Here is a 72,089-nt window from a genome sequence, read left to right as displayed (position 1 = left end):
AAATATATGTAGAAAAATATTATTTTTTAAATATTCTGTTTCTCGAAATACCTACTGTATTGTGCATTTTCCTAGGTTTAAAAAGTTAATATTTGAGACGAAAAATGTGCACATTTTATAAGAAATAATTTTATTTTTTTCAACGCGATAAAATCTGATTCAAATAAAGAAACTGAACTGGAAACCGGCTAACGTATCATAATAGTGATTTGCAACAAAATTTTTATTAATTGTTCTAAACGGAATTTTACGCACTTTTGTACTTAACATCGATTTTGTCTATTTAAATAAGCAACGTTTAAAATAACTGTGCAAAACTCGACGCAAAGATTGTTCTGTTGTTTCTTTTTTCTGCGCAAGTTAAACTCAAGTGATAAATAAATCAAAGAAACGTGAAAAGTCTGTCGTAAGGCTACGAATATAATTAGGAGTTGTACGTCCTTCATGGTGGGGCGATAAGCCGCGGTCATTATTCCCGTGTTTAGATAACTGGTGGAGTGGTCATGGATCCGTGGGATCTTCGTGGTCGCTAAGAGGACAGAATGTACACCCACGGCTATTCCAGCTGGCACCGTTCAAAGTGCCTCTAAATACTATTTTCTGGGACAAATTATATACCGTAACACGCTGACGTGACAGCTGCACCGCCTGCACCTTTACATTGCTTCTCTACGTATCGACAGAATGAATGATATTATAGGACGCAATGAAAAAAAGAATTACAAAATTATGGCTTTCATGTTTAAATAGCTACAAACGAGCCTTTCTATATATCAGATGTGTAACGGTTAAATTTTTTCTCCACTTAAATTTAATCAATCAACACATCTCTTTCTAATTTTCAAAATTTTGACACAGAACATCCTACATAGTATAATCGAGTTTCAAATTAAGATTTTTATTTATTCACATTTTGACATCGCGACACTTTTCTTGCGGAAGAATTGTTTCATGTTTCAACAAAGAACATTATATTATTTGTTAAATAAGTTTATTATCAAATATTTAAAGAGCTTTGCTAAATCGAAACAGTTGCATATGCATGTGAACCTAATGGCTCTCGACAGCTACACACGCATAACTTTCGTTTAGAATGCTGCCGGCAGGATTCTCGAACCCTTTGGATAAGCAAAAACAGTTCTTTCTGTAACAGACTATCTACCTATATATAGTACAGACAGATCGACTCACGAATTACACCAATCAAGACCGTAACGTCCCCTTTGCTCTCAGACTACGATGCAGCTCCTTTGTTCCATGGGGACCGTTTTGTGTAGGAACTCCGATCTCGAGCTCGCGTTCCCATGCGAGATATAGAGGCGGTGTGATCATTATAAAAATTAAACGACGTTCATGCGATTGATTATTGAAATTACATATCATTCGGGCGCGCTCGCCGTTTCTGCGGAGCGTCTCTCCCCGACGACGACAGGGGGACAGAGGGGGAAAAAAAGGAAGAACGGGGTGAAAAGCAACGTATACAGAAGGAGACGCGGGTATCCCGACGGCGGCGATCGTGTGTACGTACGCGGGCACGTCGATGTGTGAAGGCGGATCGGGTTTTATTCGTGCGCATCGTCGAGCCACGGACCTTAATAAGTCGTTTTCGAGAGATAATCCGCGGCGGGTGTGTCATTTCATTTCTTGTAATTTCGTGCTCGACGCGCCGCGGAATGTTACGTATACGTGTACCTGCATGTGTAGTCGTGCAACCCAGCAAAGGGTGGTCCCCCCTCCCTCAGGGCCGGCAACGTCAGTGACAGCGATGCATCGAGACTGCACAAATCATTTTTTTACAGATCGTGTATACTTCAATCAGTTATAGCGATCGATGGTATTAAACTTTTATAGGGAGAAAAATAGAAACGCAAAAGACAGAGCGAGGATTCAAGGTAATTTCACCTGTTTTTCTAAACAAAATATAAAAATTTTCAATACTCTCTAAATCTGAATCAGTGAATAGTCACTGATTCAGATTTAGAGAGATAAATGATTTATAGCGTAAATTCATAATAAATTTATTTGTAGACATTTAAATCCATTGCGAAGCCCGTTAGAATTAAAAACATATATAATTAATTCCCTACCTCTCTCTTCCTTCTTTTCTATTACTGCCTTTTTGATTAAAAAAGCTTCATCGAAACACATCAGTCTATTAATTTTTAATTATAGTAGAAGAAAGTCGCGCGTTTAAATTTTGTATCAGGCGTAATTTTCCAGACTGATCCTGTCCTTTCTCATTATCTCTTTGTTGTCCTTGTAGCTCCTTCTTTCGCCTCAAGGCATCAGATTACACTCATTCAGTGATTTCGGCCGGTTCTTTCAGTGCCTTTCTTTTTCTCATTCGACTCTTCATTGAGAAGAGGACCGAGTTGTCGTTCTCTCTTCGTCGTGTCTCTGTCTGCCTTTAACTCGCTCGAAGCATCTCCATCGCCCCGGGGAGCCTTTCATTCAGTCATTCTGCGGAGAAGCGGCTCCAAATGTTGGAGAACGGGGGACGCCACGCCGGCGGCCGACGTCGATCGGAAGGAGACAGGAGGAGCTAGAAGAAATGGGTCTGGCGTTGCAGCTTGAAAATTAGCTCGATGTATAGTACCTGTTTTCGATGTCCGGCCGCGTCCTTTGCGTGGGACGACGACAGGCCCCAGAGCCTGGCGCCAAGCGGTTTTGTCTAGGACCGGACCTTTATTTGGGGACCTCGTTCGCGTGACGTAATGAAAATAACGAGTGGTCGAAGTGCGTGAGGATCGATAATCCAACCGGATTACATCAGTCAGAAGGGCGGCCGGTCGCGTTAAATCGGTGATCTTATCGGCGGTGATTCTGGTCAACCTCTTTTAGCGCGCCTTTGCATGCAGGAACGTTTCGATTCATAAGCCGCGAAGGCGTATAATAATTTGCTACAAATACGAGCTGTATCACAAGAGATCAGTATTTTTTCTCTCTTGTCATTTGTACAATATAAAGTAATTATGTGTGTTAAATATTTCGATTTTCGATGTTTACCCGAATATATTTAGTTAAGTTTATATAAAACGAGTTTTCGATAAAGTTTCAATGCAACATGTAGCGAACGTTGAATCTCTGATAAAACTCGTTTCTCGTGTAAGGCATTTATATTTATATTAAATGTTTTATATTTTTTGCATTCCTTTTCTCTCTCTCTCTCTTTCTTTCTCTCTCGCTCTTTCTCTTTCTCTTTCTCTTTCTCTTTCTCTTTCTCTTCCCAACTCGAGTAGTTTGAGAAACATATACCTGACGCCAAGCGGGTACGAATTAGGGCCGAGTTAACAAATTGGTCCTCCAAAACTGGCACGTAAACGCGAGGTCCCCGCGCCCACGTACCCCCGAGATAAGAGCGAGCAAGGTGCGATCTTCGGCCATTCCCTATCCTGTTGAGCTCTTAAGATAAGAAAAATGAACGATAACGCTCGATTTAAGGTCTAATAAAAACATGAAATGCATTTTAGCGAAATTAGATTTAAAAAACTGGTTTTACGACGTCGGTGAAACCAGTTCACGTGCTGATGAATAATAAAGTGTTCGCGCACATGGGGCTGTACATCATCGTTTATCTCGCACCTGATTGAAAAATATTAATACTTGCATACATGTACGTGAGCATAATGGTAAATTAAAAAAAATATATATATAAATAATAGAGCAATTACGTATCGATATCAATAAAAATTTTATACAATATCCATTATCATGTTATAGCGATAGTTTACTTCTGCAATCAATGTAGATAAGTGTGTAGTAAGTAATAAAATTATCTTGATATGTTAATGTACAGAATGCATTACAAATGGTGGAGAAATTTCGCTTTTAGCAAAAGAAGGTACGCTTTAAGCTACGCTTTTACGGAACTTGATCGTTTATGGCACATCCATTATGCGAAAAGACTATTCAAACAGTATATTATTACACGGGACATTATCAAAATATCCGACATCATTATTCCACGAAAAACACTTAATACGTATACCTGAGCGATAACGTGTCGATCATACACCGAATTACAATGAGTCAGCCGAATTAACCCCGCGCGATGAAGCTGACGCAGGAGGCGCGGACGAGGCTCGCCAAGAAGAAAGATCACGCGGAAAGGGGGGATCAGGGGGGCCAGGGGGGGAGGAATACGGAGAAGGAGGGATACGGAGGGGTGTTCACGGAGAAAGGAGTAACCAGCCTGCTCGCTGGCGGGGAAAGGAAGTCGGGGGAGCGACTCAAATTAAATGCCGCTGAAACAAAAAATGATCGGGTAATGACAGCGCCGGGGCTCACCGGACAGTGGCTGCGGGTATCTCTGGGTACGTGGACGGTAGGGGGACCGAGAGAGGAACCGTGTGATTACCCATCGACCAATAGCCGTGCTCAGAGCGGCCATCATGGTCCAGTGGAGACGTGCAATCACGCGGTTCTTCAGGATCTCCGCCAAGAGGAGACGCTATGGTTTCGTCCTCCCCTTGCATGGCCACATAGTTACAGCCGACGGAGAGTTTCGCGCTTGTAGAAATCGATCCACGGCGAACGGGATCAATGTAGGAATTGGATTGCCCCCACGGAGCGATTAACGAAACGGCATCGATCGCAAATGATTCTACAGCAGGAGTAATATTCCGTTGCGTGAATGTGCTGGCGTGCATTGCGTGGCGCGATGTGTGAATAATTGGAGCGATAGAGCGTATCACAAACGTTGCGTTTTATTAGATAAAATTTAAGCGTGTTTAAAACAAGCGGAAGATCAATAAAAGTAGAAAAGACTTTAATATTCAAACAATAGAAGTCTCGTGATCAAAACAAACTCAGATCACGTAACTAATTAATTGTCGAGATCGAAACGCGACGAGAAACGTTGACCATGCTAATTACGCATTAGCGTTGATGAGAGCGATCGGTCGCATTCGCGCCGGAAACGTCACGTGGCGTGATCCGCCACGCAAGAGATCGGAGGAAGCTCGCAGGAAACGGCGGTATTTTGGCAAGGTATAACGTGGTTGCGCAAAAGTAAAACTAGATAATGGCCGCTTTCACGTGCTGTAGCCTCGCATAGTGGCGTGCCGAACGTACGTAATGTAACAAGTCCGCCTTATCTGAGAGTCATCGCCGGTAAGCAGCGAGCTTCATAACGCTAATTACCAGCTTCGGGGTTCTCAACCTCGGAACAACGTTGATTGAGCGTTTCCAGGCGGTTAAGAGGTTTCTAGCCTCGCTAGAAAGATCACACGTGTGATGTATGCGTTACAAAACTACATCATCAGCGTCTTTGTAATTACACAGAGAAACACACTACGAGGAATGCACGATTGTATTAAACGTAATTGCGCAAATCCGATATAAATTTAGATTCTTAGAAGAAAAACATATTTCACGCGAAGAAGCAGTTACAATTGTATACATTTTCAGAACTTCATTCTTTCATGCTTTTTCAAATCAAAATATTGTGCAAAATATTATGTTTTTCTTCTATTTTAGTTTTTATAGTATATATATATATAAAAGAAAAAATTTAATAAATTATAATCCAAAATCAAAATACCCTAAAAATTTCATTTTTCCCTTAATTATATTGTTTTTTGTAGTTTACACAAAACAAATTCTGCTATTAAATTTATAAAGAAAAATATCGGCGTCGCAACATAATCATTTGAATATCAGTCCTTCTGCCAAAAAAAAATATCGAAAATAAAAATTATTTAAAGAAATTTTATAGAAATTTAGCTAAAAGCATTCAGAATATCTTGATAGCGTATAACGTTTTATAACAATTTGTGACAGGAGTTCTTTAATTACGTGGTCGATCGGATCAGTGCGCGTGCACAGTGATCTAATTTAAAAAGTAAAATGTCTTGCGGCGAGCTGACAATGAGAGCCGCGTCTTATGAGAGGTGCATTTTTACTTTAACGATAACACTTAAGACTCTGTGTAATTGCATCCTGTCTTTAAGGCCCGTCCACACGTAGTCGCTCGCACCTCAGGGGATCTCACGCACTCTTGCGCGCTACCTGACGCACCATTAAACGCATTACGCGCGACTTACGTAGAAACGGATAACGACCTTCTGGGTCCGAAGCCAATGATATTTTTTTGATATTAGCAACGCAAACATAATTAAGCAAAAAAATAATAAGAGACTCAAGTTTCTTTCCATATCACACGCAAATATAAAATTGTTAATAATTTCAGTTTACGGACAACGTGTAAAACGATTTCAAAACGTCGGCAAATATTTCTCGAAAATTTGTATCGGTTTCGCTCGATAATCGATCAAAATTTTAAAAATTAAAATTTTTGTACGATTAACGCGAGTCCGCACCTGCAATTATGGCACCTCACGACGTGCGTGTGCGTTACACGTTGAACATACGTGTGCGTATATACGTGCCCTCCTATCTTCGGCTCATCGCTGCAGATTTCACTCGGCGCTCGTGTGAAACGCAGATAATGACGAGTACCGTCGACGGTACGATAGCCGGCGCTTAATAACTCGTTAATTATCGTTTTAGGAAATCCGCGCGCACATAGTGGAGGCGTCCAATTACTTTACGTAACTCCCGCGCGTTCATTTCTCCGGCGGTCGCGGTAATTGGTTTAATTGCGTTTCGCAAAGGAGGAAGGACTTGTGACGGAAAGGTGACGAATCTCCTGACGAGAGCGACAGGAGAAAGATCTCTCTTTAGCGTTTGTGTCATAGAGCACCGTAGTATCACTAGAAAGAGAGAGAGAGAGAGAGAGAGGGGGGGATTACAGAATATTATTGTTTATGATCTTACTTAATTATATTGCACAAGATGTCCTGACCATTTAATAATAAAAAGTTTAATGATAAAAAATTCAATATTTAATTCAGCAAAATTGAATAATAAAAAATTTAATTAAATCAAATTTTGAAGAAGAAAAATGGCTTCGTAAACGCGTATTAAAAATACTGCTTTTAAAAATTAAATATCCAATGTGCGTTTCAGAATTATTTTCCTCTACATACATTTTAATTAATTTTCTACTTTCTACAGTATACGTATGCGCTTACAACTACGCAAAACAAAATCCGGAATCTACTGTTTTACTGTTTTATCGTTACGTAATTTTATTAATTGTTAAGAGTTTAAAATACTTTAATATCGCGTTTTCACAAATCACAATATATTTATTCTAAATGATTCGGATTCGCGTGTGATAATCACTTAACCGGGAAATACCCCTATTTTTTTTAATGGAAACTCCGCACAGATCCTTGATTAGCGCGATTAAACGAGTCGCGCACGTATATGAGGACACAGAAAATTCCTCCCGACCAAGGACTCCCCTAATGATAACTCACCGCGATACTATCTCACAGGAAGTCGTGAGTGTGTTTCGCCGTCGACCGAAAGTAATAAAAAATAAGGTACGCAACAAAGTATCGCGTGATACGAAAAGAGGAAAGAGGTCGACGAATCGTGATTAAAAAGACGGTCTTAATTACTTTACAAGGCTCCTTAATTCCTCGCTTGATATTTTGTCCTGAAAACTGAAGAGAGTCTCCGAGAATCCGCTTTCTTTTTTTTCTCCGTTTTCCCCTTAATTATTTTAATCCTCTGGAATCTCTTCTCTAATCTAGCTTTGTTAATTCCGTTATATTCTTATCCATTTTCGAGATATTTCCATATTTTTCGCGAATATTTTTGCATGTATTACTTTATATTATATTACATTACATATTGTAATATCGCTTTCATATATCTTCAACGATGTCACATTTGAAATTTTAATTCTTATTATTAACTCCCTGTAATTAAGCGTGCCCAAATTAATCAATAAATTTGTTATTGAAATTAGATCGGTACGTTTCGGAATACAGTTAGCGTGAAAAAAAAAGTGAAGAGCGGTTTGTATTGAATTCAGCTGTAATTATTAATGTAGCGCCTGCGGTACGATGTAAGTAACGCGAATTGCGCAGAGCGTGGATTTAAGAAAAATTGCGATCTACGATAAAATCGTTGGAACTGATACAGTGTAAATATCGCGTGAAAAGATAACAAAGAACACGCGAGATGCGCTCCCGGTCTTTTTTGTCGGCGGGTAGAGAATTTAATTCGCTCATCTTTTATTCTGCGCTTCCGTTCATCTGGCATTATCCTGAATCGCGCCACAACGGGAGCGCGAAATCCTAACAATCGCGCGATCGTCCGATTTCGGGTATTTATGCGCTGCCGTTATGTCGGCGATGCAATTTACAGGCGCACGGGACTTTTGACAACACATATCTCGTGCGACCTAGTTGCGCATGAAAACTCGCCAAGACGTAGTATATAACGAGCGTACACGGTATTAACATTATTTATCATAATACTTCCGTAATCTAACATTAATGCAGGTTGCGAGAAAAATATGTACGATGCTGCGCACCAGAAACAACAACAATGGACGACTGGCGTCAAAATTAACGCGCATATTCCGTTATTATCAATGATAATTACTCGCAAAACGTTCTATAATATGAGAAAATATTCCATAACAATACTGGCAATAAAATTTACAATCGTAAAAATAACTGCATGCTTCCTGTTTACAATTCATCGTTTCGCTCAGTTCAGTGTTATAATATATATGCCGATGCAAAAAGTCAGATAGCAATCGAAAAATTAAAATAAAAATAAGTACATAAGTGTATTCGACGAGAGCATTATGCTAATCATACAAGCTTAAACAATTGAATGTAATAATAACGTTAACTAACTGAATTTATATTTTTATCTGATGATTTTATATTAATCGAAGACTTCGTAAGAAGAGAAATGTGTTCTGCATGCTTGATTCACTTAAAGCGCAAACGGCGTATAAAAGCACGGGAGAACGTATCTATAGACGTCTAGAGTACTCGTATATTTTGAAATCACGATTACAAAAATTGTCCATGCCGTGCTGCAATTTATTCGGTCGATCGTCCTCATTGCGAGCCCCCGACCTTCGGGGTCGAATAAAACGTTTCTCGCGCGTCGCCCATCGAAATTTCGAGCTTCTACGGTACCGCGTCGTCGATTAACGCCACCCGGCGATAAATCACCCGAGCCGCGGCTCGGGCCTTTTTCTTGCCTTCCGATATTTTCGGCACACCCACCGTGCGCCGGCGACGTCGGCATTATGTCGGTTTTAACGGCGTATAACGCTCTTAACAAGAAGATCGCGTGTTACGCTCGTGTCCCAGGGTCGCCGGCGATCAAGGCGACCAACGTGCGGTGTGCGTGAGTATACAGGGTGCCCCGGAGACGGGAGGCAACACGCGAATACTTCGCCAGTTTCTAGATTCCGGAGTTGATTTTGTGTGAACAGTGTCGTATCGACGTAGATCTGATTCTCGATCGTTATCTAGATGTGAGCGCGTCATAATTTGCACAGGTCCCATTTACATATATTACAATCTACGAAGGCGAAATAATTCTTACGTAATTTTTGTGTCTTTAGTTCACTAAGTCAATTTAGTTCATCAAGATCAGTGAGCAGTTATGCTATATGTTATTCGTACATTTAAATATCAGATTATCATATTTCTTGATTACTTTTTTTTTAATTAAGAGGGATAACATTCCTACTTTTTATTTAAAAGTATGTTTTTTTATTAAATCAATCACAGAATTTTTTTTAGCAAAGTGTACATTTGTGACTCTTCTTAAAACATTTTGCATTGCTTATAAGTATATCGTGTTTAACGCTTATTTAAAAAATCTCACGTTACTGTTTTGTTTGCACCATAACGAGCAAAGATATACGGCATGTGCATGCGATTGAACTTTATGCGAAGGAATCATTAGCACACGACGAAAAGACAGAAAAATCGTTTCCGAATGACTACGTTCTGAACAGTTTAGAACAATCAGCGGTTGGGATAACTGCCATTAGTGGTCGAAAGACCGATTTCGAGCTTATTAGTGTTTTTATTGGTTTCATTTTGACCGCCGTGACGAGCGACATTATTTCAACTTTATAATCATTAGATCATTAGATCGAAAAAGATTGCGCTTTAAACCAACGTATTTTAAAAACTAAAAAAGAATATTACTAATGCTCCGAGTGGTAAAGAATCAAAAAGGAAACATAATTGTCTTCATTTATTGGATGAGCTCGAGAATAAGATTGATTAAAGAATCGCATTGACATCGATACTATTGACGCAATCAAGCGCGATTTTAACGATCATTCTAATTTATTCTTCTCGGGAGAAGAAGGGTGACCGAAGAGGAGCGGCGCGCCGGAAACACGATGACGTTTCGCTCCTCGGCGGACAATGGCGCGTCGGAGGAAGTAATTCGCCGGAGGACTTAGTCCGCGGTGCTGTTTAGACTTGGGGTGTTTGCCAGCGTAGTAGGAGCATTGTCTTGACAACTTAGCGGTTATTTTACACGCTGTTAGGTCGGTAAGCTAGCCGCGAGTTTACCGCTGTTTCTATGCTAATGAGGCCCGAGGCCAGCCAGCGACGCAAAGACGGAGCCCAGAAGACGAGAGGACGAGAGGCTCTACCCGGGGTAGAAGGAGTCTTCCTACGGTGCCTCAAACAGCTCGACTGTAATAGCTGAAACTTGGTCCTGTTTACGACGAGAGCAACTCCCGGCAAAACGGGCTCTTGGCAAGTGTATGCGTCTCGTACGTTTGGCATTTGCAAAGGAACTTCTCAGGTACACTTAGCACCTCGTCGCCTCGCCCTTCTGCTTCCTCTTTTGGATAAAGCCGCTAAGACTTGTCTTTGGACTTTGCCTTTTACAGTAACGAGCACCTTGATGAGTTAATACACAGGCGAAGTCGCGACAGATTGGAATTTACATACGTTAAAAAAAAAAACACTAGATGGTATCTAGTAAGCACAATTCGCCGTTTTATCTATGTACAGGCCTAATCAGTATAGTAGCCAAGAATTGTATATAGTACCTATAATAGTTTATTTACAGTTCTTTATGTATAATTCCTTCTCTGCGCGGAATTAATTAATATCATTTAAGTCGATCAAAAAACTTAGGTATATATTCCTATCTTCGATTATATGTATTAAAAATTATACTTGCTCATTCTTGGCACTGTTAGAAGTTATATTGGATGATAAGAGAGAGAACTTGACTCGACAGCGTCTTTACTCTATGTATTCCACCGAGGATTAACGCACAGTATATATATATATATATATATATATATATTTGTTGGTACGACGCAGAGAACGACGCAGGCAATTTCGGATGACTAAAACTAATACAGAGACGCGCACAGTGGCTGCTTACCCGTTGTAACTAGTAGCAAAACGAGCGCTTGGGAAATGCGCGCACGTAACTGGTTTACACATATCTAGCTCGCTGCTCGTGCATACCGATATATGTGCCGCATAGGTGCGTGCAGTGATACGCCTATAAAGTAATCTAATACCTACGAGAGCGAGACGGGTAACGTCGGGTAACTAAAGCCAGCGCGCCGAGACTCCGGCGGCTGCTGCTTACGTGAGGTAACTCCTAGTAAGACAAGCCCTTGGGAAATACTCACTCAGGTACGGTGGGTAACGCCAAAACTCACACTTTGTCCCGGGATACGTGTAGGATTGAGAGAGCTGTCGCGCCTCGCGGTGATCCGTCGGGCGTGTGCAATCGCGTGCACGGGAGGATAATGACTTGTGCGCTGGTATTTTCAGCGGAACCTCGCTGTTCGCTTTTCCCTTCGGATATGAGTACACCTCTTGAGACGTAAAAAGATGGACACACCGGCGTGAACGACCGCTTAAGCAACGTCGCTAAATACTCATCCATGATATATCACTCGATATCTTTTCGCCGAATAGGAGAGTTATTTTCGTCACACACTGACGCATCGTTATTATCGTAGGAATTTTAAATGCTTCGGTGATATAAAATAACTCCGGAGTACGCGGTGCCGGTTCTGGTCTTTATCTGCATCTTTCTCGTCTCTCGGACCGTTCTCGATACCAGTTCTCGTTTTTATCAAACTTAAACGCTGCACGATCGACCTCCGTTTTGTACATTCTAATTCCAGAACGGAATCAGACTTTACGATCGATCCCGGCCATGCCGATTCCTCGGATGCAGATTGGTACGCCGATTTCTTGGCATTGACTCGCACGACCTCGAGCATTACAGTAATGGCCGTAACTGCCTTAAAAAGCGGTCTCGGGCGCCATCGGATGGTATAACATGCAAATTGTCGGTTGTTCGATCCAGGAGGGAAACCCGGGATTCCTCGATTGGCTATTCGAGAACACCGCGCCGTTCCGTATATTTTGCCCGGGCGAAGAACGGCGGGGTTAGGGGCGGAAGGAGTTACTCGGGCGATCCGTGAAACCACAGGAAATTGTACACGATCGTGCACCGGGAAATGATCGTCGAATTCAGGGAATCTACCCGCGCGTTCGGACAGATCAAGGTATTCAGATGTATAACATCGTGCTCGCTTCGCCGGTTATCGCCACGTCTAGAAGTTACAACGTATACCTTTCTATTTTCGTTTCTTCCAGTTGAACCGAGCTATTAAAGGTCAGCGGCGAATTATCGCGTAAGTGCGCAAAATGCTCGCTTGGAATTTCAAAGGTTGCGGAAGCCTCAGGAAAACTTTCAGAGTATTTATTCATTATTAGAAATAATAATACGTTTAAGGATATTAATATAATATTATCAAATGGTATATATTATAAGATTTACGTATTGTCTATATAAATGGGATAAATATAATAGAAGGGATAAATCGATGAGATTTGTTAAGTATCTAACTTCATCTTTTAATTATAATTATTTGATTTATTGAATAATATTTAAATATATCATAAAGTTTGATTATAATTTTTGCGCGAACGAGGTAGGATAAAAAGCTTCCACGATGGGGCTTCGAGTAGTGATATGTAAAGTCGCTATGCTGACAAAAGTACGCTTGCAAATGCGACGTACTTGTCGACGAGTTCGGCACCGGTATCAGCCGGATGTGCGTGTTCCACGTCCCGCAGGATCAATGGATTTGCGGGCGAAGAACAAAGGGCCGCGAATGAGACAGAGCGGAGCGGAGGCGGACGCGAGACGGAGGGAAAGAGAGCGAAAAACGGGAGTAGATCCGCCATGGTGATAACCGAACTGCGGCCTGTGGTCGGGGACCCATGAAAAATAACGAAAATTTAGCCGGGGGCTGGGCGCAAAGCGATTAAGTCCATTATACAGTTTTATCAGTATGAGAAAGATCTAATAGCGGCACCTTCATCCCTACCATCGCCCACTTCCCTCGCTCGGCCTTTCGCCGGACTAATTCTCACCCCTCGTGGAGTCCACCCTCCCTCGTACACGTACATGCATAGGAACCCCCTCGATGTGTCATACGTGCCGCTTGTACTCGCATGTCTCTCTATGTCGAACGTTTCGTAATGCACGACGAAAAAGAAAGAGGAGGGCGGAGCATGTGGATGTGTGAACAAAACGCATTGGCGTATGATCTCGAAATTTCAAGTATATCTAATAATCTGTTTTTTAATTCAAATAGATTGAAGATATTTTATATCTTGCTGTTGCAAACTTTTTAAGCATACAAAGTTTCTCTAACTTCTATTGGCGTTGTATTGTACCTATATTATTGTACCTAAAATAAAGTAATAGATGTTTTAAAAATTATTATTTGTATTTGCATATAAAATGTTATTTATAAGATTAAAAATATAAACATTATTATAAAAATGTAATTTATTAGTAGATATAACTAAATTTTTATGATTACTAATATTTAATAATGTTTTAAAAATAAAATTAATAATATTAAAAAAAAACAGCCTGATATCTCAATATTTGCGGAAGTTAGAGCAACCACGGACATCAAATCCACACACACACACACACACACACACACACACATACAGAAATTTTTTTTAATGCGATTTTTCGACGTTTTGGAACATTCTGAACACATTGGCATCAAAAACTCAAAAAACAATCTTTTCTTTGGTTTCTTCTACCCCTATTTCATATATAATTCTCTTAAATTTGGTTGATTAGATCCAACTTTATACGCAATCAAAGGTTCATATACGAAATTTACGAAAACAAAGCTTCTATGAGGAAGCAATATACATATATTTTTTTATGTAATATATAATTTCCCTGAATTAATTCTTTCAGTCCCGACTTAAAGTTACTTAAATGATATTGTAAAATTCGTAGATTTATAAAGATCGAAGAACGCTCGTTTGATCTACGCTTATGTAAGGCTTAACAATCAACACGAGAGAATAACGCTGGTGTATGTAACGGACGGGACACACGCTATATCTAACGAGGCCTGCAACCCTCAGCGATCGAAACACCTGCAGGAAATCACAACCCTCGAATGCAAATATTATCTTAATTGCTATAGAAAACTGCCGCCATTACGTGGAAACGCTTTTTTCTACCACCTACACGCCACGTACGTTCTAATGAGTACAACGGCGCGCGGGTGTGATTGAAGCGGAGACGAGGGAAATCGCCACCCTCGAGAAAGACCGTTCGATGATCAACTTTAGCACACAGAACCAACATGTGAATTAATCAATAATAAATTCTGTGGAAGAGTTTAATTACGCGAATGGCAACGCTTGACTTAATAAACTCATTTCTTAAACTTTACTCTATATACAATTTAATGATCTAAAATTTATCCGAAATTAATAATCAATTTTTAATTTTTCTATACATTGTTTTTATTCATGTAATTGTCATATTCTTTCTCTATCGTGTTAATGTGATAATGTAATACATTAATTTTGATAGAGAGTTAATTCATAATTATCTATTTGGTTAAATTATTACTTTAAGTATAGTATTTTATGCTGTAGTAGAATTGTAATGTACCAACTTTTATCTCCATATTTTTATTTCCATTTTTAATCGTATATTAGAATTCTTTGAAAGTAGTAAAGTTCCTGACTGCGAAACTGAAAACTATTGTCGCAAAGTGGCCTTTAGCTGGGTTTCAAGGCACTTGCTCGCTATCAATGCAAATTGCCCGTAATGGAGGCTTTTAGACGAAATCCGATCTCTTCGGCAATGGATAATTCGCAAGTGTCACCCCACGGTAGGTAACTGTCGCAAATCGCGCCGCGACAAATCGAGAAAGATATTTATAATCCTTGGACACTGGTGGATTGAAACTACATACTTAAAAATAAGCAAACATTTGAATAGAGTGTTTCGATATTTTTAATTAGTAGAAAGAATTTTTAATCAGTTTAATTTTGTTAATTATAAAATGTCAACAAGTTTCCTACAGAAAGAATTTATTCCACGCGTACTAATTTTGGACTTCTTGTATTTGCATTTTTGCAAACTGTTCTAAATATGAAATATCATAAATTTATACTTTTATTAAAATCATCAGTATTAATTATTATATTAGTATCTAATAATTACTATTATAATGATTATATAATATTGTTGTAATAAAAAAAATCTAATATTTTAATTTTGCATTTATTATTTTATTAATAGCTGATTTTTTTACGTGACACGCTAATGCTGTATTTCATAACTTCTTTGTATATTTGAATTCAGATAGAACGTTAACAAATCCATTTCGTCAACCACGACGGCAAATTGTCGATTTAGAAATGCACTTTGAGCAACGTCCGCTTTGGAAGTTCTTCCTACCATCCATCCTTTTTATACAGGACTTAATTAATTTCTCATGCACGCCGCTTCATAGAAACTCGAATGTCTTGCGCGATCCCGTGCATAATGAGTTGATGCAAAAGATATTAACAAATCGACCAGCTATGCACTCCTTAATTGGTCGTTGACTTTCCATCCGTTAACTCGTTACTTACGGAATTGGTAATTACGAGATCTTACGTAATAACAAAGTTATGAAGTGGCACTTCAATCATCTATCTATGACTTGGACTTATTTACATTAATTTGCATCACAAATATGCAATATTAAGAGAAAAAAGACAATTACTATTTTTAGTGACTGCATGTCTTTTTTCCGTTATACCTATCTATCATTAGTTACTTATTTTCTGATTTATTACGGTTTATTTAGTCTCTAATTATATTTCTCTTGTCACGGTTAGTTATCATTATTTATTTATTTATTTATGCTTTTAACTTATTTATGCTTATTATTAATAACCATTAATAGTTAATAGCTATTAATAATAACTTGTTTAATAACAACAACTCTTACAATTCTACATAATTTCATCCATTTTGTAAAAAGATTTTTTTATTTATATATATCTATATGCATTAAAAATGTCATGTTTTTTAAAATTAGAAAACAAATATAAATTATTTATATTTAATTACGCACTTTAATTATAAAATAAGCCGCGCGCGTATCAATTAAACAAAGCATTTAAATCGGCATCCGAAGAGATTTTCTATTTTCAAATTCTCTTGTTCCCATCAGTGGACGCCGCTAAGACTTCTCGATTAACCTTCGACCGGAACGTTACGGTTCCTTCCTCATGCGCCAAATTTCCGCCGTCCTGTTCGTGAGAACGCATTACGATCTTAATGAGCACTTAGCATAACAAACGCAAGATCGGATCGGGTTGCTAAGCGGAGCCGCGCACGCACCGACGATGAGCAAGAATGCGCGCGAGCGCGTCGGACGGCTTTGCCGTGAGGGAAACTAGGCGATCGCCCCAAGCCTCGTAAACTCAACGGTCCCACATGTGCTGCATGTGCAGCGATCTCACGTGTATAAGTAAGCCTCTTACGTGCGGCATAGCTGGTGCACAAAGATTTCCCGCGTGTAAGTACACCGTATGTACGCGAAGCTCTCGCCACGCCTAAGTTTAGGGGTGTTGGGTGTACACGTGTACGAATACAGGCCTCATAAGTATAAGAATCTTGAGAGTGCAAAGCTTTCTGCACGTGGAAAATGATAAGACTCGCACCATCGAGGATCATGAAGGATTCATTGTTACTTCTTATGCCGCAACTATTAAAGCCAATGTACATAATCATGTTTGATTATATAAAATGCAGATCTTGAATGACCATTGAGATATCTGCAACAATGTAAGATATTTTTATTTTATTTTTTATTTTTAACACACGAATATGCTTTCGAGTAGTTTTAACTAGAGCTAGCATTTTTCGGTTGCACGAAAGGCGAGTATTTGGATCTATATATCCAAACGCATTCTTTTTTTATTTTCCCCGATGAAGAATAAAATATATCTTCGACATGTCACAGAGGATCGCGTATGTCTTTATCGCTGAGAAAATAGTCGACAGGAGAATGACGCGACGAAGAAAAACGGGAAGCGATCGCGTTCGCGGAGAAAGACGACCTCGGGCTTTCGCGACGCGACGCGCATGCGAGCGGCTCCCGACTTATGGAAGTTTAGCCGTTAACTTAACCGGCGTTTACCTTAATCTAAGATCAGCCACGGCCCCCGAGCCGTGCACCGCGCGGTATAATGTATGGCCGTATGAATATGCATTGGACACGGTATGAGGTCTACCGCGTGCGTGTGCCGGGCGCGTACGCGCGCGAGCGCGCCCCGTTGACGTGTTTGCCCACGCTCACTTTGCCGGTACACACGACCGCCGACGATACGCTCTCGTAGTATTCGTTGTGTGCACGCGCGATTCAATGGTGTCGCCGCCGCGCCGTTACGCGCGTAAGAAGCTCGATGTACGTCACATTTATTCACTTTAAATTCGGTCTCTGAGATGTAATATAATTCCAGACTTCTTACAGAGTGCATACTAACGACAGGGTTGTATAGATCTTGTAAGAAAAGATGATGGCTGATAGCATACGAAACTCATTAATTGTTTAACTCTTGTTTATTTGAATGAAAACAATTGTTCATTGTTATTCGAGATATCGTTGTCAGACAGTTTACGAATAATATTAAAAAATAGAACTATGCGAGAGATATCAAATCAATATTTATAAAAACAAAAAGTATTTTAGACGCCAAAGATAAAGCTCTTCTACGACTATTGTTGTTCGATATATAGGATTTTATATTTCTTTGTTGCTCATATCTAAAATTTACTTTCATTCTTAGATCTACATAATCTTCATTAATTTAATCGTACCTAGCATTCACTCCATAAACGACGAAGATACAATATGAAAAAGAAAAATAGCGCGCGTCTTGTTCGCTGATTGATCAACGAAAGTAGGTTGCGTTATTTCGCGGCTGCGTGTGGGAGTAATTTGTGTGTCGCGAGTGTGTGTCGTGCGTAGTGGACGATACGGCGCGCGGCGCGGCGTGGAGATGCCGGAGCAAGTGGAAGGTGGATTCTTATCTGGGTGAATTTTACGAGCGTTTTAAAGGATCGTTAATTTCAGAACTTTTATCGTGTATATTCGCCTCGGGCTTCGATCGCACGAATGTCTGCTTCTAACGACAGCTGCTAAAAACGAATTGTAAAGTAAGTTGAGCATCGATGTTGCACTGTCTCGTTGCATTAGCGACTCTAATTCATCGAAGCGAACGTAAGGACTGGTCGGCTAAAGATAGCCGATAAACAAATTTATTCGCGTTCTCTCTGTCTCCGTTTTATGTAACATCTGTTGGGTCTCCGATTACTTAACTGAAAAATATTTCGCGAACATTTTGTATAATGACGAGATATATATGAGTATAACGCGCGTCGTGCTTTTTATATCTTGTATAAAAAATCGACTGTAAACAAATTGTTTGTAATAATTCCTTAATCTCAAATAAAGTTTAATTACATTACTAGGAAAGCTATTTTGCTGGTATTTGGAAAACTAGTTATTTAAAAAAAATTATATAAATTTCTATTTTTAAAACATATATAAATAATAAAATAATTGCAGAAGTATTAATTGGTAATATTATTTTTTATTAAAAAAGCATAATTCCCCATAAAATTTATAAAGCTTGGACAGAGGAAAGGGAGCAGAGAGAGAGAGAGATAAGATGGTGTTCAGATGGCGGAAAATTCTCCCTAAATATGTTGAGCTTAAGTTTATACATTGTTTCAAAGTGACTGAAAAATGTCATTACGGACCAGCCGGAGGGTCTCGGATTTATGAGACTTAATTGGCACGTTGATAGGAGCAGTTTTCACGCTCTTAACTTTTCACTTCGTGTCCCTGACCGGGTCGCAAGACTCAAGTCACATCCTCATGTAAATTTAATGACGTACACGTGGATATTACTTGTCCGTATTAGTGCGATATCCATATTATATCCATATTAATGTCTTCAGGCTGCTTTCCGTGTTAAAAAGTGCCAAAGAGCCTCGAGGAAATTTTCCTCGAGATTTCCGACCCCTACTAAGACCGGAGCACTTTAACGACATTAAAGTTAAAGAGCATTAACTTCTTATTTCCATTAAACGGTACATTATTCCGTGTAAATTATCTTGTCGCGTAATTATTGTCCTCTATTTTAGATATTTTATATGGATATCATAATTAAAAACATTTTATCAGTAAATTTCATAATATAAAAAATGAGATACTGGTGACATTAAATAAATAAAAGAGATTATTTATAACAATATTCGGTGAAATGCGTCTATGCTTCCAAGTTGCACTTAGTTTAAGGAAGATTTTATGCTATGTGTCTTTCAAAAGAATAAACATGAACGTAACAAATCTGAATTGCAAGAGATAATGTGTTTCGACATATACATAATTCAGAATTGCGCGCATCCGACACGCTGATATTTACGTTGATTCTTTTAATCAAGATCGTCATAATATTATCATAAATCGACCTTATTTTATGCTACGCGTTCATAAGCTCACGTCGAGAATACTTAGACGTGATAGATATATCAATTTTTAAACATCCTTTTTTCCAGTAAGTAGCGTTGAGTTTTTCTCAACACATTCGAGCTGCGCATCCGCGCACCTTTCCACGAAGATTTCAGTAAGCCAGTTACGGAGCAATAAGTATGTCCTTTAACGACGTTAACTTTTCATTTCATTGCCCTGCGGGTGCGACACTCGTGGCTAAATTCTCATGTTTAATTAATGAGACGTGTATGTACGAACGCATCACCTCTCGGGCGCAGCCCGTGCAACACGAACACGCTTGTTCGCCGTATCCGCGAAGGGGGCAACGCGTGTAAAGTTGCGTGTGCCGTGTAAAATAAAAGGTGAAAAAATTAGCCGCGCGCATTTTCTTACGAGTCACCAGCTTTCGTGTCGAGTCACGCTTTGACGATCACATTACAGGCTCCGTTAATTTCTTCCACAGAAATGAGCTGTCCCGCAAACCGATTCTACGGACTTTTTATTTACAATGTGAAATTGTTAAGATCGAGCATCAATAAACGATAAAGAGAACGGAAATACTAATAAATTTAAACTATATAAGTATATATATATAATTGTATGTGTAATAGATATGTGATAACATTGAAAAGACAAGCTTGTTATAAATTTGCATAATTATAAATTCACGAATTTTTGTTATATAATAGCTCTCTAATTAAATGATATGTTATAAGTACGGCCTCTAATTAAATGATGTCACGACCCTAATTTCTGTACTTCTATCATTCCTGTCAACTCCACCGTATCTAATTCCGTTTCGATTCTGCTTAATGTCAGAATAATTGTTCCAATATACCACTCGTATACCACCACGAATTGCATTTGTGTGCTATAGGCATTGCTTAGGCATTTACAAACATTTCATATTTTTAGAGAGTATTTCATGAATTTTTAAATATATTCCCAAAGTAGCTTTTCTTCAATATTTAAACAAATCAGAAATCGTCGTAAAGCAGATGGTTGCTATTTTTAGTTCGTTATATAGTTTTTAATTAGAATACTTGAAAAAAAAATGGAAAACAATAATCTTAAACTAGAATGATTATATGTATAAAAGTAATGTCACTTTACTTTCTTCTACAAATTAATTTTTATTATTCCTTCCCACGCGAATAAGACCGCGAACAAAGAGATGGCTCTCTTCCAACAACCGCAGCATATCCGCTTTTAACCTGACATCTCTTTTTTATGGAAAATTTAAAAATCCACTCATCATACATATAAACTCATATTTGAACCTCGATTACAAATGCTCTTAAAGATTCGCGATATCTCTATTACAGGAACAGTCATCTTACTAGATTATAACTTTTACTATTTGATTTCCGATTTAGGCATATGTACCGACATCATTATTCTAATTGGATCTGTTATTGCACAATTTAACGCTCAACATCACTCTGCGATGACATCGGTAATACAGTCCAGGTTAATCAACGTGCTACTTTGATATGCTTAACGAGCCTTTTCTTGAGCATCGACGACAGGGGAACGCAAAAAAAGTTCACGTAGCAAAAAACGCCGCGCTCGCTCATCCAGACTCCCGAGTTCGCTCGTTCGCTCACCCGCTCGTCCTCGTGAATTCGTAAATTCGCGAAGTAAGTTCGCGGAGCTGGGGACCACCCTTCTCCGTTTCGATGGCACTTCACCCCTTCCAGCCAGGTCTCGCTGGACCCTCTCTTTCTCCCTCTCCCGCCGTTCTCTCGACGATCCGCTTCGCTGTTCCATCTCGAGGAGAGCGAGCTGGAAGTGGGAGGCCAGTATCACCGCCCGCTCCACCCTGCTACGTTCCCACCCCCCCTTTTCCCCGTGCAGTACCCTGCCACTGCTCCCATGCCTCCCACCATCGTCGTCTTCCGCGCGAGGAGCTTGGGCGCCCCCTTCCCCCCGTCCGGACTATAATGAAAGATATTAACTACAATTTTATATCGAATTACCGCTGAAACACATTTCAAATTACTTGGGCGTAGCCGTGGCACATAGCGGAGGCGCCGAGGTTGCTTCGGTCGGGATTGGCGGGATGCTTAACGGCGACGAACGGGATTGGCATGGACGTAGCGGTGGTAGGGAGAACAGGAGGCGTGTCAGAATCCCGATATGGCCGCCCAGGAACGAGCGGAGGTGCCTGCCGTCCTCAGTACAGGCAGATCAGTCGTGGCAACTCGATGCACACGCACGTTTCGCGTGCACGACTACGTTCTTAGTCCTGGGCAGGTCGATCGGAGCGATTCTTCGTCCGGCGAGGATAAGGACTCCGCATCAGATCGACTTCTATCCCGGAATCGTACGCTCGCGATCGTCTGATCCGCGAATCGAAAGGCGCTGCCAATCGAGGAATTTTCACCGTGACGGATATTCAATCTGCAGACATTTGTCAAAATTTGGTTCGGTCCTGTCAAAGTGATCTTGATGGTATAACAACGCGGCGAAACGTGAACGACGTGTCAGGTGACAGTGCGATCCGAAGAAGAACAGTGTTAATAGACTGTAACGGTATATTACCGATTTCAAGTCGATAATCGTTGACGAAAGTCTTGCCGTGAGAGTGATCAATCCTGGCACGCGTGACAGGCGACCGCGATAAGCCCGGCTAAACATAGACTCTCGAAACGGACGTGATCGAGATAGGACCAATATCGTGTGGCGGTTGCTGGACTAATCGGACTTTGATAGAAGTGATCGCTCGTGGTCATTCATCAGACACAATTGTGATCTGGGAGGCTAGTGTGAAGGGTGTGCTAATATCTCGAAATTTGTCTTTAGATATCGCGTCTATTTCATGGTTAAACGATTTGTTGGCGATAGGAGGTCTCGAACTTGTTTCTACCTTCGTAGGCGAGGTACACGCCGAGCACGTAATCGCGCAAAAGTGAGAGGAGAACGTGCCACGAGAGTCTTATATAAAAATAATTAATAATTGAACGAGCAAGGAAAAGGAGAAAAAGAAAAGCGGAAATGGCCGACGGCTCCGCTCTTATGCGCGGCAATTATGTTAAGTGGCCAATTAGCAATTAACCAGGGAGCCGAGCCGAGCGGCCCCTTAATTGCGCCTGGGAAGAAGGTGGTGGAGCGGAGGTGGAGCGACCGAGTTGAGCGGGAGGAAGTGCAAGGTGCACACGCATCGCGACGCAAATATCTGTCTCACGCGCTATTTACTCCAGATTTTGCTGAAAGATTTTCGCCTCGGTCGATTTTCCAAATCGCTCTCGGGCTTTTGGCGCTTTGAAGATCACGACGCGATAGCGCGAGGCACAAATCTCTAAATATATCTAAGGTCGAGCTTCATCGAGGTATTCATGTTCTCAACTCGAATGTTCGTCGCGAAAGTGATTCCTTGACCCTCTCGTCGGAAAATCAATCCTTCGATCACAGATTTAACATTGAGCGTCAAATGATGCCGGATAACGCGCCAACCGTACGCGCAAGAGGGGAAAAGGAGTGATCCAGAAATTGGGTCTATCGAGGATACAGTGAAGTGAAGTTGAAATAAAGTGAGAGGGCACGATCTCTTCCTGGGTTAGGCTACGTCGTCATTGTCGGCAAGATTCTGTCTCCCAGGTACCGGGCGAGTCCTGGGGTGGCGACAGAGGCACCTGCAGGTGCCCGTAGCCCGAAGGAACCACCTGCGTCTACCGTGATGACGGTCCATCATCAACAGAACCACCACGTGGCCGCTCTCAGTGGCGTCGCCGTGGCCAATAACGGTCTGAATCTGAGCAGGATGTCGGGCCTGGAGGCGCATCGGTTGGAGAACATCGTCGATCGGAACGGCGTAGCAGTGGAACGTCTCTCCAACGGACTGGACTCGCGGAACAACAATTTGAACAATAACAACGGCCTGGAAAGAGGCGATGCCTCGACGACGATGCCGCAGAGGTCGAGGTTCATGATCACCGATATCCTGGGCGGTGCGTCCAGCAAGATGCACCAATCCGGGCTGCCTAGCCAGGAGCCACCCGGAAGTCCACCCTCGACGCCGCGAGACCTCAGTGTCAGGCATCAGTCTAGAACGTCCTTGAGCAACAGTAATCTAGACGAGGACAGCGACGCCAGCCACCACGACGGCGCTTCCGTTACGTCCAATGGTAAATGATACTTTATTACACGCTTTCGAAACTGTGCTCGTCGCTTGGTGTAACGACGTGATGAAGCCGGGCCGATATCGAGATATATGACTTTTAGGAATATTTTCAGTCTTTCTAAAGCGAAAGGAAGAGATATGTTCACTTGACATAGTCATTGAAATGAGTTAGTTAGATTTTTGAAAGATATACTGTAGAAAAAATAGGATGATAAAGTTGAATATAGACCGGTCATATAGAAATTTGTCCATCAATCTCCAAATCTCCATCAATTCAAGCGACAAAATTTGAAATATTTAATACGCGCAGTAATTGCTTTAAAATTCTATTAGGCAATAATTATTTAGCTTTATTGCCAGTTTATCAAGTCTCTTTTATTTCTCACGAAAACGTGATATCTGATTTCGCTCCATTTTCCTATATTACATGTCTATAGAAGTATATAGATAATTTATTTCTGCATAACTAAGTGGTTCTTAAAACATATAATGGAGAGAGGAATAAAGAAATAAAAACATCATGTTGTTTTCCCATTTATCGATAGCCAAAACTTCCACTTGACTGAAAGGTAGTCGGCCGATAGCCCGCAGTTACGTTCATTACGAAACGTGCGAGTATTGTGATTTCGTTTATTCACCTGATCGTTTACCGTGGACTTTCACGGAGATGTCAAGGACACACACGGGACACGGTCCTTCTCGACCGGATGTTCCAATCGGTGAGATCACGTCGGCCGTCGCTGGTTGCGCGCATAGAGAACGCCTCTTTCGAGAATCAGATATATCTCTGCTAAGATAAACGTTTCTCTCTCTCTCTCTCTCTCTCTCTCTCTCTGTCTCTCTCTCTGCGGGTTGCTGTACCCATCCGACCGACAACGTTTAGGAATTCTAATGGTTCTAAATTGGAGCTCGGCATTTGAAAGCTTTAATTATGTTACCCTCATTTGTTTCATTCATCTTCTCTACCTGTGCCCCACTGTCCTCCGGAGTTCAATCCCTCGGGCTGAACAAGTGCTAAGTTGTCGTAACTTCTTTGATCGGGGCGACGCCGAATTTCGTAAGAAATTCGAGCCACCAGTATTACGCAAGAGCTCACGTTCGCGCGCGCACAACGGGGATGCAAGTGGAACGTTAGAGAATCGTTTTTTAATTACAGTGAAACTTTCACGCTAATTATCACAAGACCCGCGGGCTACGCGTGCAAATTATTAACTCCGTGACGCGCGTAAAGCTGCGAATATAAATGTAAATATAATACTTGTTTGAAAAGTGTTACTCGCTACTCGATTTCTATTCTAATAAACGTGTGTGTGCGTCGCTACGAAACCGCAAGGCAGAAATCGCGGGTCGCGGCGGCGGCGGCGGCATTTTCTCTCGGAACTCGTCGGAGGTGCTATTAAGGTGACCTGTGCCGAGCGTATCGGCACAATTTCCGTTAATTCGCAGCTTCTTCTCCCGACGAATCGTCCTCCTTTTCTCCCCTGAGGCTGCTTGTTTTTAAACGCGACGTTCGAACGACGCCGCTCGCTACAACGACTAAGCCGGCTGTTTGTTCCGTAATCGGCTTATTTCCTCAAAGAAGCGCATTAGCGACAATTACGCGGACGACGGCGATGTGATTAGAAGCGGCGACGGGCAACGGTGGGTAACACTAATACTGCTTCCGCGCGGCACTAAATCCGGCGCTCCTTCCTTGTGAAAACATCAGCGGGCTATTAAGGCGCCAATTTTTCCACGACATTGACTCGCCGCGACGGCTCGCACCTTGCACCGCGTCGCTATTTATAACTCCCCTTAAGTGTTTCACGGACAAGACCAATGACCAGCCCCGGCGCGGCGTTTGGAAATCTCAAGAGTCACGTCATGGTAATCGATAATCGTCGTCCTTGCCTCGCTACGGTGACACGAGGGAATAGGGAAAAGTGCCCGCGATAAGGGATATAAGTATACTGCTAACGGATCGTGCCGGGCTCGAATCGTGCGACATGTACGTGCGATCGTACTGCGCTATTGCTCTTATGTTTTTATTGTACCTTGGACTGAATATACGATAACTTACTGCGAAGAACGTTAGTTGGAAGAAAATGTCATCTACCGAGATTATTTAAGTTTATTTTCAAAAGGCAAAACGAAAAGAGTTCGTACAAATTCTATATATAATAGGACTAAAATAGCATTCTCTACGTCAAGCGATAAATAAAATATTTTATAATCGATATTTTGTGACGCGTGTTCATACAATGAGACATGAATATTGTCAAGTGGCAACGAAAGTTTTTGAGTAATTTTCATTACTTATTTCTTTTGCCTACATGCTTTTTGCAATTCTACATTAATGATTTGTATATATTTAAAATATAATTCTTCAAATAATAATAAAATAGCATTATCTAACTAGCCATTGGCCAGTTATTGATTTACCAGTATATCATTAGCACATTGTATTCAGCTTTAACTAGATTTACAGACATGAAGAACGTATCAACAAATAATGCTTGCTCTGCAACGAATATCGATGAATGAAAGTCATAACGTATCGTATAAAGCATAATCCATTAGAAAGTAATTTAGTTACGTGGTCAATTTTTACTATGTCTACGGATTACACAAGTATCTACAAGCCCGCTACATTTATAAATAGATAAACATTTCTGTAAAGCTGTTTGTTGCAGTTATAAGCCATAACTTTTCATAACAAACGAAGCCATATAGTCCATCCGAGTCATATCGAGCCGTCACAAAGACCTTGTAAAAGGTGTCTGTGCGAATAATACGACGTGAAGCATTAGGAGCCGTGTATTAAAACGCGGGGTGCTTTTTCTTTTTTGAGCTAATGACGCGCGTTCGTTATTGGCGTTATCAGACGGTGCGGCGGTCGGTCTCGCGCCGCGACCATAATCGCCAATGCGTAAGTGGTATCCACCTTCCGTGGTACGTCAATGGGCCGCGGTCGCAGAATTATTAATGAAGGACAATTAGGAGGAGTAACGCCGATGTAATTGCCGCGCTACACGCTTTCACGTAGATTGGCCCAAGCGATTTTTTACGGGGCAGCTATTCCTCCCTCCCGCCCCTTTCTCTCCACCGTTAAAGCTGCGTCCGTCCAGTCCAATTTCCCGTCACGATTATTACATTCCGCCATCGCGCAACGGCGGGACCGAGCGACGCCGGGGCTCGTCACGGTACAAATACGATCGATCTTTCACGCGGCGTTGATTAGAAAATTATTAACGTCGGACTAACAGCTAGACGTAATTGCCGGCGGATTTACGCATCGATCATACGTCGCGCCGCTGATCGTTAGCTGTTTACCTCTCGATAGAGAATCGCGAGCCCCTAATTATTGTCCTGGGTTATGTCCTTACGCGACAATTGCACGCGTTTCGTGCGTCAGGTTGATGAACGGGGAATTATCAGCGAAGAGCAATTTAAGATACTGTTCGAATCGCGAAACAAAACATATGCGAGAAAGTATATGCTAAATTTCATTTGACGATCTGTTTTTATATCGTTATGTCGCGGAATATCACGGCAAAATTGTCTTTTCGCTATCTTCGGAAGCAATGTTTTGCTGATTGTTCTTTCAACGGCCACGTTCAGCAGAACGTTTATTTTGCAACTGTTGAAAGTTTTCTGAGCTCAGATTGGATTATTGCTCTAGATCTAAAAGAATAATCCAATCTGAGCTCAGAAAACTTTCAACAGTTGCAAAATAAACGTTCTGCTGAACGTGGCTATTCATTTGCGATTTATCGCAACACAAAGCGTTTACTTGTATACCATTTCGAGGCAAAAAAGGAGTTGACAAAAAAGCTAACAACAATTGTGTGCAATAATGTATAATGAACAATTTAAAAAGTATAGAAGATTCGATTATAAAAAAGAGTAGAAATCCGAGACGCTGAGAAATTTCGAATTTTATATAAAACCTATAATTTATGAATATAATAATGATTACGTCACTGTAACGTGCGTCAAATTCACACGAGTATAAACCATGCATGCGTTCGGAGCGTAACAAGTACCTCTCGTTTCTATCTTTTTCTATACATTTCTTTTAATACGGTTTTTAATATCACATCAATGCACTCCATTCTAGCTGGTTGAGAAAGGCGTGAAAAAAACCGATCTTTCTCAGCGCGGAATATCATTTCTTGGACGCGTGTGCGCGTCGCTTGTAAGCCGCTTACGAAGCCAACATTCGTCCCCAGGTTCACATTGTTGTCATCTCCGTGTCGGCCCGGAAGGTCCTGCCAGGGACCCAGGCCGTTTCACGCCCTTACGGGCGAGCTCGCTGACTTTTCGACGTGCGACTAATCCGAGAACCGGAAATGATTGGCAACCGTTTAGAAACTGGCACGGATTAGTTAGCTCTATGCGAGGGACTTTCGCGAGACGAAAGCAATTTCGTATCCGAAGGCGCCTTTTTGCGAGCGCCCCGACAAGCCGGCTGTCGGACTTTTGACGACACAATCTACGCGCGGGATTAATCCACGATCTGAATATCGAGCCGAGAAGTGAAGAAGAGATTCAACGGTACGAAGCGGCAGTGTCGAGAACTGGAATGCTGGTAGTCGCTACAAATGCCAGGGACAGTGAAGACTTTGAGTGACGCATGAGAAAACGATTATCTGAGTATCGAATAGAGATGAAGTGATAACGTAAATTAAATAAAAATTAAATAATTAAGAGGCATGTTGAAATAAGTATTTTGTAACATTTTGTAACAATACGTGGAAAAATATTCGTGGACGGGAATTCATTAAAGTGCGATTTCGAAAAGTGAGTTAAATGTGTGGTATTATATTAGAGTTTTGGTGGTATTATATATAAACCACAAAAACTCTAATCATCTCATCAGAATATACTGAAGATAAACCAATGTTTTACGTTACGTTTTAGCATATGGTTTGGAAATCGCCACGATTTGGTGTTGCGCAGAATGTCATGATAGATCTAATCGTAGCGAGTGATCGCGCAGAGGGAAGGTATTGTGTTTACAAAGTGGGTGATCTTAGATTATGCGTGGGTGATTAATTATTCCGTCGGAGGCAAACGTTTACGTAGGTAACAATGTGCAGAAGCTGATTGTCCGATCGAGAGTTTCGCAGTACCTCGAATCAAATTTCTTAAAACGGCTCCGAAATCGTTTAGATCTTATAATTCAATCAGACGTTTTAATTAATTACTCTCTATAATTTGACGATTATCCTTTCGAGACGGCGTGGTTGGTATATCGATTTCGAGAAAGCAAGGTCAAGTTTGTCAACGCGGATGCCGAGCGCTTAAGAGGATTTGAGAATCTTGTTAAGCGAACGCTGTGGAAACCAACCGCGCGAATCCCAACAACGACGGTAAACACCTGTCGGCGGCATACGCGAGGAAGTCTTTAGCGAAGTCCGGCCGTATAATGCGCGCGTAAGCGACTCGAGACGCGCGCTTGCTCAAAATAACGGGGTAATTATTGCTAATGTATACCGCGGTAGTTCAGAAACTTTCGAATTATATTCCTGACGATGTAATTGCGAGCATCCTCCAACTAAAGGATAAAAATGCGACTTTTGGGGTCGACGTAAAAAGTTTTTGAAATTGGAAGCGATATGTGTATGTATAAAGCAGTTTCGTATACATCTGTATACATTTGTACATGTTTATAAATTATATAATTTAGAGAACATTCTAATATATATTTTACATAATTATATATACCTTATTTTAAACCTTTTAACCAGAGTTACCGGAAATTAAAAAGATTATTCAAATTTTAAAGATAAACATGAATATTTATAGTATAATTTTAAGCGAGCTGGCGCGAATCAATTTTTACGAAATGGAAAATTTGCCCTCGCATTTTCGCAATTATTCTGCGAACGGTAGGTTGATGCAATCGTCGCATTTCTGTTCACCGCCTGCGCGGAATGCGCTTCATGAAATTCGAGAAACACGAGCACCCCGCGGAAACCTTAGGCTCATATAATATGATCTGACAGTAACACTCGATTGCATTTTTCCCTATAATGTTTCCATGCGGCAATAGATCGCCGTGCAAACCGTCACACGACACCTCGCAGTCCTTATTCTGCTATGATATCCTTAAATAAATTATTATGAAACGATAAAGCTATCTAAGAGCTGCTTATGATTGCGCAAACTGCCGCAAATTTTAATGCAATATTATGAGAATTATTTCATTAATGCATACGATATAACGATACTAATTACGTTTAGTATCGCTGTTATATGCAAATATTATGTAATATTTATTCTTATTTATCGTTAAAAATTTCTCGTTTGCATATTTAGTCTTTCGTGTGCGACTACTTTAGTAATATTTTGCTTGTTTTTTTTTATACATTTATCATCTGTATGTAGTTTAAGATTAGAACGTTAAAAGTACAATATAAAAATAAATGGTTTTGAAGGATACTATGAAAAGTCGACGTATGGGATACTAATTTGGTACTCAACCCCGTAGTTTGTTTTTGAAATTCTCGCCGACAGTTTTTGTCCCCCGTGGGATCGCTGCAAATAGAGTGGGCAGGCAATAAAACGTTGCCCCATAACATTATTCCCAGTGTTTTCTCCCCTAAAGGTGGCGACGCGGTAACACAATACAGAAGAGGGGTCAGATTCTGCCCCGTCGAGGGCCACCGCCTTTGTATACGATACGAGGGGTTGTAGGTGGCGACGGTAAGAGAGCACCCCCTACGACACGGGGCCAAACGAAGAGGTGTGACTCGAATTTGTAAGCAAAATTCCACAACAGCTTCCCTAGGTGCTTCCGTGGAAAAAATTACTCTCATAGTTTCTTGTTTCTTGTATAATTTCGCTTACAAAATTAGTTCTACATTGTTAATTCGTATGTAAAATTAAGATATATATATTCGACATAGATGCTCTCGATATATCATTTACTAAGATAATGATTTTATGCTATTACAAAATTATTAAAAAATTAGCGCTTTTTATTATTAATTAAATGTTACTGTTATTTTAAAATTGATAAAGCGCTTTTTATATATATTCATATAAGCTGACATCTGATTAACTGCTTCGAGATAAAACACACATAAACTATTCCCGTCTATATTTCCTAAATGATACTCTAACTTTAGAGAATGTCAGTAAATATTCGATAAAAAAGCGTCGTTAGACACTCGCTTCTTGACAAAAAGAAAGTCCGTCGGCCATGTTTATTCGTATCCGCAGCATTGATCAGCCACAACTATTATCCCTTTTTTATTGAATGATTATATAAACTGCATCTATATTTTTTGTACTTATAAAAGAGTGAACTTTATAAGCAAAAATATAGGTTTGTAGCCTTTCTCGGTCTCCTTGTCTCTCTCTTTCTCTCTCTTTGTCCCTCTTTGTCGCTCTTTTGGATTACTTACGCGATGCACTCAGCGCGAAATAAAGCAATAAGCAAATAAAATCGCGGGCGCGCAGCACAATGGAAACTCCGGCTTTTCCCTCCTCTCTTTCCCACTCTTCGCCTTAGCAACCCTTCCACCCCACCTTCATCCGCCAAGATCATAAAGTGCGAGGCAACGCTTTGCGAAAGTTTTATTATTCCCATTTTTACGATCCGTCCGGCTGACTCCCTCGGCTGCAGCTACTTGCGCTGCACTCTACATCCTGCGCATTCGTCACAGTGTCTGCAAGTTTTCGCATGCAGTCCTTGGCCCAGTAACGATGTCAAAGTGCTCGATTGCTCGGGAAGTTGCTTGTCGCTATATTTAATGGCTATAATATAATTTCTTTATGAGAGAAATCTACATTTTTCTCCCTTTCCTTCTCTCTCTTTATCTTTCTTTCTCTTTTTGTCTTTTTACACTTGTGCAAAATAACCATTATTAACGATTACTCGAAAATTTTCGATACAGTCAGTGGAGTCGGTAGACCTAGCTCGTTAAAAATTTCAGCGAAAAATGCACGTTAAGAAAAATAATCATAAAATTTTGTAAAAAGAAAATAAATATAAATGAAATAAATATAAATATACGCGTACGTATAATGTAAATGTAGAAATATTTGATGGTATATGCCTCATTTTTTTTAATTTCTCAATTTGTGTACATTAAATAAGTATTGCATATTTAAAGATTATTGTATACTTAAAAATACGATATATAAAACGATGAACAAAATCTACAAACGCAAGAGTTTTTTTCCAATGATTTGTATGACGTTTAAGAGATCCCATTTTGCTTTAATGAATTTGTTAAAACTCGTGCGTTTGAAAATTGCAATCACAATTGGTGCATAAACCATGATGATGGCGACGTGAACGATTTGACCGCGACGACGTGGACGACGACGGCAACATGCTGGCACTAATTGCAGCGGCGCATAATTGCTCGATAAACATCCTGTTAATCTCACTTTTATGCGCCATACATTGTATCGCGGCGATGCTTGTGGCACGCAAGTCCCCCTCGTTTCCTCCATTCTTCCCTGTCCTTCTCCCTTGCTCTTTCTCTTTCACGTAATGCGACTTGAGAACACGTCATGATTTTCACTGGCGCGGCACATCCGTTACAGGCGCCATGTTTGCGAGAACCTCTTTAAAATACATTTCGCCGCTTGACAGTGGAAATGACGCTTACCGTCGTGACTTATGGAACACGAATACCTCGCGAGCGTTAGTGTTAATTAACGCGGAGCTATTGTCGCATGTCACACGTAACGTCGGTAGTAACGCGTTGGGAAAATGCGCGTTTAAAATGTTATTTTCCGCTCGATTCTCGGGGATCGAAATCGTTACACTTAATCACAGTAAATTCGCTTTGCGATGCTACGGATCTGGAAAAATATACTACCGCATCAGTCATCATGTTTCTATAATTGTCATAAAAGACTATAAAGATCATCTTTATATATGATTTATACTATTAAAATTTAAATTCTTCAAAATTTTGCCAGTTTTAAAACCTTTTTTGGAAGTTTCTGCTTAAAATTGCGTGCAGCGTTGTGATAAAAAGAAATAATTTTAACTGCACGATTAAATAAAACTTAAACCTGATCGCTTCGCCTATCCACTTTATCCATATAGCTTTATTTACGATCACGTTACTCGAAAAATCCCTTTGGGAGCCCACTCGTTTGTTTCGTGAACTCAACATACAGAGTAAAAAGTCGCCGTAACACGTTTTATAACCATAGACAAGTCTACATAAAACCCGGTGACTACGTGTCGTGTCGGTAAAAGATGTGGAAAGATAAAGGAAAACTGTCCTAGTCCCCAAAAGGAAAGAAGATGCTCGAGTTACTTTAGCGGCTAGACGAAGTTGCCGGTAACATCTTGAGAGTATTTTGAGAACTTGGCTGAAATATTCTGCACAAGAGAGAGAAAAGTCTACGGGGCGAATTCAGACCACTGCCTTACGCAGAACAGATCCATTTTAAAACGCTAAAGTTTCGTTTGATCGTCACACACGCGCGATTTGATGCGTATGTTTTGTTTGATGAATGATGCGTCCCGTCACGAGCAACAAGCCGTACTTTGTATTCGCGAAGAAAGTTCATATTGATGAGTTTATTTCGATGTGTAATGTGTCGCCGTATAATTATATTGATGGGACTGGGTAATATTGCAACTATCGAGCAGATAATTGGATGGCTTTATGGTGTAATGAATAATGTGCGGAATTTGTAATGTCACATTATTGTTATAACTGAGGGAAAAAATATCGATCATCCCTCACATTGAATCATTAGGTTCAGAAGAGCAACGCTGTAAAGAGCGAATAACCTGGAAGAAGTTTTTTTACGTTTTAACAATTTCCTACTTTTGCTGCCAACGAAAAGCATAATAGCTATTGTGTAATGTTTCGAAGAACATGTATTAATAGCATCACTTATGACACGCGCTATTCGAAGACAATTGAAGTATACGATTTAACTATTATCATCTTCGCCCATCGATTTATTTTGCACCTACGTATTGCGCGTTTTAATTTTATCTCGCAGGAAGCATATGATCGCGAATCGTGACTTCAATCCGGGGATGGAGACCACTTTGAGTAAAGCCGATCGCAGGCGTCGCCATTTCGCATCAAAGTGAAAACGCTGGGGTAAAGAGTGGCGCATGAACACGCTCGTAAGGACGAGGCGGACACAGATAAGCCCTGAGCCCTGGGCTACGTGCCTCGCAGACGAACGGCGGGCGGACGCCCGCGGCTGGGAAAAAAGAGGGATGGATGTTTCGCGATGGTTCTCGAGTTACTGCGCAAAGGAAGGGCAGGGGGTTTGGGAGTGGGAAAAGTTCCGCCTAACGTCTTGGAAGTGTCTCAAAAGGAGAACTCCGACGTCGGTCGGGACCTGGGCTCTAAGTGTATCACATAGTAAATTTAGTTTTCCAACCTCCGTTTCCACCGTTCCACTCTTATATTTTCCCGTCCCCCCTCCCTCCCTAAGCTCCTTTTCGCGTCCACCCCTTTCCTCCGTTTCGTGGACAAGTCTCGGGAGCTCGAATCGAGCTGTGGTGCTGATGCAGCCAGGACGGAGCTCCTTGTTCCAAGCCTTTTCTGGGGAGGGAATCGGGGGGGGGGAGGGTGAGCGCGCGCGTACGCCATGGTAGCCAACATGGCGCGGTAGAGTCTGGACCCGTTCGAGCGAATCTGGCCGATCAAACGGGGGCTAAGAGCCGCGCTTTCGTCCGGGTTAACTCAATCCACGAGCTTTCTATCTTCCCGATCTCCTCCTCCCTCCGCCGCTTCCCTTCCGGAGCTATGTTATTCCTGGCTACATCCCCCATTGGTTCCACCTCCTGTCCCCATGCTTCTCCCGCGCCATCCACGACCGTTCCAATCGATGAGCTCGCGACAACGGGCCTTTAGATACTTTTAGAAGCTTGTGCGGGCTTTTATTCCCCCAGGAGGTTAAGTCTCGATGGTTTTCTGATCGGGACTTCTCGGGAGGTTGCTCGATTTACTCGTGACAAGACACGTCCCCCCGCTGCGGGGTAATTCGAAGAGGGTTGGATAATTTATCTGACGAGGCGTAAAGAGAGAGTTCTTCTATATTTAAAAAAAACTGCTCCAAAAATTTACACAATGTGAAAATTATTGTGAAAAAACCGATCCTAAACAATATTTGTAGAAACCGCGTCTATTTTCTGTCCTTTTTCTCTTTTGAGACAATATAATGAGAAAGGCCGGGTATAATACTTGGTCATTCTCCAAAATTTTTTCAACTTTAATTGAAGCAACCAATATAATATTTATTACTCCTATAATAGTTTGAAAATCTTTGAGAGTGACCAAATTTCTTATCCTGTGTTTTCCACTATATTATTGACATCATTCACTTCCCTCTGATAACTGCCCTCAATACCCCGTTCTGTTAAAATGGAAAATTACCTGTTCCTCATCGGGCTGTTCTTTTACGACAGAGACAAGAACGATGGCGTAATGAGTTTCGAGAGGGATGAAATAAGCACGGGCGCGCGACTGTGCGCCGCGTGTGAGTGTGACTCGTATCGGGTGTAATCGGTTTCCTCGGGGAATCCCACCCTCTCTTTTCTCTATCTCTCTCCGGATACGACGACGTATCGGGGGGATAATTTGCGGCGTCTCGACGCGGCTGCGTGGTCCAATCCGCGATACCAGCCAATCGGCTCTCGGCTGCGCGGAGAGTCGAACTGAGAACAAAAGGATCCCATTCTCTTTCTCTCTCTCTCTCTCTCTCTCTCTCTCTCTCTCCCTCTCTCTCTCTCTCTCTCTCTCTCCTCTCTCTCCTCTCTCCTCTCTCTCTCTCTCTCTCTCTCTCTCTCTCTCTCTCTCTCTCTCTCTCTCTCTCTCTCCTCTCCTCTCTCTCTCTCTCTCTCTCTCTCTCTCTCTCTCTCTCTATCTCCCTCTCCCTTTCTGTTTCGCCGATGAGAGAGGCGGCTGCAATCGCCATGCAGGCAACGACAAAAACAACTACCGCGTATAATCCACGCGCGCGGCATTGATTCCACCCTTCGCGAAAACAAAAGCTTGGCACTCCGGCACTTCGCAATTCCTGATAGACCGGCGATTCTTTACGGCGATCTTTTTGGCAAAATAGTTGTATTGGTGATATACGAATATCGTGAAACTTATAAATAGCATTTCAAAAAATATAAATCTTGGAAGGTAAAAATTTAGTTAAAATAAAGTTTGCTCGAAACTAAACGACAAGTGAAATCTCGTTATATAATTCCCAAAAATAATAAATAATTGTAATTAAGTTACACATTGTTATTTATTAAACGTTTAAGTAGCTCTTATTAGTGCATACTCAATTCCCAGAATCGTTGCTTTCTCCTCCTTTTGGAGATATAACTTTATACTTTATAGCTAAGTCGTACGACGAGACGGAAGGAAAGCAAGGAGACGTTCAATATCAACAGTTTTGCAATTTCAGGTGGCAAAGAGGATGATCCTAAAAGCTCGTCCTCGAGTTCCTTGAGCTCCGCGCAGAGTAAGAAGCAGCGTAAGGCGCGTACAGCTTTTACGGATCACCAACTTCAGACTCTGGAGAAGAGCTTCGAACGGCAAAAGTACCTCAGTGTGCAGGACAGGATGGAGCTGGCGGCGAAACTGCAGCTGACAGACACGCAAGTGAAAACGTGGTACCAAAACAGAAGGTAAGCGAAACGAGAGACCCGTTACTAATTTCTAAATGAGACACAACGCGACATATGCGGACGATAATTAATTTTGTGATCGCCCTCAGGCAACAATCGCGACACGGTAGTTTTTTACGTTTAAAAATTTATTCAGGACTGGCCCCTAAACCGTGAATAAAATGTATTGATAACATTTTAGCATTGTAATATTACATATAATATTACATATAATACTGGTAGGAGTAAGTTTTGGAAATTATTATTATTTATTATGTTTAATTATAATTATTTGTTATAAAAAACGACAGCCTCTTTTTCTCTTAAGTAGTATAAAAAACTTAAAATAATTTTCATGAACGTTATATACCGTTTAACTTTTTCGATCGAGTTTCTTATTAAAAGAGATACTGAGAAAATTTTTATTGAAAGATAATTACTAGAAGTATCTGCCTTTCAGCGCGCGATTGACTACATGATGAGGCTGCGCGTAAAAAACCGTTGAATAGCCGTTAAAAGTTTGACTCTAAAGAGACAAAGGTGGAACCATGACGCTCGATCGATCTCTCGATGCTCGCGTTATACATTGTTGAATATCGGATGGAAAGCTCCTCATCACGATCCCCCGTCTCGGAAGTATGGCGGCGCGGTTCTTTGTGCCGGCGCGTGTCGAATCCGTAAATGGAAATCGCGGCGGCCAACAAAGGCGTTGTTTACGTGGTTAAACGCGAGGATCGTTGGTCAAAACCCGAGCAAGTATCTCAAGAGTCATGCGCCTCCGTTACCGGTTTTGCGGTCCATCTTATAAGAATATCGTCCTCGTCGACACTTTAATAAGCTAAAGATAATTTTCGTTGTTACGACACATAGATTTCTTTTTCGAGAATTATAAAAAAAATTGTACAAATAAATCAATATTATAATTTCTGAAGGAACTCTAAAATGTATATTGAAACAAGCGTGCAACTTATTTGGACGCTATCAAAACGGAAAATATTCTTTCTAAACTTAAAGGAGTATTCTGGTTTGGAAGGTATTTTTCAGGAATTTTTTGTAGGGAAACGAAAAACGAAAAACGAACTTTGCATGTTTTTTTAACCTTATTTTAAGAATATATTTTTATTTTGTAAGTAACAAAAATGCTTTTCTTTTCTATGTTATACCCTGATCACTGGGAGATGTAAATGATGGACGATGCAAATGATTCTAGCTGTTCTAGGTATCTGAAATGCAAAAACTAAAAATTTTTTTATTCAGAAGTGTGGTTATTGTCTAAACTAGAATAAATTATACATTTATTAGTTTTTTTTTTTAATAATATACTAACAAAATTTTGAGAAAAACTATAATATTTTTAATTAAAAAACCACCATTTTGTCCAGAATAGAAATATTGGTTTAGTTTTCGTTCAGACAATAGAGCCACATTTTTCCTGAATAAGAAAATTTTTGGTTTTTGCATTTCAGATACCTAGAACAACTAAATCATTTACTATCCATCATTTACAAATTTATATCTCCTAGTGACCAGGGTATAACATGGAAAACAAGAGCATTTTTGTTACTTAAAAAATGCAAATATATTCTTAAAATAAGGCTAAAAGAACATGCAAAGTTTACCGTTATTTGACTTTTTCGTTTCTCTACAAAAAGTTCCTGAAAAATACCTTTTTTTCACGACCATTCAAACTAGAATAGCCATTCAAACTACCCCATTAATACAAGACATTAGCAAATATATCTATACTAAAGAGAAAAGGTCTGTTTTGATAATATTGGGACTGTTGTTTTACATTTGGTCCGTTATAAGATTAACCTCAGGTCCATCATGTCGGTTCCTTTACGAAAGTAAAATCAGGCAGCTGGAATCGGTTTCAAAATCCTCTGCGGCATCCTTTGTAAATGCGATTTCGCAAAGTCATCCAGTGGCGCCTATAGTTTCGTAGTTTTTCATGGGCCATCTACCTCTTTCCAATCTAATCAGCAGGCTTGTTGGTCGGCTCGCAAACCCCGCGTCAAAAGTTTACCGAACGAAATTAAAATCGCATGCCATGGATGGTCCCGCGGAATCATTTCGACACGCTTCGTCCCGAATAAACGAGTGTAACATCGGCGAGGAAAGTTCTATACCATTCTCCTTTCTTGAAAAACTACAGGCGACAAATAATATCAGAACTAATCCTGGTATATACTATTTAAATTTTTCATAACGTAGTTGCATAAAATATTTTTCTATTTTACTCGTGATAATAATTTAAGAATGAAACGACGTAAAAAAATTCTTTTCTATTTTTTCCATTAGCAAACGTAATGTTTAAAAATAGTTTTTTGTTTTTTCCTTATGTTTTTACATTCTTATGGTACGCCTATTCGAAACTAAAATTCTAATAAAATCTCGATTCTATTCTTACGCCCGATATGCAAAATCTACCACGCCGGTTATATTGATCTCATTACGCTACTTAATTATCACTACTCTCTTGTTCCTCCCGTCGCGCTGAACGTACGGTGATTAGCAGGGAACACCCACAAGTCATGACTTCGCGACTTCTGCCGGCGGCCGTTTAGTTTAGACAAGCGGCCGATCGCGCACAAAGAAGGCGAATCGTTAATGAGGATCCTCGTAGATCGTGATGTACGATGTACGAAAAGGTAAAGGCCGGGCGAGGCGAGCGTCCAGACTCTAGACTGTGTCATTAGACTGTCAATTACCGGTGGAGCGAATGGCGTAATGACAGGCAGCGAGCGCTGCCAAGCGTTGCGCCGCGCCGCTCCGCTCCGATCGTGAAAGACTGCCTGCATTTCGGCGGCCGTTCAATTTTTTCGTGCGTAATTGCGTGCCGCCGAGTCCACGATTTTCAAAAGACGCTGCTGCTCGTTTCCCATATCACGTCGGCGCGGCGCGCTCCACGCGGCACATCGCAATTGTACACGGCGTAATCGTTACGGCTATTTATTTCTACAGTCGGCAGTTTGCTCGCTCATTACGCCGGATCGGCGTAATGGACAACGGTGATTAAGGATCGCTTTTGATACAGAACTTGCGTAGCGCGCGTGAATTACTGTTATATCGCGTTATATCTCGTTTGCGTTTCGCCTGCCGTCATGCCGATTCGAGAAATAAACTCGGCTTTTGTCTGTTAGTTCATGCGTGTCGAATTGAAAACGTGAACGTTTCCGGCACGAGCGAGCTGCTGATGATCGATCGAATTTTGAATACTTGTACAAAATAGTCTGGCAAGATAAACAGAAGCGCTTTTGGCACGATTTTCTTGCTTCAGAATGAATTGTTGCAGCTTGGAAAGAATTTTCACGATGGATTTCCGATCGACCGATCGACGTAGATTTATTGTTGGAAGAAACAATCGTAACGCGGTACGATACACCCGCGATGTAATAAGTACCCCCGTGTCAACGGAATCAGACCTAGTGTACCCCCTTGGAACCTGTATTATAATTGCTACACGTTTCATCAAATATACCGTCAAAGTGCGAAGTCCCGTATATCGCGCGCGGCATAAATTACAGATCAGCATGACGTGCGCTTTAATCTTTGTACATGCATGTCTCGCGCAATACTTGAGCCGTGAAGAGTTCCTCCCTCTCCCGCTCTCTCCTTTCTCGCCGTTCTTCGACGTAGTCACGGCGTGGCGGCGTACGCTAATTAATTTTCGCCATGTTGACACTCAGCCGCGCTTAATTAATAGGACGAAAATGAGGAAACCGAATGAAGTCGCGCGGGGGGAGGCACGTGTGCGCGCCGCGGCCGCGGCACGTATCGTCGCGCGAGAGGCCGCGCGCGGAGAAGGTGGAGGCCGCCGCGGCAAAAAGCCGGGAAAATTAGTGACGCTCCTGACTGACGGGCGGCTTCTTAAGTGCCCGCTTAAAGTTTTGTTGCTCGGTGCACGCCCCGATGCGGTGTGACTCGGCGCTTCTTCGCGGAGGCGCCGGCCACACCTCGGGCGCCACAGCGACGCGGACTCTGCTCCCTTTTTCTCCCGTCCCGGGCTAAACGCTCGCCGAAAGCCAGAACTCTGATGCCGCGAAGATTCACAAAAGCCGCGCGACCACGCTGTAATACCTAAAACCGCATCTTGAATCAATCCCGCGCGAGAACACGCCGACAGACGCTGCTTTGTGTGTCCAGATCGATGGACCTTAAATGGACCTCCATGTGAACTTGAAAGACTTTGAAGAAAGACTTAATTTATTTACGTGAGGATTTATTTTTGACAAATTTCTATCAATCATGCAAAATGCTATACCAAGTTACTGCAACTTCTTGGAGAACGTTTACCTCGTTTTGACACTTTGAATTGACTTTGCACGAATATTTGAGTATTCTGGTTAAATTTTGTGGAAAAATAAATTATGACAGAAGATAAATAAATGCGTTCTATTAACAACGGATAATGCGCAGTCATCATGATTAACAAATTACGGTAATTTCCTCGGAAACACATGGATTTATCTAACAACCGTTCTTCCCCGTGTTTTTTTCCTATTAAATTCCTTATAGACATCTATTTAATCGCCATCAATTGTACGTTAATTATACGCTCAACGATGAATTATCCGAACAACTGCTCGATTCACGCGCTATGTTTTTCTTTTCGTTTTTTCTCATAAATATTAGATAGGTCTTTACGATGCGAGATTTATCAAATCAAGAACCGATCTCCTTGAAGAATTCTTATTCGAGGACTACGCACGATGAATAATTCGAAAACGTTACGTTACTTCCAGTTCCCTTAACAGACGTCTCATTCATCGAGTGATCAACCAACACGCACGCACGTAAATTACGCTCAACAATGAGTCATCTGAACGATTGCAACGACATACGCGCGCGCGCGCGCGCACACATACACATACGTACATACATGCATGCATGGCAGTCACGATCGACCGCAATGCCTTTCCGCACGAAACTTTCCGTGAAATCGACGCTGAGAAACTAAACGACGCGGAGATTGCGGTCCGCCAGTAAAGCGCTTTTCCAGAGCGATAAGCGATACGCTCCTCGCTTTTCCGCGGCACGCTGCGTACGCGCCGCGCATATACACCGAACCCGCTCGGTCATTTAGTTGTTTAGAAGTCATTAGGACTCGTCACGTTACTCGCGGCAAATCGTCTCTACTTATCGACTAATTACGTGCCCGGCCATAGGCGAGCCACGCAAGTAGCGTGCAGTACGTATGTGTTAACGTTGACGAAGCGTGCGCCTCTCGATCTTTAATATCAGTGCGCCAAGCTCAGCTCGCAAAGTGCATTTTAATGAAATGTCATGGGACCCGCGCGCGTTTATGCCACTTCGTAATTCACGCCGGAGATTTTATACGTTCGGAGATTGCGTCTTGTGTATCTACGGAAAATTAGCGGCGAGTATCACTGTCACCTTCCGTGATTAGCGACTTTAATCCGTTACTTTAATACACGTTGATTTCTTCTGGTCATGTATTATAACTGTGTCTTAATAAATATTTATTATTTGCCGATATGATTAGAGACATATCTAACTGTCGTTGTAGAAAAGCTAAGCTGTATTTCTTTGGAAAAATTGTTATTTCGCAAATAAAAAAAAACGTTGTAATTTTGTGAATAACAAAACATAATTTCGTAAAAAAACATGCCGAAAAAGGTCCAATATTTTTTCTGTTTGACATATTTATTAAAATGAGATATTAAAGTTTAAGATACAATTCCTGAAAGATTTTTTGTGCTGTTTCGAAGATGGAGTATACAAAGAACTTTAAAGGAAAAGGTGCAATTTTAGTTGGTGGTATTTGCATTATGTCGCCGTCTGCCTTGTTGCACTCACGCATTTGCGCTTACGGCCTCCATATATGCTGTTTTATCTTTTGCACGTCCTGCGAGAGAGAGGATTCTGCCCTCAGGACGTGACTCGTAATTCTAAAGTATTATATACGGTAGCTCAAATTTTGTTTCTTTTTTTTATAAAACCACAACCACGCACCTATGTCGCACGCGTTTTTCGCGCTATCGCGTAACTCAGTGTACGCTCTTACAATTAACAGATACACATGTCACGCTATGGAAAAAGATATGAAGCACAGAAAGAATTATACAGGAGAAAAAAACAGAACGTAGAATAATTCAACGAAAGTTTGCATTTAATACGTTTATATGTAGAACGTGGCATTGCTTTCGAGTAATGAGATATTCGTCGCTCGATATTTTTTTACGGTATAATAAGCAAACGTGACTCCATTAAAGCCAAACAGAGTGGCTCGAGAGAGAAAACTCATTCGAGCTTAAAATTACGCTCTATCGTGTGCGATGTGACTGCTGTAGCTTAACTGTGATTTATTTGCCGGGCACGAGTTTCGAGCACGAAGCACGAGCGCAACCGCGCTAATGCTCCCCTCGAACGTGTGAAAGAAATTAGGTTGGCGACGTAGCTCTTATCCCGCGGAGAGACTCGCGCGCGTGGTACTGAGAGAATCCTCGGGAGACCAGCGCGCAACTTGTATACGCGCGCAAACTACGCGAACCGAAGAAACTGCATCGCGTGGACTTGATCGCGACGGCGAAGGGGGATGCGAAGGCTGAATCCTTCACACGGTTTTGCGCTCGTTATACGTGCCATCAAGTACTACACCGTAAACGCTGCGCGCGCAGCGGTATTTTGCTATACGCACTTGACTTGACTAGAGAAACGATAATCCATATTTGGGAAAAATGCAAATGCATATAGAGTCTGTAACGGCGTCGAAATGCGCGCGAAAAGAGGAATGACGAACGATCGTGGGGAATACATTCCCTGCGCGTGTGTGATAACATTCCCTGCGAATTAAAACCACTAAAAATAAAGAAGAATTATTTTCGCGTTTTATACTCGGGTGACATTTATGCTAGAGTTTAATACTGATATACGAGCGATAAATCTGACGCGACACAAATAGCATTTCTCTTCGACTCATGCACGAATAATCGAATTAAGCACCGTGTGCTTAATGATCTTGAAGTATCTCGTGTCTCGGATGTGTTTCGAGCTTGATTCTTGACGATTTCTTCGAATATATTTTCTGACATTTTCTATTGAATGTTATTTGCTTGGAAAATTTTTAGTCTTATTTAGAAGACTTGGATAATATTTTAATATTATACTTGGAAGAGAAAAAGAGATAAATAATAACGTTCTTATGCAATATTGTTAAGGTAATAACGTCTTCCTGATGCTCGAAACGCGTCCGAACATGACTTTTCAACGACGATATTTCCCGACGGTGGCATTATATGACATTGCGTCGTCACGATGTGACGACATCGCCGGCGCGTTACATACGTCGCGATCGTGAGAATTCGCTTCTCTCGGGGGGGGGGGGGGGAGGGGGGATCCACCTCTTCTGCCGCGGCGCACCGGAAGAACAACGCGGGCTTCCCACGCCTCCGGTAAACCGCTTCATAACGGGTCGCCTTGATTTCGCGGGTACTTATGTCAAATGCGCTCGTTTCGATCGCGACTTGCGTCACGGCAGCTCCGTGATTTCGTGCGCGATTCCGTGCCCCTTTGGGTCGCCGCGGAATTTCACGAAATAGCTAGAAAAACGGGGCTAATCGGATGGCGCGCGATAACAGTCGGGCATACCCGGTAATGACGTATTTGCATGCGCATTTGTCGGCCCTCCTCTTAGCTTGGATATAATCACCTGATTAACTCTTTTTACCCCGCGAGACGGTTAATCGGCGGGTTTAATTAACATCGCCGCGAGTTTTTGTTCGAAATGAGGTCACATGCTTTTTGTAATTCTGCAATGTTGGAAGAGTAATTTGCGATGGTTCCACCGTTCTTATCATACTTATATGCCATAAAATCTATTTACTTAAAATTTGATATAAAGAAGGCAAAAAGTGCGAATTTGGGCAATAACTGATAAATCTCTAATTTGAATATTGAATTTAAGATTTATCGAGATTCTCAATCTTTAAAAAAAAATTAATTTTATTTGTGAAGATTATAATTAAACTATTTAAGAGGAGGTTTCTAATTTTGATACACACCAGTATATAGAAACAAATTTTATATTTAAGTATAAATTTTTTAGATGGCCTGATTTTTATAATTTATATTTTATAAAATGCATGAGACAGCATATACTTTTTCAAATGTATTGTAAATAACAATAAAAAGATTAATGTTTATAATGAAATTTAAACTTTAAACTATAAATTTAAACTATAAATTTTTAATTTAAATTTTACAATGGACATAATGGATGCCAGAATTAAAAGAGTCAAATTCTAAACGTAATTAAGTTTCATTAGTTTTATTTTAATTTAACACGAAACGTTAAATATGAAAGATATTATTATATACATATCTTAAAATTTATTAGTAAAAAGCGTTACAGAGAGAAAACCGCATTAGTAACTGTGTAGTAATCGTACCATGTGTCAATAATCGTTCTGTCTCTTTCTCTGAATATCAATGTAATTTCGGACAGGCTATACGTTGTGAAACATGTGTCTCGTAATCATTGAGGCGAATAATAATTTGAAAATATGTTACCCTTTCTCTCTCCACCATCTCTCTCCCTCTCTTTCTTTTTCTCGGTCTCGCTGTCACCATTATTACAACAAAGCGCCCTAGCGGCTTCAGGACATTAGTGTCGCACGGGCATGTAACCGCAAAAGTAGCGAACAGACCCAGCTACCATTATAAATGCATTAACTCTCCCCTTAGTTTTCGCCCTGTTCTTCTTACCGACGTGCCATTTTTTCGCTGCTGGCTGTTACAGCTGGACGTTCCTGATATTCGTCTTCGGCGAGTCGCGTTTATCGCTTTTCGACTCGCTAATCGTCGAGCTTACCTCGTTGCGTGCTTGAAAAATGTCAGTAAATAATTAAATTTCGGATTTAATTCCTAAAACGTTCGCCACTGAAGACAAAGTTGAAGAATAAAAATGACGATATTATTAATATTACAGTTACGATTTTCGTCATCATTAAATAGTAAATATTAAAATACGATCAAATAAAAAAAAAAGAGAAGGATAATAATTTCTCAAGCACTGCGACAGTAATTTTCGAGTCGATTGACGCTCGTAACTCGGACACATTGAACGTTTCCGGTCGCACGAGGGGTGTCGTATAAGTCACCCTAAGATTTCTAAGCAACGCGTTACTTTGACACCCAACAATGACGACGAGGAAGGCGTCAATCGGAGCGACGCGATCGATTTTCAGGAGTTTGTCGTCGTAAGAAAGGACGAGAACTTTTTCCAACGTAGCCACGATCTGAGGCACTGCACGATCATTAGGATGGAAGCGTGATGGAAGCGATCGTTACACTTTCTTCGCCAATCTCCAACCCTTTTCTCATCCTCTTTTCTCGTTTCAGTCGAGCGAGATCAAGCAGCCCCCTCGAGCACCTCAGAAGCGATAAATCAATGACTCTTCTCCTTCTTTCTTCCCGTCTCTCCCCCTTCGAGTCCCCCAGTTACTTCCGGCCCCCTAGCTCCTAGCGGACGACTATAAAAAGCCAACGGGCAATTAAGGGTGTTTTAGAGTGGCTGCACTCGAAAATCGCTGGCCAACCCCAGCCGAAAGTGGGGGAATTAAAAAACATTACTCATCATATAATCGCACGAGCGGTTCTCGGCGCTGTCTGTCACCGTCACTCTTTCTACTTTTCTCCCTTTCTCTCTCTCTCTCTCTCTCTTTCTCTCTGATTCTCGCGTTCGGACACGCTCGTCCTTCTTGCGCCTCCGACGTGCCGGCAGAAAAATGAGAAATGATCGTGGCTCGATTCAGAGGTGCCTGTTTAAAATTCATGAACGATTTTACTGCAACCTCCCCTATCGCAACCCGTCACAAAAGGGCGAGCAGAGCCATATCGAGAGAGGAGAGGGGGAAGGGAGAGAGAGAAAGAGAGAGATAGCGAGATTGTGGCCCACATTCGCGACTATACATCAGCACAGAATCGCGAGAGAACAAGAGAGGGAGAAAGGGGAGGGTTCGCACCCCACAAAATATATTAATTGTCGAATTTTCCGTGCGAGCTGCATATCCGTTAAAGCCGCTTTGTCCCTTGCCAGGCGCGGATCTCTTGATTATTAATTACTCCGACCACCAAGTGCACCCCACTCCACCCTCCTCTCCTCGCGGCTATTACCCTGTAACATTCGCGGTTTCAAAGGTACGATCTTTTTTTTATTGCGGCCGCAATTTTAACTAAAAAAAGAACTGTAACAAATGTACGCGTCGGTAGTGCTCGTTAATTATCACCTGAATTTCGTGCGAATCGTCGAATTTTTATCGAGACAAAGTTGGTCTGATTTATTATCATGAATAAAAACAACCCCCAGAAATCTCGAGGGTGTAGCTCGTCGACGAAATTTTCGACATTTGACTAGATGGTGATGCCAATAAAACTACGGATAATTACCGATAACTTCTAAAAATGTTAATTATTTTAATCAAATTTTCCGCGAAATTGTGCATTTCGCGGAAAATTTGTTGTCTCTCCAACTATTTGTGATGGAAATTAAGTTTATATCGACGGCTTTCCATTCTGATTCAAATTGAAGTATTTAGATAATCATGCAGCGGATACTATTCACTAATATTCAAAGAATCTTGCATTGATTAACAGTCTCGCGATAATACACTTGTATATCATAATTATAGTTGAATTAGTTACAAGAGAGAGCCATGGAGAACGACAAGGGCAGCATGTACATATATACATATGTAGGTATATTTTTTTTTTCGAAGGGCGACGGTAGCGGGGGTGGCAAAAACTACTTGCATTTATCGAGCAAGAATGTCGGATGTAATTCACGCCTCGCTGCCACGGAAGGGTTGTAATTTTCTTGATATTATTCATGAACGTTATGGCAGGTTGGTTCATGTAATATAATAGCCCTTCACAGTTGTTTTCTCTTTACGTACATTTTTCTCTGTCTTATCCGCCTCATTTCATATTAAGCCGCTCGACGTGGCACTTTAATATATTTCTCTTATGAAGGGCGAGTTCCCCTAATCGCGTGAGCACGTGTTCTCATATCGTGTTTATCAAACGAAAAAAAGTTCATAACGTTTTCGATTATTATACGAAGGTTACAAGTTCGATGAAATGTTGATACCTCCCAGATCTCACATTTTCCTCTTCTTCACTTTCGTCTTATTCATAAATCTTAAGCGTCAACAAAGATTGACGCTTATATATTCTCAGAAGTTGACTTTATAAATTAACGAAATATTCCTTATCAGTAACTTCGTAATTGCTCGAATAAACATTTCTCTTTCCATATGTTTACACGACATGTATCATTTTCTTTTTATCCCGTTTTCTGACACACATATTATACTCTTTTTTTATTATCCAAACCGCAACTGTACGCGTTCCATGCACGCTATTCGAAGATGCCGTTGGGCGTAATCTTTTTCACTGTACAACCGATCGCGCGAATGTAATTCGCGTCTTGATTCTGTGGAAAGTATCGTCATTTTCGCAGTATGATTTGCAGTGTTACCGAGCAATAATGTTCGGTTAATACGGCCTTGGGCAGGGAATTTTGCCTCGTGTCTCCCTTCGTGTTTCATAGCGTTCATTTCGTTCCCGTTACACGGTATCAACCTCCCCCCTAGACCACGGCCTGTTGATATATCTCTGTCTCGCGCGCGTCTAAGGGCGCTTTTACGTTCGCAGGTGCGGCTCAGGTATATGTATCTGTAACGTGTATATATATGTGTACACACGTATTCGTGCGTATATATGTGTGCGTGCCATGATACGCGATGATTAGGCACTGAAACTCCACGGGCTATTTGTTAGTATAATAAGCTCCCGGTAGTGTGGCCAACGTAACCACTTGGCGGCACGCCACCCCGTTTTAGCGTAATTGTCCCAGATCGAGATTTACATACGTGAGGAGGGCGAAGAGGGAGGGCACTGCGAGGGAGGGAAGGGGCCGGTCCCAGGGAGAAATTGCAGAAAGCCCGTGATTGCTTCGGGTGGCGGTGGCCTCGAAACCCACCAGTCGATCCTTATGCCGGCGAAACTTCGCCGCGCTGCGAACGAAGGAACGAACGAACAGCTGAAATACTTGGAATGGATCTTATCGTTCGCCGTTAGAATCTGGAAAACTACCGTGGAACTACGCTATGCTCGCACGTGCTTCCGGCGATCAAGCTCGTATCGCGATATCGCGGCTCGCGCGGGCCCGTTTGACATTGGCAGGCCGAACTTAGATCCATTTTGCCGATATTACGTTATAAGAATAACGATCGCTCCGATGTAAATATCTTGAATAGTCAAGCCACTTTTTTTATCGCTGGTCATTACCGACGTATAGCCTTCATCAAAATACTAAACAAGTCAGCGGATTTTATGATTCTTTTTTAGTGCCAACGCGCGTTATTCTTATACATACACGGGCACATACCTATATCAGAGTAATTTAAAAAAATATCAATGTTCGTAAATTATTCTATATATGTATTCATTTATTATCGTATAATTTTCGTATTATATGATTGGTCTATTTTTATAATATAATGTCAATTTTGTCGAATTTGTATTTAACCCAGAAATTATGCGTCACATTAATATGCGTTAATGATGCTCTATTTTAAAGAAATCCTTATAATTCGGTTTTGAAATGAGAACTTTGGTGCAAGTAAATCGCAAGGACTTCCGCGCGGAATCATTGTTACTCACGTGCTCGCTTTCTTTGTACTTTCAGAACGAAATGGAAGCGACAAACGATCGTGGGTTTCGAGATCATGGCCGAAAACAATTTCGCCGTTGCCGCCTTCCAGCATCTGTACAGCGGCAGCACCGCGACGATCCCCGCGCACCCTGCCGCAGGACGTTACTGGCAGTATCCCAGCGCGCACGCGTTACCCGCGAACGGATTCTTCTATCAGCCATCATCGGCGGCGGCGGCGACTCTACAGAAACCGCTTCCCTATCGCCTGTATCCGCCCATGATCCTGGCGGGGCCGAGCAATCCCCTCGGCTCCTTGACTGCGAGCTCCAGCCTGTCGACCCTCAGCAACTATTATAGGGACAGCCCGGAGATGGCCGACGGTCGGGAGTCCTCGAGGAAAAGGGACAGAAGCAAGAGCCCAGAGTCGAGAGACAGGTCGCCAACCAGAAAACCGGCGAGACTGTATCCGCTGCAGATGATGCAGGCGGGTCCTAGTAATCCTCTCGGCACCTTGACGACCTCCAATCTCTCCAACATGAATAACTACTACAGAGGCAGCCCGGAATTGATGGAGGGAAGGGAGAATATGGAAAGGTCGAGGAAGCAGGAGAGGAGCAGCAAGAGCCCGGACTCCAGGGACAGGTCACCCCTGAGGAAGGACGTTAGGTCTTATCCCTCGATGATCCAAGCGGGTCCCAGCAACCCTCTCGGACCCCTCGCGACCGGCTCGAACTTACCGAACCTGAACAATTATTACAGAGACAGTCCGGAAATAGTGGACGGACGGGAAAGTATGAATCGAACGCGACAGCGTGACAGAAGTCAGAGCCAGGATAGATCACCAGTGCAGAGGGAGGACAGTCCTCGGAGTGTGAGGGCTGACAGTGACGAAGAGAGCATACATGACATCTAGGACATGGAGATTCCTGGTACCGACGGTGGCACATCGGCAGTTTTGTACGAGAGACAAGACAAGTATGTCCTGCAGGATAATTAGGAAACGAAATGCCATGTGAAATGGAGTGATTTCCTTACGACGATCACTTCGGCATAAATGAATGAACGGCGAACGAAGAATTGACATCAGAAATTAGCGAGACTGTCAAAGGGAACGTGAACCCTTCTGAAAATGCTCTGGTATGAATCGGGCAGCTAAACGTACGGGCAAACTTGAAAGTACTGATTGATGCGATAACTCATTACGAGAAGCTGACAGGGATAATTAAAATCGAATTCACTTAGCTAGCATTAATCAGTCAATTCCAAACGAGATAACGAAGTCGCTCAAATTTCAGCAGCTATTGCATTAACAGTTCATAAATAAACAAATCGATTCCCGCATGGAGAATTTGTTGGGAGATCGATCGATAATATTTATATAATCCTGGAAGGAACAAACTATATATATCCTTGAACAACTTACATCGATTCACGCAGCTACCACGAAATACAAACGAAGAAACGAATGCAGCCGGTAACGAGACTGTTTAAACAAAGCTATATATCGAGGTATACGTAAGCATCGAGGAGAGACTACATAGAGATTATTTCGCGTTTTCGCAGTCATTTTAAAATCTATAGAAATCAGAGTGAAGAGATCCGGGATTCGCGAGGTCTAAAGCGAAGTCGGCGAAACGAGATGCGAACGAAACGGCACGGCGCGGGCGGCGCGGCGGCGGCCGATTTCGTGAGGTAGAACAGGAAGTGACATAGCACGGGACGTCCGGGATTTTGTAGATAATGAGAGCGAACAGGAAATATCGTGCGGTTAACCGAACTTCGTGATTTGAACGTTCAGTGAATGGCGGGTTACGGTGAAACAATATATTCAACGTTGATACGATCGGCGAGTAGAGAGCGGACGAAAGTAAAAATCCTATATGCCTCACCGAAACATTATCCCCCGGACAAATGGAGGACTCATTATTACTCGTTCATTGTCCATTTATTATTTCATTTTCCACTCTTTCCCATGGATCCGTGCGATTGGTCCGTCGTTTGAAAGGTACTTGTGTTTTCCAATATTTTTATAATTTACAAAACAATCATTTACTTTCACGAGTTTTATTTTGATCATAATTATCGGTAATTACGCTACGATAATTATTTCATTCGGACATATTGATTAATTTTATTGCGAAGTCTCTTTAATATTTATATACGATTAAATTATATCTTCACCGCGATATAACTACGTGCACGTTTTTTAAACATCGATCGATGATTTCCTTGCAGAATATAACGTAAGAGGCAAATATTATCACGCCATCAATAAATAACTATTTCGCTGTGTGCCAAAAATTTCTATTCAATTCTTTTAATCTTACAATTTTAAATAAAATTCTATAAATTCTCGCCTCTGACGTCGAGACTGAAAGAACTCATTCATCTGCAAAGAAACCAATCAATATTCATGACCACAGTAAAATTTGACTTCTAAAATTTATCACATGCATTCATGTCATCACAGTACAGACCAACGCGACCCGTTCATAGCAACGATACAAAAAACCATACCGATTAGAGAACCCGGCTCGATTGGACGGTTTCGTGTGTCGAGAACGGTTACAATCGCGCCAGGAAATGGGCCAATCGCGGACGAACGCGAATGTACAATTAATATGACATTAGAGGGGACTTGGCCGCGGGGGAAGAAATCTAAAATGACACGAAATTACACGCGGTCGCCACGAAACGACAAAAAAAGACCGTGCAGGAGGGGGCGGCATCGAACGCGAAGAAAAGGGGGGGCTCAACTATTCAAATAACTGGTGTTGTCGTGTCTGCGAAGCGAAACCGGCATTTTGCCCACCGCTCTTCCTCGGATAGGACGAATTGGTCAGCTTAATTAATATCGACGAGATCTAAGAGACGGTGACGGTCCCGAAAATTGCACCGACACCGGCGGCCGGTAATTTGCGAACGACAACGGGGGCGGACATATTTTCTTCTTTCCCAGGAAAAAAAATCGACAATTTGAGCGCTAATTGTAACGAGAATCGGTCGTTGTAAGTTAAATACGAATTACGTGTGGTAGAAATCCTCGCCATACCATTGGTATAAATCCTTGTTGTCGTTAAACGACACGGTGATACGCGATTCACACGATAAACGACGATGACGATGCGATGTTTGCGTCAAATGATTACACGTTACTTCGCGAAACAATTGCGCGAAACGTTTCCATTCTCCTTAGGCCGGAATTATACCAAATCTTACGCTGAAAATTGCTGGAGTTACGATGAGACTGGACACGAACGGATTACACATTAACAAATGGAAAACTCGGTATCTGAGAAGTAAACTACCTAATTAGATGACAATTCTCACGTCGCGTCGGTACGATCGAGAGATTAAATCGGCCGGTGTTTCTAAGAGATCAAAACGGAAACGCCAAGTATTCCTTACGGGAAACTTTTTAGTTTTATACCGATCGAACGTTTTTTTTCTACGAGATTCTCGTAGCAGCGAGTCGGTTCGTTCGACACGAGCGACTTTTCAACTTCTTGTAAAGATGAGCTGCGCCATGTAAATATAAAATACCGGATGTACCATCCGCGCGTAGATGAAGTTACGAAAGTTGTAAATATGTGAAGCGATGGGGCGATCGGACACGGGCTGTTACGGAGTGAAAATACGCGAGGACCGACGGAGTCCATAGGACTTAAGCCAAGATACGAGATACGAGATATTTCAAAGTATTTTTCAGATTTCAGTATACGTAGCGGAACGCGAGGCGCATCCTCGAGAGATCGAGCGTCGCGCGATTTTTCTCTTTCGCCGGCGAGAGCGCGACGTTTCGATATTTCGACGACACGACACGCGGCGCGTTCGATAAGGACATACCAGTATTATGAATGTATAAAATTAGGCTGTACAACGTGCGAGAGGGTCTCCCGTGCGGAAACGCAGTTGATGCGTCGCCGGGAATACTCCGGCGGACGTCGACCGGCACGGCGCGTTTAGTAGTTAAGTAACGCAGCAAGAAGTACTTAGAATATATGAAAACCATGCTTTGTAAAATAATGTCTGTATAGCGAGAATTATTATATTATATGGAAAATATATTATACTGAATTTAACGTGTTTTGCGTTTTTCTTTCAGAACCGTCGCGCCGAATCGCGTTCCCTCGTGCCGTGATTTCAAATCGAGTGACTGTAAACAAATTCCATCTTTTTTTGTATTTATTTTTGTCAACGTTAACAATGTTTTGGACAGATCAGTTAGGAGTTTTATATTTTTTGGAAATTCAACATCGCGTCTCAAAATTTCTTTCCTTTAATATCAAATTTTTATTTTCTCTAATTAAATTATAATTATATGATAGCGTATATACAAAGTGTTTATCGGGTGATTGGAGTGTTTATGAAAAAATAATAAAAGGCAATTGGATTGGTTCACGCGAGAAGAAATATATGGTGCTTCGTTCCGACGTTCCGACGAAGGGATGTTCCGAGCCGAGATTGCTGTCACGAAAGCGCCGAGCCTTTTCGTTTAACGTTCGATTTGCAACTTCGTCCATAATGTAAGTCGACTAGATTGGCGTTTAGACAAACTACCCAAGGCTCTCGAGACATTTTCACGCGATGATGCATATTGTAACGTCCGCGATTAAGTGAATGCGCACTCATTTTGCGACTGTTAGAGTAAAATTGCGTCAAATTATTTTGCGCAACTCGCATTTTATTCGAGAAGCTTAGATTCGAACAAGTGAAAGTTACAAATTCTTGAAAACCGAGCTGAACGCATAATCATCGTTCCAGAATAATTTCAATCTGCTCTTGCGAGCGGTAAGTAATTTTGGTAATCTATATATCTCTTTCTTCTGGACTCCTCCAAGCATAATAATTAAATAATTTCAAGTCGTTTGTTTGAATAAAACATCAAACACTATTATATCCTATTGCAAAGTTTATCTTTTGCATTCTTTCACATCTGGACTCATCAATTAACATGATTAATTAGTTCAATCAGTAACTTTTCATACACTTTTTCTGATCTTTTGAGTGATAACGGAACTCAAAACAGTCATTACTCGAAATATTTCTTAATAACGGCTAATTTTATTAATGACATGATGATGATTTTGCGCTACGAAGTAGAAACTTTGAAGCAATTAAAGCTTTACTTTCTACGGCATTACGTATAGCTCTGCTAGGCCTCGATGAGTTTCGTGTATCGTTTTGCTACATCGTTATCCTCGCTTTACAATTTCCGCTGAGCATAAATATACGGCAAAGTTTATAATCAGAGAGGATAAACGAAATTCAGGATGTATACGCACTTAACTTCTAAATTTAATTATCGAACTATTGTGAGTGCAATATTAAAGTTAATTACCCAGAATAATGTGAGATGTAAACAATGGATCTCTCTCTCTCTCTCTCTCTCTTTAGATATATTTATGACAACATCGATAATATACATCCGAGCTTATGTAAGAACACATTGTTGAAAGTATATTATCACGAATTGTTCTTGAGTTACACGCAAATCTCGGAATATCTACGCAATTTTCGAATCTAAAATATATCTAAAATATCGCGATTCTGCACGAAATATCAATTTCCAATTACAAAAGAAAAAGAGATACATTATAATATATGAATATTGGCGTATTCATTTCCGGAATTACATTCCGATGATAAATTTCATGGAAGAACGAGAACGCAACGTACGCGCGGCGTCATTACGCGACGTTACGGCCCTCCTCTCCGCGCGTGTCCCATTAAGTCGAAATTTCGGCGCGGTTCAGCGACGTGTAATTTGGCGAAACCCTTATAACGTCGTCGTCGAAGGCGAAGCCCGGCGAGCGTGACAGTGTGCACGGGGCTTAATCGCGTTTGCTTATTTCCGCCGTTGGCCGGTGCAATTATGTTGTGGAGAACGTGCGCGCGCGCACGCTCTCGCACTCTCTCGCCTCCCTGCATAAGGGAGGCTTATTTTATTCCTATTAGGGTAAAACGGGTAGCCGGGACGGACGGGACGCACACTACCGTGTACCCACAATTACGTGAAATTAATTTGGGCCCCATTAGCGGTCGGCCGCGCCGCTGCCGGGGCACTAACGATTTTCCCCAGCGGCGGACACGGTCGAACGAGACGGTGCCTGTCGTGCACCGCAAATACTATTGTACATATATTCGAGCACGTATACGTTGCATATATGCCGCATTCTTTTGCGCCACGACAGTGTTTCTTCTTTCTTCCCGCGAGACGTGAGACCCGCGCTAGAGGGATTTATGGAAATTTTCTTAATCGCGCGTCGGCGTCGTTAAGTTACGATATCCACCGCGATACTAATGTTACTGCTACTTACGTAGCTCGTCGCCGCAATCACGAGTGCCGGGGTGTGCAATTATTTTCCTTTAAGAGGCCATAAATTAACCGAGTATAAACTGTACTTGTTGCTTTTTTGATTAATGCAAATTTATACGTGTGCGCCGCAAAAATTATCTTATCCCTCTATACGTATTCTTTTCACTTTGCATTGGGGGCTATGCTATTGTGAATAGAGTTCGTGATAAATTAAGTCGTAATTAAATCAAAAGCCAATTATAATTTGATAAATGTTCCTCTTTCAGATTTATCACGGGAAAAGTTAAGTGATTAACGTAAAAGTTAAAGGTTACATTATATTGTGGGTAGGCACGCGGTATATCGCTAAAATAGAAAACGAGCGTGGCCTGGTAGACACCGCACTGGTCTATTGAGCCGAAGTCCCGGGTTCGAGGCTCCGGTAAAGCTAGAAAAATTAGATTCGCTCGTTCTCCTCTCGGAAGGCAATGGCAAACCACCGAGGAGTATTCTTGCCACGAACACTTCTCTAAAAAATATATATATATATATCTGCGAATTCCAATGTCGAATAATAACAAGTGATTTGCGCCTACCAGGTTTAATCCCACTCCGCCAGCCGTAAGTGAGAGCAACAGGATTCTCGGACCGGAATTTCGACTGCTATAAGATTCCATTATATACCTTGTCGATCTTTGATGACGACACTTCCTGTGAACTTGCTGAACGTAGCACCTTTTATCAAAACCAAGTGTGATGCTATGACATCCAGTAGCTTAATTTGCCCATTGCGAAACAACGATGAGTTTATCGTTACCCTTTTGTAAAATTTCTTTAACCTTGTCAAGCAGTATCGTCATCTTAGAACTAATGCGATTATCGTCGAACACTGGGTTCTCGGCAATGAGTAGATTTCCGGCTATCGTATAGTATAGCTAACCTTCGCCACGCAAGGATCTTTAAACATTTCGATGTAATCGCGATTTTGCGTTGCAGGTTTGCACCGTGTAATAAACTCGTCCAGCGAGAGGATCTTAAATGGCAGAGTCGTCATTTGTCACCGAGCAAAGTGTACGTAATAATGAGAATTATCGTATCATTTTATCTCGAGTCATTTTTTACTCGAACTTGAGACAACCGTAGGTACTTAGACGGATGACACTAAGTGCAAAATTACAGCAATATTTCCCCGATATATACGTCACAGATGAGGATGACTCTCCTCGGAGCGGCAATCGCACTTTGTATAATTGCAGGTTACAGCGACGAACGGATGCGCTTATTAGCTGAAAGCGGTAGGAAATCGCAGTTTTATTATTCTCCTCTTTTTCGCAAGTGTCCGTTAAAGGTTCCACGCGGCTCGCTTCCCGAAGGTAGCGGCCCTATGGAAACCGAAGAAGAAAGGAAGAAGGGCCCCGGCGCGAGAGGATGTGGTTAACCCCACGGTCAAATCGAGCTTTTGCCGGGTTTCTGCATCCTGAAACGCGGCGACAAAAGAGAATCGCCGGAACAGAAGTACGCGGCGCGGCGTCCTGTCCGAGTCAATGTGCCGTTCCTTCTTCAGTTCCTGTATCGCTTTGTGATTTTGTTTTTTCGACCGTTCGATGATGAGTCATTTAAATTGCAAGAGTAAGCAAGAAGAAGAACCGACAAAAGGAGCGTTTGGCTGAGAAACTTAACTTTAAGCTTAAAACTTTATATTTACAGCGATTTACAAAAGTAATAAAAAGATTGTATGTATTTGGGAATAGCGCGCGAATATATTATTGAAACTATTTGTTGCCTTTTTCAAAAATTATAATTAATGAGAGAATAAAGAATCCAGAACGAGAGAGAAAGTTTTTCAAAAGAGTGTTGAATAAAACTCCTGATCGTAAGTTTCTACAAGAGTGAGCAATCGTATATTATTATACATATTTACATATTTTAGGAAACACGTTTCAAACTGTACAGAATCTTATTTTAACGCGAGAGAAAGTTCCGTGAAAATGTCCATCATCGCTTTCATAATGAAGAAATTAACGATGTTAACAGCGTCGATAAACGATTGTATCACATGCCTATAAATTACGCCGGCGGACGAATATTGTAACGCGCTAAATAATTCGTGCATGAATAAATATGATCGATCGGATCGAGTGTTGGCGCGCATCGATCATCAGCACGACCACACGCGATCCCAATTACGCGGACGCCTGCTTAATATTAAAAGCCGGCTGTTCGCTCGAAAAATGGCCGCGGGTCCTCGGCATGATTATCACGCCGTTTGATAAAATGCAAACGAGCCGGGGCGTGCGCGCGCGTTCGCCGGTAAATAAAGTTATTTCGTAGATATGTACGTGGGTCGCGCGCGCAGAAAAGTGGCCGCGTAAGGACGCGCGCGAAGCGAAGAGACGACGAGAAGGCAGCGAGGAAGAAAAAGGACGATCAGGATGAGCAAGAACGTATAATGTGTCGAAAAGGCACCTGCCTCTTTCGAGCTTGTTATCTTCCCATCGAGTGGTCGCAAGAAAAGCAGCTAGACTCGAGTTAGCCGATCTTATCTCGCGCCGAGACCAGCGAACCACTTATATCGTTAATTGCTCCCACTTCCGGTCTACCGCGCCTCGCCTCGTCTCGCCTCGCCTCTCTTCTCCTCCTCTCGCCGTAACCATCCGGTGAGTAACGTGAGTGCGTGTAAAGAGCACGCATTACGCTCCGGGGCGACTTTCGCGGGCGCGCGGTAGTTTTATGCCCTTTTAAGCGATCTCTCGCCTAAGTGGATGCCCAGGAAGAGCAAACATCGTGTTTAAACGGCCGATGTCAGTCATTGTAGGCTTCATTTAGGGGTAAATGTGATGTTTTTAATTTAGCCTGCGCGAAGACGGAAGCGTGAAAATTGCCTTCTGACTGACTAATGGTGTCTCGTGGGTGCGAATCCTCGCGGTAATTTCCGCGTTGGAATATCCGCGGCTCGCCACGTTGACGGGAAGAACAAAAATTTAGCTCGGCCTGCTGCATAGATAATCAGGCAGTTCGACAAAACATTATTTACGTTAACAATGTAATCTTGCGGTATTATATTATTAATACCATTATATGCAGCGGATTACACGTAATAACGTAATTATGGCTAATTATGCAATATCGTATCGCTGACATAAATTTTGTAGATGACATGTGACAGAATATAAAATGAATTTTATGAATGACAAGTGGCAATAACATGCATATCATACATCATAATTACACGTATACTCTTTTAAACGTTAAATTATTATTCAGCCAATCAATACGGCATGCGAAATCATAGGATAAAATAATAGCGCGTTACGTTGCGCGATAAGGAAGTCGCTAATTTTACCGAGGCAGCCTAAGGCATCGAAACAAGAAATGATATCCAATCCAATTATCAATCGTCCAGTCATTCTCTAAATATTTCTTTATTTCTTTATTTCTTTATTTATTATTCTCTAAATATTTTTTTTACTTAAACCTTTTTACGTCAAGTGGCAGAAAATGAAAGAATCCGTTTAAATTATTACATCTTATTAAAAATTATTTGTTACAGAAGGTTGATAGTCAGTCAGAAGGCAGTTTTCACGCATAAATAATATTCTTATTATTCAAACAGAATTAAATTCTGCTTACTTAAATCATGTTTTAAAAATTCATGAGCGCAATATAAAACAGTATTTTTAAAATTCTAACTTAAAGTTTAGAGAGTTTACTCACTAATAGCATTAAACGTAAAAGAATGGAATATTTGGTATGTTTTATCATATTGAAAGCATTACAGTATATTTCATTCCAGTATATTCAGAATATTATAGTAATTGCACGTGTGACGACTGCACGTGTTCCGCTATGCATAAACGCAAGTCGTGCATTAAAATTGCGTGGTAAAGGGATTCCTCGCGGTACCGAGGAGGTATTACGTTCCTTTTTTTATCCGTGGAAAGAAAGAAAGAGAGCGAGAAAGATTTGTCGAAGAAGATTAAGACGAAACCAGTCCGTCGACTCGCGGAGCAGGAAAGTGAACGTGGAAAAGAAGAGAAGGAGAGCGAAGGGTGGCATGGGCATAATCGCGCTCTCGGTGTGAACACGCAAATGCGTGAGCGCATGGTCCTCGATCGAAATTCGCCTGCTGCACGCATTTTCCTCACGCTGCGGCCACGCGGATTTTTATTTAATAAAGCGATTATATATTACGAACGACAGTCTCTCTCGCGGGAGAGACTAGACCTGGATAGTGTCGTGAATTGTTTTTATTTTTATTTTTACATCAAATATATTATTTTTCTCTTCTACACGACATCTCTCTGCATTATATCTCTGCACTTATTAACACGAGAATCTTTGTTGGACATTTTATATAGCGCGTAATCAACGTATAATTATTTTTTTCTTCGCAGTTAATTATTTAAAATTATCGCGACATCTTTCGGAGATCATTTCCCCTATATCGTTTCTCACGCAACACGTCTCGTTAAAAGTACAGTTGTCGCGTGTGTATATGTACAATGCGACGGGCTAGCTGCCTGGCCGCAGGCAAAGAGTTTTGCGGACAAGCATTAAAGTGACATCATCCGCAATTTGTTATTAATCGACCATCTTACCTTGCGCATCAATTACAGAGGGGACATTTACGCAGGTGCGTTAACGAGGCCGATATAATCGGCGGTACTCCGTCATTATCGAATATCGTATTATCGATGCTCGTCAATGTGCCACACGAGCGAGATTTGTCGCTCGCATGGTTGCCCCCGCAGCGACAAATCATCATCGACATGACCGGACCGTTTCAATATGACCACGTTAATGGCATCATTTTAATGGGCGCGCTTCTGGCCCTTAAAACTTACATCGATCAGTCGCTCGATACACGCATCTACGCTCCTTACCAACGCGGAAGTCTTTAAAAAAAATGTATAGAACCCACGTGTAAAGTGAGCACTTTGTAGCTAATAATTTTAATAATCTTTGAATTAATTAACTCGTGATTAACATTGCGGTCCGATCGATTCCGCTCTCTCTCTCGACTAATTTATCGCCGACTTTCAGAACGACTTGTTCCAATTACGAACTAACAAAGTCTTAAATCATTGGAGCGGTACATTGATTTACAGCATAATTAATAAAAAAATTAATCTGACTACGAAAGGTACAAAATGTAATGGGAAAGTCCATTCTATTAACATATATTATTTCAAAATTTGAAATTTTGTTTCTTTAGCATTTTTCTTTTATTTCTTCAAAAGTAATAAGATGTCTCGTACATGGCTAATTTATCAATCCTAGTGATCATGTTTTTTGCTTTGTAATGTTTGAATATCGAAATAAAGTTAGGGATACGCAAAACATTAAATAATAAGTATAGGCGGTAAGCGATTCGATTAATCATTTAGACTCGTATTATAGTCGTATTTATAGACGTCGTATAAAAAAAGGCGTATCAAATGAGATACGTAGAATAAAGTTTCATATCTCGAGACACCGCTAGATTAATAGTCAGTCAATTAGAAATTAACTGACAGTATATACTTAGCTGATTGTAAGAAGCAAACCGACTACTTTCGTGAAACTTAATGTCATTAAAGCATTATATGACTATATATGGAACACTTTGCAATACTACATACGCGAGAAGATAATTATTGGATCTTACATTAATAACACATCTTTCGTCAAGTGATATAAAGTCAAGTTATTAATAAATAAGAATGGACAGACTATAAAAGATACATCGGAATAAAACCGCGTTTATTTATTATAAGAATAAATAAATTAATAATTATTAGCGGGTTTTATTAAATAACTTAATTAAAATATATTATCTAATAATGAAATATTTTAATTATGTTTGTAAAATTCATTGAAAAAAATCTTGAAATAGTGCCTTCTAGTATCAGCTCATAGTGTGAACGCAAATCTCAAAATAAAAAAAAAGATATTTGAGAAAGGAAAAGCGAGTAACACAATTAGATTAACAATATTACTATATTCCATAGATAATTTATTTCAATTTCACACAATAATGAGTATTTAAATATCTCTTTTCAATTTTCATTATCCATGAGATATGAAAATCATAAAGGAATTTTTTTAAAAATAGATATTCTAAAAATATTAGTATTTTTTCCGTCATTATTTCATTTTACTTCTTTCTCTTTTTTTTAATCATCTGAGCAACAAAGTAAAAAATTGACCCATATAATCTACTTAATTAAAAAATTTATGATAGAAAATTGACCAAATAAAATTATGAATAAGTATATTATATTTTTATATGGCGTTTCCCGAAAATCTGAATTGTGCTTGACACAGTTCGTGTATAAAATGTTTAATAAATTGACGGTTCTATTATAATTCCAAGATTAAATTATTCATACTAATCTGTCCTAGCCCATCCATTCTAAGGTAATAAATCCTTGAAATGTTATAATTATCTGTATTCTCACACTCTTAATTTGAAATATATATACACACACATATTGTATCATATAAATTAAAATTTATATATATATGTATATCCGATAATTTTCATTCAGATTTATTACCTTAATAAAGGAAAAAATAATGTATCACTCACCAATGCGATGCGCAGCAGCGGAGTTGTGACTACGTCGGGAAAGTTGAACTGCAAAACAGAAATATATATATAAATTATAGCAAAAAGGCCACAAATAATTAATTTGTAAGAGAAATAATTGTTGCCCGCACATGAAATTAATTTTGCAGGTAGCAATTAAAAATATACAATATTTTAAATCAAATCAAGGAAAACACCGTTAAACCGTCAGGACTGAATCTTGGTTGCCTAATAATATTATTTGAGTGAATTTTACGTACAATTTTTCGCCTTAGCAAACCAAGCGCCGTTACTTACGGACTTAAGAACAGTATACTAATTACAGAATAATGAAATTGATTATTAAGAATTGTACGTAAAAGTCACTCAAATAATATTATTAGGCAACTAAGATCCAGTCCTGACTGTTTAACATCGTTTTTCTTGATTTCATTGTGTATCATATGTTGATCGTATTTCACTTATTTATTGTTTATAAAATATTTTACTCACCTCATGGTTGCTCCGCCGTTGCCCGATGCCTCCCAGGCCTCCTCCTCCTCTCAGATTCCTTCGTTGCATTTCACACAGCACAACGTTCGCGAAAACACGTTTCTTATGATCGCGCATATTTGTCATTAAAAGAGAATAATCATACGGCACTTTCGACGTTAATCACACGCGCGACGCGCACTTTACCATTGTATGTACATCGCGACGGAAGAATAGCACGAAAAAGATACAAAAACTCTATCATTCGCTCGACTACGGCGAATCTCGCAAATAAGTAAAACGTATGAAATTTCAACGAAGGTTTTTAAACAACGATCAATCGATAAGTATTAAAATACAGGCTTAATTGTGACTTATTTATGACGTACTCATTTAAATGCATCGCTTCGCTCGACTCGGAGTCAACCCGTTTCATACACGCGACATGCCGCTTACAACCGAGAAACTCGAAAATAAAGTTGGCATCCCAATACTATGCGACACACGGTATGATAAGATCGAGTTAATGACTAATTAAGACTAATTAAGAATCCGAAGGCATGCAATCGAAATTCAGCATAGAGCGTGCGCAATATATTACACGAACGTATAAATCCAATGAAATGCACGTATTATTAAACGATCGATATATCACGGTTCTCTTACTGCCTCGTCCGATCCAGCCGTTCGTCTATTCCGCACTCTCTACATATCTGAAAGTAACGAGCAAATTATGTTTAACTCAGCAAAAAAAAATTCAAAGCGCGATGCGAGAGATACTTTCGAATCTAAGCGTTGAAAGAATCATTAAAATTATTGCTCGTATAAATATCGCGATAGTGCAATAATTTCCATTCGCGATCATTACGCGAGTGAACAAATCGCGCGAGATACTCGCTTTGATAAACAGTCAATATGGGTAACGGTTGTTAACGGCGGTAGTTAATTAATCGAGGCAAGCTAATCGTAATAATGATAGAGCTTGGATATCTTCTAGTACACGGTCGCCTTTCGATGGATAATACACGGCGACACGCGGAGCGTGCCTACTGCCTCGCCCCTCGCCGCTTATGTGCCGACTCCGAGTCCATCCGAGTCTCGACGCGCGCGCCCGATTGACGATTCGGCGGCTCGGCGCGTCCGCCGCCCGCGCCGTCGCGGGCACCGCGCGCCGCTCGGCCTTGCGTATCAAAACAAACACCAAGGCCAACTAATTTCCGTTACTACGAAATGTTTTACGAAATAAATATATATACGTTGAATATTCTAATTCCTTTAAACCGATTTTAATAAGTGGGCTGTTACGGCATATTTGACGCTTTATTTTCTAGACTCATCAGCGTCGCCTAAGATAACGATTAAAATTCCGTTTGACTGAAAGAGTGTTTTGGAATTGAAATATTGTTATTTTTCTACGAAATAAATATACATCAAATATTCTGTTTCCTTCAAATTAATTTCGATAAGTGGGCTGTTACGGCATATTTGACGCTTTATTTTCTAGACTCATCAGCGTCGCCTAAGATAACGATTAATTCCGTTTGACTGAAAGAGTGTTTTGGAATTGAAATATTGTTATTTTTCTACGAAATAAATATACATCGAATATTCTGTTTCCCTCAAATTGATTTCGATAAGTGGGCTGTTAAGGTATATTTGGCAGACTGGCTTTATTTTGTAGACTCATCAGCGTCGCCTGTATAAGATAATGATTATTCCGTTTGATCGAGAGAGTGTTTTTAGAATAGAAATATTGTTATTACTCTACGAAATAAATATACGTCGAACATTCTGCTTCCTTGAAATTGATTTCGATAAGTGGGCCGTTACGGTATATTCGGTGTCTTATTTTGTAGACTCGTCAACGTCGCCTAAGATAACGATTATTGCGTTTGATCGAGAGAGCGTTTTGGAATGAAATATTTGTTATTACTCTACGAAATAAATATACGTCGAACATTCCGTTTTCTTCAAATCGATTTCGGTAAATGGGTTGTTACGGCATATTTGGTGCTTCATTTCGTTGGCTCATCAGCATCGTCTAAGATAACGATTATTCCGCTTGATCGAGAGAGCGTTTTGGAATGGAAATATGGTTACTTGAATGTTAATTAATGAGAGAATTTGTCTTGAGCCGGGTGACATGTATGTAAATGTGTATTACTAACAGCAAACTTTAACTGTTACATGTGAATTTTTTTTCTGTCACTGACAATTTGAATGGCAGATTAATTATTCTATTTAAAAAGAATTATTAAATTTATTATCGAAGAATAAAATTTATCCTCATTTACCTGTTTCGATCGAATAACCATTCATGAAAACGAATTTATTATTACTTTCAAATTTTTATCTAGCAATAAAAGAAGACCGAAATCATGTGAGTGATTTCAGTAAATCGAGAATTATAATTTTAATAAATCAAAAAAAGATCAGATTAAAACGTCCTAAAAAATATTTGTCTTAATTCTGTTACAAATATAATTTAACGAAATAATTTAACATACTCTCTAAATCTGAATCAGTGAATAGTCACTGATATCAGTTATAAGTATACCACTTTCATGAATCAGTGGTATACTTATAACTGATATCAGTGACTATTCACTGATTCACAGTACTATTCACTGATTCAGATTTAGAGAGTAAATACGTAAAGAATAGAATATTCGGGCTTTACGTCGTGCATTAAACATTTTATGGCTGGATTAGCTTTTTATGCGCGGCGTCCCTCGTCCGTTTGTTTGTTTCGAATCGCGTAATGTAGCGTATACACAAGAGAGTATCACCGCGCTATACATTCGCGTACTGGTTGTGAGACTCGGAGCTCGGAGCCACAACGAGAGCTGCTTCTCTCTCGTGTGTCATTATGTTATTATCCCTCGAAACGCGATCGCGACAAGTGCCAGGAGAAAACACCGTCATTCTTGACAAGCTCAGTAAGAACTTATCGGTTCGTGATTAGTAATTCGTAATGAGAATCGTAATCGTATCAAAGAGATGGCTCGATCTTTAGACATTTCGCGCAATTTATTCATTTGAAGCATGTATCTAATACTTCGTGATAGAGTATATATTTTCTTAAACAATAATGCGTTGTGCAATAACCGACATACCTCCTGCTCAATCATTGTTAATTACGTTTCACAAGCTGTATGTAACTACGTGACCGACTGTTAAAATAGTAATGGAAGCGTCAGCGCCGGCGCACGGCAGCGTCGTCAGCGAATAGCGCAGTACTGCCAACGTTCCAAAATATGCGTCTGTGTGTGTCGAGCGGGGAATTTAAAAGTTCATATTTGAACAATCTAGTACATTGGAGAAGATAGAGAGAAAAGAAATTATGAATCGAAGCAATAGATGATTGTAATTATTGTTTCGTAATATTTCTAGGCGGTATAGTTACTTTTTTATGACTATAAGATCTGAACGTGTCTCGCTTTCGCATCGGGTCTTGACAGAAACTTATGTAATTTAAAAGATAATTGAATTGTATAAATAGCGAATAATTTAAAGTCATGATATATCCATCGTTTATTAATAATTTCAGAGTTCAGAAATTTCTCAATTTTCGCATGTTTTAAAAAATCTTTTCTTTTGAGTTTCAGGTTTCTTTACGTAATCATTCTTTTCTCAAGTCATCTGCGGAAAAAAACGTTATTTGAAAAACTAATTACAAATATGATTCTCTCTCAATTGTCGAGAGATGATTAAACCGCGAGAAACAAAACTTAGACCGCGTTTCAAGACAAACTTTTTAACTTTATTTAACCCTCCGTCTGTATATGTTCTTTTTGCACCCTCGGAGTGCATACGTGGGTCTGTCACGTTTGGCGCTATTTTTTCCTTAAAGTATTTTAAAAAATCTGAAAAAATTCAAGAAACTTCTGTCCGCATTGTAGTTGATGATTCTATAGTCATTTTGGTAAATATCGTTTATTTAATATTTTCTGGCAGGCTTGCAAGTTTTACGAGCAGATATATCATTTTGGCTCGAACGTCGTAGACCCACGTATACAGATGGAGAGTTAACTTGTTCCTCAATTAAATCGTGATTCCTAAATTTAATAGCAATTGCAAATATGATGTAATCATCATATCAAATTAAATCGCAAGATATATTTAAATCGTATAATATTTCAAGACTGGTTTCAGTTGAGTTCTTCGGCAAAAACACGACCATAAGTGCGAAGGACTTCCGTCTATTTATTTATCGCTTACGTTTTTCTCGAGAGAGATACGCGTTCCTCGCCTATAAATCTCAATTTATCGGCGTTAAAAACGGATCATCTCGGTAAGGGCTATCGCACACAAAATTGCATAAGCTGCACAAGCATGGCATAAGACCGCTTGACCAATGAGCATCTTACGTACCTAAATCAATATGGCAACTTTATGCTGGATGCTCATTGGTCCAGACGGTCTTACGCTATGCATATGCAGCTATGTCATTTTGTATGCGCTGGCCTTAAAAACGGATCTCGAACTCACGCTGGCCTCTGGCCATGGCGATCAGAAATGATCCGAATACCGGCACATTGCAACTCGCGCAACTGACGCGTGTCTGATCGCGGTCGAGTAATGAATTATCGGCGCGGTCGATCGCGATAGCCGTCGAATGTTTAGCCAACAGTCTCTTCCGCGCGGCGCGGGCGCGGCGCGTCGTAGCTTTCCCTGCGTAAACCACGCGCGCGCGCGCGTACGCGCGTTCACGCACAAGAGCGCAAGCGAGCGTGTCGACGGAGATAACGCGGCCATTCAGCGTTCGGCCGAATTGGCCGAGCAGTCCGAGCACATGTCGGACGGAATTTAAATATTGTAATTAGAACGAGAGCGCGTAATCGCGGGGCGATCGGGATGAGACGGCCCGAGCCCGAGAAGTCGAGGAGTTTTACCACCGACGTGTTTCGGTGGGCGAGCCCGGGGCCCGGGGCGAGCATATGGCCGCACAATTACCGGCGCGAAACTCCGAAAAACACGGGAGACATGGGCAAGCACGACTCTTATCGGCGCTCACGATCCCGGTCATTTTCGGCCGCACCGTCCGCGTCCGTTGAAAAAGTCGTCAGGCCGGGGACACCGTGTTTGCCCTTCGTTACGTGTAACGTATCTCCCGGAAACCTAAATCGAGTTCGCGATGTTGCACGGCATTGTGCGTACGCTGTATCTTGTGATCGCGAGTGAACAGAAACATCCTACAAAAACAAAAAAAAAAGTAAAATCGTGTCGCAAGATGAAGATAAACTGCTTAAGCATGCATCTTTATGAACTGACAATTAATTATCAATTGAAGGTCTCGTGATAGCAGTAAATTTTTTAGCAATAAAGTAATCGTATTTATATATAACATTCTCTTGGGATGTAATTGTATATAATTTGTCGAAAACGCTTTCAATGTATAGGGCTGCGTTCGGATTCTTCACCCGAGTGCCAAAAATCCTATAGTATATGTTACTTGCACTATATATAGATTTTCGGCACCCAGGTGGGGAATCGGAACGCACCCCAGGATAAAACACTGCGCGACAATGAAATAATCCTAGATATAAAATACCTTTATATATAGGCTTTATGTTAAAAGCGGAAAATAAAGAGTCGCGTATTCGATCTGACTGAATCGGTAAAAAAAAAAAACTTTATTATTTAATTCGATATGTCACGTGGTAGGTATCGCTCGCCGGCACCTACACGTACGTGAAACCGTGATTTCCAGCGGCGGCAAATTGATAAAGTGAGTGACAAGTCGTTAAATCACCTGCGGGAACGGTCATCGAGACGCGATTGCATGTGCAGTCGCACTTTCGCGTGTGCGCGACAAGAGCCAACGACTGAAAGCGGGCGAGGGGAGGAAAAATGGTAAGATAAAAACGTCAGATTTCGTCAGCCGTTCAGGCAGGTAAGTGCAGAATGAGAGCGGAATTAAAAATATCAGCAATTAACTCTTACTCTGTTGCACGGGAGCGATAATTAGTGCTTTACCTGGAAAACTTTTATTCTACCGTCGTAATGATTCGCGATTTAGCCGAATGAAATTACGAGGAAGAAACGAACTTGAGGCCCACGCATTGTTCTCTACCGTGCAGAAAAGGGGCGTGGATCGAGCGCGCCATCAGGGCGATTAGTTTAATTCTTTAATTTTTGTAAATTGCTTCTTTTCTATACGGGAATATACGATTGCTTTATTTTCGTTGGCACATTTTTTCCGGGCCGTTCTCTCCGATTCCATTCAAGGCGTGGAAAAGGGAAAAGCGCGGAAGAATGAAATTTTACACGTGGCAAGAGACTCTCGCGATAACCGCCGCGCGTTTCCCATGAAAACAGAAATTGGGCGTTGTGAGAGAAATTACAGTCGAAATTGGGTGAGAACCACTGGGAGAACGCGCGGGGATTGTTTTACTTGGCGGCCTTCCTGGTGCGGACGTCGCAATTGGCGTGGCAGTCTAAATAGTGTCTACCATATTCCAGCCTCCCCGACACTCGACAACTTACGCTAATTCTGACACCAGCCCCGCGCGCGCGCGCGTACACACTTTCTCTTTCACCATACGGTCGTTCTCAACGAATTCAGATCCCAATCTCGATCGTCAGAACGTAAGCAACGTGCGTAAAAGAAACGGAAGTTCCGGCGAGATCCGAGGAAACGATTGCGCGGATTAGGCGCGTGAATCTCATGACAGTGGCGGGTGTAAAGTGCCGGGAATTAAGCATTATAAGCATCGGTGTGTGCGTAATTGAAATCATATGATCTTTTCAATTATAAAGAGATTTACCATGTCGTTGTCGGAAGATGCGAAGAAATATATCATAATAGCAATGAAATTATGAAAACAATACAGAAAGCAATGCTCCTCTCTTCCTCGTTCGTAAAAAGGGGAGAAATTTTAAAGCTTAGCAGGTGTGCGCTTCGTAATCTACTGCGAGAGATCGTGATTTCATTTCTATTTCCGCACTTTTATACGCGATCGCGATGGAAAGAAAGGCGCCGCTGCTACCATTCGAATTAACGAACAATTACCGTCACTTCGTGAGATGACTCGCGCGATCCGAGTCCGAGGGCCTCACGGGTGTGTATAATATTATCCGTTGAAACGGCTTTCGAATCGTCAGCGGCGCGATGGTCGGCGGTTTCAAAAGGACGCTCGATGAAAAGCGAGAAGAGATCGGAACGAAAGTGTAGCGCTACAAGGACAATTGAAATTTCGCTCGGACGGAGAATTGACATGGGGAAAATAATTTCTTCCGTCCGGAACAATTGCTACTACTCTCAGGTGGACGATGATGAGCCGGCCGGCGCGGGGGCGGGATCGCAACGACGCCGGGCAGTGCGAAGCGGATTCTGGGAAATCGAGCGCCGAAGAGAGAGAGAGAGAGAGAGAGAGAGAGGGGGGGGGGGGCTTCGAAGACTCAGACCCACGATGATGGATGAAGAATCATTTAGGGAAGAAGAGTGGTAAGGACTCTCCGCGCGCGGGAAGGAACTATTAATTATGACAAAAGGAACCGCGGTTCGGCATCGGGCATATAAGCGGCGGGCCCCGAAAAGGAGCGAGCGATTAGTTACTTTAACCAAATTATCTCGCGGACAATGGGCCCAACAGGTGAGAAGTCTTCTTTTGCTTCGTGTTTCTGATTCGGAAGAAGATCGTTGCCCTCGCGACGCGTCACACTAGCGGAAAAAGGATGCAAATCAACCTTAGAATCGAGACCATGCGAATCTTCCGCACTGGAACGACTGATCTTCGCTTCGAGTGATTTGCCAGGTGAGTTTGTCGAATTTCAATATTTATTTTGAAATATGAAAAATTTCTATTGTTGCGTTTATATTTTATGGTATTTTTTTAAAAATAGAAATATAAAATGATTCTGTAACAACCGCTTAGAAAGCCCTACATTACTCGCGTGTTTTTTTAAATGTAATTACTCTCGAGTGGGGTGTATTTTATACTCATACTTTATATCCAATTTTTATTATTCTCTTTGATGATTTTTACAATTAAATGAAGATTGATAAACAATCAATTTTAGAGGGAACGCTAATTCGGTCAGAACTGTATTTTGGCCTAATAATATTATTCGTGTACAAAGATGATATTCTATATATCTTTTAGATAAAGATAAGTATGAAAGTTCTTTAATTGTGAGACAATTTGTGCAACGTTTTATCGATAAAAAAGTTTTACTCTGTGAATTTAGTAGATTTCTAAGGTTGGGGTGTATTTTACACCTCACACGAGTAACGTAAAGATAATCATGCATGGAAACTATGTGATATCAAATTTTTATCTTTAGTGTTTTTTATCTCAGTATAATTGTTTTTCCAAACAGCTCGTATGCGTTCTGACTATCTAAAAAATTAATTCGTTGACACCTCGTTTCTCTCCTTCACCTCGATATCTTTAGCTTCTGAAAATCAATTACCGAGGCCGTGTTCCTCTCGTCCATCGGCCGTCCCGCCATTTTCAGAAGGCGCACAATACGCGCCGATGCGCAATTACGTCAATTACACCAAACTCGGTAGCTAAATTGGATGTGCACGCATACAGGCACGGAGTGGAGTAACGGCCAGTTATCCAATATCCAGGACGCCGTGACGGCGACCGCGATGGTTTCAGGTCGTCGTTTCCATTGTGCCCCGAGTGGACAAGATGATCGTCGCTCATTTGTTTCCTGGCGGGGCGCGTCTCGACGCGCGGCAACAACGGCAGCAGCAACAGCAGCAACAGCAGCAGCAGCAGCAGCAGCAACAACAACGCGACCGACGGACGGACGGGCAGCGTGCACCAGCGGCCGACAAGACTGCCTGTAATTTCGTACGTCAGCGCCGAATATTAATTCGAATTCCTGCCTCGGCCTCCGGTCTGCCGTGACCGGACCAGGTGAGTAGGAGAGACGCAGGAGGCGAAGGCGAGTAGCAGGAGAGAGGGGCAGTTTTTGTCCGGTAAATGAAATATCTTCGGTAGCCGGGCGTCCCGCGGCGATCGAGTTCGCTTCCACCGGCTTTTGTACCGGCGTCGGATTCTTCGGCGACTCCCCGTAGCGGATAAGTGGAATCATTTCAACGATCGTCTACGAAGATCGAGCTGCGCCGGGTCCTGCGGACAGCATCGCTAATACGGCGCTCTTGACTCGCTTCTGAACGCAACGATCGTCGCTTCCTCCCGCGACTCCTCGAAGTGAGTTCCTCTCGATTTTATTTCAGATCTGGAGCAGCATGTAAATTCCTTACGAGCTCATTGAATTCGCGTTTGTCCACGTCGAAACCGCCTCACGAGTCAGTCGTATTATTAATGCTCATTAATGTGAGGAAATCAAGTACATAATGCACTATGAGATATGATTAAGTTGTACCTACGGAAGAAATTTCGAATAAATTAACCACTGTAGAGGGAAATTTTGCGAATGTGGATACTAGAACTAACAAAAATTAGGCATTATTGAATATCGCATTCTTCGTTCGTTCATTCCGATGCAAAATTACTCCCGTCGAAATTGATTCCTTTTTCGTATCGTAAAGTTTAGCGCGTTCGACGATAATCTTAAATTAATTCGAGAATACCAATCAGCCGATACAACACTCGTGGTAATCCGCCGCTAATTGACGGGACCATCTGCATTCTTTACGGGTCCAT

At 41.2% G+C, this 72,089-nt stretch overlaps 1 protein-coding gene across 1 annotated transcript; it reads left to right on the top strand.

Moving 5' to 3' along the window:
* Positions 1-21,917: 21,917 nt before the first annotated feature.
* On the top strand, positions 21,918-53,202 carry LOC139775865 (uncharacterized). Its single transcript, XM_071712191.1, has 3 exons — positions 21,918-23,853; positions 36,240-36,462; positions 49,154-53,202. The coding sequence occupies exons 1-3, from the start codon at positions 23,406-23,408 to the stop codon at positions 50,031-50,033; spliced, it is 1,551 nt and encodes a 516-aa protein (XP_071568292.1). The 5' UTR covers positions 21,918-23,405; the 3' UTR covers positions 50,034-53,202.
* The last annotated feature ends 18,887 nt before the right edge of the window (positions 53,203-72,089 follow it).

This window comes from Temnothorax nylanderi, unplaced genomic scaffold (genome assembly GCF_030848795.1).
Source record: "Temnothorax nylanderi isolate EJ_2023f unplaced genomic scaffold, tnyl_v1.0 TNYL_tig0107_pilon, whole genome shotgun sequence".
Classification (NCBI taxonomy): domain Eukaryota; kingdom Metazoa; phylum Arthropoda; class Insecta; order Hymenoptera; family Formicidae; genus Temnothorax; species Temnothorax nylanderi.
This window is presented reverse-complemented; position numbering and strand designations above follow the sequence as displayed.

Excerpts from the sequence above, each read along its gene's own strand:
- LOC139775865 (XM_071712191.1), top strand. The coding sequence starts at position 23,406 with ATGACGGTCCATCATCAACAGAACCACCACGTGGCCGCTCTCAGTGGC. Across the intron at positions 23,854-36,239 it reads CGCTTCCGTTACGTCCAATG|GTGGCAAAGAGGATGATCCT; the intron begins GTAAATGATACT and ends TTGCAATTTCAG. Across the intron at positions 36,463-49,153 it reads ACGTGGTACCAAAACAGAAG|AACGAAATGGAAGCGACAAA; the intron begins GTAAGCGAAACG and ends TTGTACTTTCAG.